Below are 72089 nucleotides of genomic sequence, written 5' to 3' on the forward strand. Positions count from 1 at the left end.
TGATTCAAGTAATTGTGAGTAGTAAGCCAGGCGCACAGCAGGACCACTGCAGAGGCAACCACCATCAGATAGAACCACCATCCACAGAATCCTGTGGGGAGGGAGAGCACAGAGATTTTAGGAGAGGGTAATGTCGGTTTATGAGTAAAGTAATATGATTAATATCTAAAATAATGATGATGATGATGATGATGATGATGATGATGGCAGCAGCAGGCGTCAGCATGGCCACAGTAGGTGTCAGGACCAGGGTCCCGAAGGAACCACGATCTATGGAGACCTGATAGGGGCGAAAGCACAAAAAAAAAACTCCCGGAAAGAAGCTGAATTAGTCATGTGCATTAATAAAACTTGAATTATGGTAGAAAGAGAGCGTGAGAGAGGAGCTCGGTGTGTCCTAAGAATTCCCCCGGCATTCTAAGCCTATAGCAGCTTAACTAAGGGCTGGTCCCGACTAACCTGAGCCAGCCCTAACTATAGGCAGAATCAAAGAGGAACGTTTTAAGTTTTACTTTAAAAGAGCTAACCGAATCTGCCCCCCGGACTGAAAGTGGAACCTGGTTCCACAAAAGAGGAGCTTGATAACTGAAGGCTCTGGCCCCCAGCCTACTTTTTAAAACCCTAGGAACAACAAGTAACCCAGCATCTATGGAGCGCAGTTGCCTTGTAGGGCAATACGGTGTTACAAGCTCTTGAAGATACAACGGTGCCTCACCAGCAAGTGCCTTGTAGGTGAGGAGAAGTACCTTAAAATCTATTCTTGATTTAACAGGGAGCCAGTGCAGAGAAGTTAATACAGGAGTGATATGATCCCTTTTCTTAGTTCTTGTTAATACACGTGCTGCAGCATTCTGAATCAGCTGGAGAGGCTTAAGAGATTTATAAGAGCAGCCTGATAACAAAGAATTACAGTAGTCCAGTCTGGAAGTGACAAACGCATGAACTAATTTTTCTGCATCACTTTGAGACAGGAAGTTCCTGATTTTTGATATGTTACGTAGATGAAAATAGGCAGTCCTTGAAGTCTTCTTTATATGCGAGTTGAAGGTCATATCCTGGTCGAAGAGAACTCCCAGATTCCTGACGGTGCTGCTGGGTACCAGAGCAATTCCATCCATAAAAACTGTATCACGCGACAGCTGGCTTCGAAGGCGCTCTGGGCCTATCAGGATAACTTCCGTTTTTTCTGAGTTTAGCATCAGGAAGTTGCCGGTCATCCAAGTTTTGATGTCTCCAAGACATTCTTGGAGTCTAACTAACTGGTCCGTCTCTTCTGGCTTGATCGACAGATACAGTTGAGTATCGTCTGCATAACAATGGAAGTTTATGTGGTGTTTCCTGATAAGATCGCCCAAAGGAAGCATATAGAGGGTAAATAAAATCGGTCCAAGTACAGAACCTTGTGGGACTCCGTGACCAACATTGGTGGTCTTTGAGGATTCACCGTTTACAAGCACAAACTGGGATCGGTCCGATAGGTAGGATTTAAACCAGCTGAGTGCAGTTCCTTTGATACCAATTAAATGTTCTAGTCTCTGCAACAGGATACAATGGTCTATGGTATCAAATGCGGCACTGAGGTCCAGCAAGACAAGAAAAGAAATGAGTCCTTGGTCCGATGCAAGTAGAAGATCATTCGTAATTTTCACCAGTGCTGTTTCTGTACTGTGATGCACTCGGAATCCTGACTGGAAATCCTCAAACAAAGCATTGTTTTGTAGAAAGTCACATAATTGATTTGCGACGGATTTCTCAAGGATCTTAGAGAGGAAGGGAAGATTAGAGATAGGTCTGTAGTTAGCCAACACCTCTGGAGCAAGAGTAGGTTTCTTAAGAAGAGGTTTAATTACAGCTACCTTGAAGGACTGTGGTACATGTCCTGTCAACAAAGACAGATTCATAATATCTAATAAGGATGTGCTAACTAAAGGAAAAACTTCCTTAAGCAGTTTGGTCGGAATCGGATCCAAGAGACAAGTAGAAGATTTAGACTTTGAAAATAAAGAAGTCAGCTGATCAAGGTTGATGGAAGAGAAGGCATCCAAACAGGCATCAGGGCCCACTGCTGCATCCAAGGTTCCTACATCGGAGGACAGGTCGGCACTGGTTGAAGGCAGGAGACCATCAATTTTCTCTTTGATAGTCAGAATCTTATCATTGAAGAAGTTCATGAAGTCGTTACTAGTGAGGTCCAAAGGAATACACGGCTCGACAGAGCTGTGACTCTCTGTCAGTCGGGCTACAGTGCTGAAGAGAAACCTGGAGTTGTTTTTATTTTTCTCTATTAATGATGAGTAATAAGATGCTCTTGCGTTACGGAGAGCCTTCTTATACGTTTTAAGGCTGTCTTGCCAAACTAGCCTAGATCCTTCTGATTTGGTGGAACGCCATAATCGTTCAAGCTTCCGCACAGTTTGCTTTAGGTTCCGTGTTTGAGGGTTATACCACGGTGCAGACTTCCTTCTTGTTGCTATTCTTCTTTCCAGAGGAGCAATAGCGTCCAGCGCCACTCTCAAAGAGCCTGTAGCAGTATCGACAAAATTATCGATCTGAGACGGACTGAGGTTTTCATAGGAGTCTTCTTGTATCTTGAGGCAGGGCACTGAACTCAGAGCCATAGAATTAATGTTCTGTCCCACCTGGTAAATGGGTTCTTTAGAGTGGCTGTATTGCCAGCATTGCCCATTAAAGGGGTAGACTTCATCCTGGGAAACGACCTAGCTGGTGGCAGAGTTGTACCAGTCCCTGAATTGGTAGACAGCCCCGTCCATTTGCGTTCGGGGTCTGACAACATGGCAGAGATACATCCTGGCACAGAAGCCAAGAGAAAGCAAATGGCCTACTTTCTCGATAATGGCCTGTTAATGCGTCGCTGGACTAGGGGAGGTTCAGAAGAGATGGATTGGAGTGAGACTTACCAGGGTGTGGTACCTACAGCCCATCGTTTTCAGGTACTGTCCTTGGCCCATGATCACCCATGGTCAGGACACCTGGGGATCACCAAAACCTACAATAGAGTCCTCAGACATTTCTTTTGGCCAGGACTCAAAACTGATGTTGTTAACTTTTGTCGTACTTGTCATGTGTGTCAAGTCGTTGGAAAACCGAACCAAGTGATTCCTCCCGCTCCCCTCTGCCCTATTCCAGTAATGGGTGAGCCGTTTGAGAGAATTATTGTCGATTGTGTCGGGCCAAAAACTAAGACTGGAAATCAGTTTTTACTAACCGTAATGTGTGCTTCCACTAGGTTCCCCGAGGCCATCCCACTACGAAGGATAACTACCCCAATTATCACAAAGGCTCTGGTAAAATTCTTTTCATTGTTTGGTCTGCCAAAAGTAGTTCAAACCGATCAAGGCACCAACTTCATGTCAAAAGCCTTTGCCCAAGCACTCAGAACGTTAAACATTAAACATGTGACGTCTAGACCATACCATCCAGAAAGCCAAGGGGCACTGGAAAGATTTCACCAGACGATGAAGTCAATGTTGCGAAAACACTGTCATGAATCAGAGAGGGATTGGGATGACAGTGTACCACTAGTTATGTTTGCTGCCCGTGAAGCTGTACAGGAGTCCCTAGGTTTCAGTCCTGCTGAATTAATTTTTAGACATGAGGTTAGGGGCCCTTTGACAGTTCTTAAAGAACAACTAGTCGTACCCGAGAAGAAGGTCCGAAGTATTCCGGACTACGTCCACAAGCTCAAAGAGCGCCTCCAGCTAACTTGTTCTTTAGCTAGGGAGGCCCTGACCTCTTCCCAGGCAAGGATGAAGAGAAGATATGACCAGCGCGCAATCACACATTTGTTTAAGCCAGGTGATAAAGTTTTGATTCTTTTACCTATATCTGGTTCTGCTCTCTCCACTAAGTTCTCCGGTCCTTATGTAGTAGAGAAGAAGCTCAGTGACACAAATTATGTGGTTCAAACCCCGGACCTCAGGCGAAGAAATAGAGTGTGCCATGTGAACATGATGAAACGCTACCACCTCCGAGAAGTTCACCCAGGGTCATCAGAGGCCCAGGAGTCAACGACGGTGTCACCTGTTGCAGCTGTTTCCATGGTGAGCTCTCCTGTCGATGGTAATGAAGACGGGTTGGTGATGCGCAATGCGGCATCAATAGGGGCCAGACTAACTAATACTGAGGTATTGTCGCAACTGCCCCACAACTTGTCTCATCTCCCTGTTCACCAGAGGAATGACATTATGACACTTATTGGTGATTTTCCGTGCCTGTTCCGTGACACTCCCACCCAAACATCTGTCATAACGCATGACATTGTCTTGACCAGCCCTACACCGATCAAACAACACGCTTATCGGGTAAATCCAGTTAAGAGAGCGGCCATGAGAGAGGAGGTTGACTATCTTGTGCAGAATGGATTTGCAGTGCCAAGTTCCAGTCCATGGAGTTCCCCCTGTCTCTTGGATACAAAGTCTGACGGGAGTTATCGGTTCTGCACTGACTTTCGCAAGGTAAATGCCGTAACTGTCCCGGATGCACATCCATTACCCCTGATCGACGACTGCATTGATGAAATTGGTCCTGCAACATATGTAACTAAACTTGACATGTTGAAGGGATACTGGCAAGTTCCTTTAACCCCACACGCTTCAGCAGTTTCAGCTTTTGTAACACCTGACTGCTTCCTCCAGTACACCGTCATGCCATTTGGTATGTGTACGCTCCTCCTACTTTTCAAAGGCTGATAAATTCAGTCCTTGGGGATGTTCCACACTGTAGAGCGTATCTCGACGATATTGTCATCTATTCCAGTGAGTGAGGTGATCACATGACTGAAGATTTCGGCTGTCTTTTAAACGCATCCCTTACGCTCAATCTTGCCAAATGTGAGTTTGGAAAAGGAACTGTCGTCTATCTTGGTCAGCAGGTTGGTCGAGGACAGATTTGTCCTGCGGATGCAAAGATCTCTGCGATTAGAGCGTTCCCCGAGCCAAAAACCCGGCGAGAGCTGCGTCGATTCCTTGGAATGTCGGGATTTTATCGACGGTTTTGCAAAAACTTCTCCTCTGTAGCAGCTCCGTTGACCTCGTTAACCAGTCCAGCAAAACCCTTTGTATGGTCTAATGAGTGCAAACAATCTTTTGAGAGCCTAAAAGGAATAATGTGTTGCACTCCTGTGCTGAAGGCCCCGGATTTCATGTTGCCTTTCAAGTTGGAGGTTGATGCCAGCGCAGTTGGAGCTGGTGCAGTTCTTCTGCAGGAGGATGCCCACGGCATCGACCACCCTGTGAGTTATTTCTCACGGAAATTCAACAGGCATCAGCTTGGTATTCAACAATAGAGAAGGAGGCTCTGGCCCTGTTGTTTGCTCTACAGCATTTTGAGGTTTATCTTGGGTCAAGTGAAAAGCCTATTGCCTATAGCCTATTAATTTAGATCGTAACTTTATGGGAGATTGTTTTTGTGGCATTTTTTTCTCCCTCCTGCTCATTTGTTTCTCTCCCCCAGTGATTACGCTCATTGGCCAACTCCAAGCACAGGTGGAAAGCAATCAGCAGTTCCGGTGGCAGTCCATAAAGGAAGACTCCTGAGAAGTGAAAAGGGGGGTGTGTTCTGCGCTGCGGGCTGGTGGCCAGTCTTCCTGTCCGTGAGCTTTGGCTGTCTGGTAGCAAAACTGGAGTTTTGTAAGGTGGAGGTTGAGGACCTTAGTAAGTTGGGGGTACCCTGTACATTTTTGCACATAGGTATACCTTTGTATAGATACACCAGGTGTAGTGGTTGTTGCCTCCTGTGTAACGTTTTCCTTTAGTCCTTTTTTAGAGAAGCAGGTAAGGTATTTTGTTTGACTTGTTTTGGATGAAGAGCCAGTGGTGAGCTAGGCCTCGTTTTGTTATATTCATTTCATTTGTTTGGCACAACCTGTAGGTCCCATCTTCCACCATCTCCCTCCCTCCTGTTGGGAGCCACCTTTTTGTGTAATAATAAAAACCAGAAAGAACCCCTTTTACCCTGACTCTGTCGCCTGTCGTTGATTGTTGTTTTATTGTCCTGGCATCTACAAAAGGGCCGTAACACCCCAAGTGAAGGAGTTTAAGTACCTCGGGGTCTTGTTCACAAGTGAGGGGAAGATGGAGTGTGAGTTTGGCCAGAGAATCGCTTTACCGCACCGTTGTGACGAAAAGAGAGCTGAGCCGGAAGGCAAAGCTCTCGATCTACCGGTCAATCTTCGTTCCTACCCTCACCTATGGTCATGAAGGATGGGTCATGACCGAAAGAACTAGGTCACGGGTACAAGCGGCCGAAATGGGTTTCCTCAGGAGAGTGGCTGGCGTCTCGCCAGTAGAGCCGCTGCTCCTTTGCGTCGAAAGGAGCCAGTTGAGGTGGTTTGGGGATCTGGTGAGGATGCCCCCTGGGCGCCTCCCTAGGGAGGTGTTCCAGGCACGGCCAGCTGGGAAGAGCCCCCGGGGAAGACCCAGGACTAGGTGGAGAGATTATATCTCTGCACGGGCCTGGGAACGCCTTGGGATCCCCCAGTCAGAGCTGGTAGATTTGGCCCGGGAAAGGGAAGTTTGGGGTCCCCTGTTGGAGCTGTTGCCCCCATAACCCGACCCCCGGATAAGCGTTTAAAAATGGATGGATGGATGGTCCCCGCGCACTTGCCTCAAAAGCGGCTGCACATTAACACCAAAATGATTCGTCCAGCTCGCTGAGCGGTCTGTTTTGGTGAAATTGTTGTTAATAACGGTTGTAGTTGGTTGTCAACATCACTACGGTTACAGAGAGATGTCGTTTGTGTTTTAACAACGTTTCGCTAACGAGCTATTGAACTGTGAAGTCTGAATCTGTGAATATCTTGCTAACTTTACCGAACTGGGCAGCAGCATCATATTGTGGCAGCACAGCACTCACACACCGACGGTCTTAATGGCACGCTGCTCTCCTCCACGATGTGACAGGAGTCACGCGTGGTCCTGTTGAAAAGAGAAGTGCTGCCAGTGGGCGGGAGGGCGCACACAACCCACAAATGACGCACGTAACTTCTGCGACATCACCGTCTACGCTCATCGGCATTTGGGCCATTTTTTATAACTGTATTGTCATAGTCGGACTACAAAGGAGTTCCAGGTGATGACAGCCTCCTGCTGAGAAAGCGTTTTAATGAAGACTCTTTACAGGAAAAACAGATTTAGAATAAGCCAGCAACACAGCGTTTTCATTGGATCAATTCTCAGATGTACATTGTCCCTAAAATGAGTCCATTAAAGAGATTTGCATCGCGTATTTGCTGCTGCTCGATACTTTTGAAGTCATTTAACGTTCTGCGTTCTCGCATCAAAGAGTCTATAGGCTGCTTAATACTAACAAACTAACAACATGGATGCATGATCAAACTAACGTAGAACAGATATGACATCTAGTGTGAGCGTTGGGAAGCGTTTTTTTTTGCTGTTACCGACCAAACAAGCCAATGCAATGATAGAAATGAGACTAAGGGACCAGACAGATCTCTTGAACATAATAATATATTTATGTATTTTATTCATATTGATTCTAAAAATATATAAAACTATAGAACTCTAAAAGTTTGCGCCCTGATGGATTTCAATGGTCCATTTTGAATTAGATGATTCTCTGTAAGCCTGATTATTCTAAGGAAAGGTACCGTTGGACAAACACAGGAGGGGAAGGAATGGGGGAAGTCCTGTTATCAAATCGTTGTGTCCTAGTGTTTGAGGGCTTTTCTTTATGAAACCTGTTAGGGGTGCACACCTAGTGGTAGAAATGATAATACATGTAGTAATGCTTAGTGTTAGAATTGTAGTTTGTGTGATGTTAGATATTAGTTATTACATTTATATAATTACTGTACACATTAACATTCTGTCATGATGTAATATTAAAACCTGGGGACGAATGCTAATTGCTGTCCTTCATGGATTTCTCCCAATTTTCTCCCCAAAGAGGAGTTTTTTGGGAGTTTTTTTTCCGTCACACCGTACCAAACTTGTTGGGTTTGTTTTATTTTGTCTGGTCTTTGTGTCTTGTCATTTCCTTTTTTATTTGTTTCAGGTAACTTACCCTGCCTCATGTGTCACCAGTCTGATTGTCTTCCCTGATTCCCGATTGTGTCCACCTGTTCCCCATTCCCTTCCATGTGTACTAATAGTCTGCATCTCCCTTTGTCCTGTGCCAGTGTGTTCGTTTCCGTCCTTGGGTTCATGCATCCGCTCCAGCCTCGCCATAGTTTTTCTTATTACTTCTGTTAGTTATTGAATTCTTTATAATTTTTAACTTTTTAACTCGAGCCAGCTGCCTTTTACGACCTCTCGTCTCAAAAGGGCAGAGGTTAACAGTAGTGATCCTTGATCAAAAGTTCAGAACTCCACAAACCTTTCTGTAACTTATTGAATTCATGAGTCATTGTGAGACATGTATTAATGTATTCATAAAATAATGAATTTGGTCATTGAAGCAAATTTGACCAAAAGAAACATTTTAAACGACCTCTCTTGTGAGTAAAGAGCCTGAAATACGTTTAGATCAGAGAGTAAACATGATTAAATAAATACCCTAAGTTGTAAATCGTATTTTGGACGCAGCCATGTGGCAGTACAGCGCTGTCCCATTCCCATTTACACCTTTTAAAGCCCTCACAGACTCTCACACTTACTAGGTGACGGTAAGAGCTCCGGGTTTTGTGTTTATGGGGGACATTGGGATTGGTACTTTAAATGTAGTTTGCAATGCATGTTTTAATGTCAGCTCAAGACTTAGAAACACTTGTACATGCCTTTATAACTAGTAGGCTAGACTATTGTAATGGTATCCTTGCAGGTCTTCCAAAAAAACCTGTCAGGCAGCTCCAGCTTGTTCAGAACGCTGCTGCTAGAGTTCTAACAAAGACCAAAAAATGTGAGCACATTACACCAATTCTTAAATCCTTACATTGACTCCCAGTATGTCAGAGAATTAATTTCAAAATCCTACTGCTCACATATAAATCACTACATGGTTTAGGGCCAAAGTATATCACTGATATGCTTCCACTACATAAGCCTTCAAGATCACTAAGATCTTGACACCAATCTGTTAGTGATTCCCAGAGTAAATACAAATCATGGGAAAGCATCATTTAGTTACTACGCAACAAACAGCTGGAATAAACTTCCTGAAGATTTAAGACTTGCCCCAACTCTGATCACGTTTAAAACAAGACTGAAAACTTTTATGTTCAGCTTCGCCTTCTGCTAAATTTGACCTACATTGCACTTTCAACCTCTGCCTTTAATTAAACAATTTAAATAAGATTTTAATTTATAATTTTATTTGCTGTTTTTAATTGTCTTTTAATTCCTGCATTTTATTTCACTTTATTGTATGAAATGTTATGATGTGAAGCACTTTGAGTCTGCCTTGTGTATGAAAAGCGCTATACAAATAAAATTGCCTTGCCTTGCCTAAATCATTGCAATTAAATTAATCGAGATGGTTAATCTGGTGTAATACCTCTTCCTGTCCTTAGAGGCCGCTCTTCTCCCTCGGTACGTGGATGCAGCGGCATGCAGCGGCAGTCCGGTCGGAGGCAGCAGAGCGACGGGAACTTCAGCAGCTCTGCTCCGTATATCTCCACCCAGCCTGCGTCTGAGGGACTCATTCATCTCCGTCTGAGCGGCTGCTCGGTCCGACTGCATCCGCCCCCCCCCCCCGCCTCCGTCTGTCCATCCAGCTGTTTTATATCCCCTCCATTCATCCAGCGGCGCGTCCGCATCTGCGCCCGGGAAGGACAGACGCATCAATTGGAAAACCGCAGACCTGGCAACTTTTCTCTCCGAATTGATCAGCGTTTGATCACCGGGAGAGTCTTCCTCATTCAGCGGTCGCCCGGTGAGTCTCTCTGTCGTTGTCTGCGCGTAAGACGCGTCCCCTCTGGACACGGTGCCGTATCCCTGTGGTGTGGGAACGATCCAACCTGCTGGCAGTATCCATTTCTCTCACTGCATAACAATATATTTATATCTGTTGATTTCTAAATATGTCACAAACGACAGTTGTTCAGTTACCTTTGTTTTTAAAATATCTCAGGTGAACAATTATGTAGAATAAGTATTTTCAGTCGTTCTCTTTTATCAGTTTTCTGTGATGCAATCACCAAAGTGAAACTCCACGTTGAGTTTTTCTGACCCTGGTGCTCGACCCCCCCTCCACCGTGCCCCTCCAGTTTCGAGGACATAATTGGTATTCACACTGACTGTTGCGTAATAGCCCGCATCTCAATAGGATTTATGGTCAGCCGAAACATCCTACACCAGTGCTTGCCAAACCGGGGTGCCGAGGACTCCCGGACTCCACAAGGATGTTGTAGCTGGGATACCAACTAAAATGAGGATGGAGGGAAGAAAGACTTCAATTTCCTTCGAAACAACAAGTTACATCCATATGAAAGATACAACTTTCATATTGGCTCCAATGAAGGGAAATGTTAATAACTTGATAAGGACATTTACTACATGGTTTTGCTATCATGGAACAATGTATCTGAACTTTGATTGAATGCAAATGCAAATTCATTTGCAGGAACTCATCCGGTTACCTAAAACTACACTTTCACTGTTCCACTTCTGTTATTTAACTTGAGTAAAACTTTCTTCTTCAACTTGCATCAAGGAATATTCTAAATTGTTGTATTTCTACAGCTACTTAATTAAACGATTGGAATACATCTCAAAATGCGGGTGACTCATAGAAAGGCGTGTTTTCTTCCTATCGATGGCAGAGAAGGAATACATCTTTTCAGGCAGGAGTGCTTGTGATGACCAAGTTGGACCAAATTGGTCCAAAGGGTTTCAGCGTGAGGGCGCTCTGACAGAGACCGCTCACCTCTGGATGAAGACACGGGCGGTGAGTCCGGTGGCAGTGCAGCAGTTTACTGCGTACCCGCTGATGACAGACCTGTGGCCTGCAGGCTTTCTATAGCTCGTGGTGGAGCATGTTCTCCTCCCATGCTTTGGAGCTCGGCCTGTAATCAGCCTGAACCACAGGGGCAGCACCACCCAGATTTATTTCTCAGGGTAAAAATGAGGGAAAACGCCAGCTGGGCACACAGCGGAATAAAACAAATGTGTCCAGTTTGACAGTTTGGATGGGGTCCCTGTAGAGCAGAGTGTGTCAAAAAAAGAAACATAATAGACAGGAGGCATAAGGTTAATTGATAATCCAGGGTGCGGAATTCGAACCATTGATTGAATGCATTTTCACTTTCAGTCTAAAAAGCAGCATCAGTTCCTTTTCAGTCATACAGCAAGTTATTTGGCACGACTTATCCTCAGTTTGTACCGCATCAGTGGTCGCACATTTCTGCCCTGGATTTTATATAGCTGGTCCATAGTTATTTTTAGATTTGAGTGTGTCACTGTGACGATATGTGTAGGTGTGCATGTATTGTTTTGTAGACCTTTTCAAATTCTTACTACAGTTTGTCTTTTGCAATATTGTGACTCATTTCAATAAATGTAGAGAGACTACTGAGGTGTGTGTGCAAGAGAGAGAGAGAGAGAGAGAGAGAGAGAGAGAGAGAGAGAGAGAGAGAGAGAGAGAGAGAGAGAGAGAGAGAGAGAGAGAGAGAGAGAGAGAGAGAGAGAGAGAGAGAGAGAGAGAGAGAGAGAGAGAGAGAGAGAGAGAGAGAGAGAGAGAGAGAGAGGTGGTGGGTGGAGTGGGCGGATGCCATAAATGGCAAAATGTGAAGAAGAAGGAGCGTGTCGGTGGGGCGACACTGCTTGTGCGTGTATTCCTCTTCCTCCCCTCTCTCGCTGGTGGTTTCCTGCTGCTCCGCGGTAGAAGGAGGGGAACAGATGCTTTTGTGCGTGTGTGTGTGTGTGTATCTGTTGTACAAGCTGTTTGTGTAGATTTCTTCTATTCCGTTCATATTCTTACATCTTACACAATCTATTCCAAACAATGACTGAAGACATTCCTTCTGCCTTTGTTCTTTGTCTCTTTAGGGCGAGTCAACCTCATACTTCATCCTTTTGTCGCATTGCTCGTGTGCTTCACCCTTGTGGATGTCCGGGCAAATGATGAGAAAACACCGTACAGCGACCCACTCATTTTGGAGCCAACATTAGAGTCAGGCAGAAATTGGCTAAGACGTGGGAGTGGTGGAGGAACCAACAGAAAAATAGACCACTCCTAAGCTGAAGAATTTTCTCTTTTTGTAACGAATGGGTCAACATTTAGGGAAATGTGTTCTTTTCCATTCCTTGGCGAGTATAAGATGAGATAAAACGACTCTCATGCTGGACTACGAGCCAACTAAGTTGGAACAAACTGCAGCTTCTTCGATGTTTCTAGCCACGACGAGATGGCTTTGTCTCTTGTCGGTTTGGGCCAAAAATTACCTCAAATGTAACAGGCACAGTTGTTGCTCTCCTGTCGATGGCCTTAAGCAAAGTAGTCCCGGAAAAAGCTAATTTTCAGGCTCGTCCCTGCATTCATTACACAGGCTTTAATGTTCTACTCTGATTGGCTTATGTGAGAAATGTAGTCCTCAAGCCGCGGACGGTATATTCTAGTGAACCTTCATGTGACATGAATGGATTTTATCTTTGTTATTTACTTGTCGTAGTTGTGGCCTACACTGCACCGTTGACAACTGATTTGCCTAAGGGGGAAAAAAGTGAATCACAATCTAAAAAAGGCTTAGAAACCTCGAACTACGCTAGCAAGCCAGAACAGAATGTTCCTGTTGTCATTCTTAGTACCATGAGAACATCCTTGGGGTTTGGCGCTCTGTTTTGACTATGTTGTCTGGTTGGCAGAATCCACATTAATCTTGATAAAAAAGAACGAAATTCAAAAAAAACGCTGACGGCTGCCACGATGGCCCCTGGTGAGAGAGAGAGAGACGCAGTGATGGATGATCAACCTGCGCTTGAGGTACACTGCCAAACCATACATGGGCATGTGTGTGGTGGTGTAAAAAAATGGAAATCGTTGGCTTAAATAAGTGCGAGCTGCAGAGGATGAGGAAACAAAGTGTTGGAAGTTTGCCACTTCAAGCAGTGTGAAGCTGGCTGACATGTCTCTGGCACACACAAACACAAACACACTTCTCAGCTTTGATGTAATCAGGGAGGGTGCGCTGAACGTCTGTTTTCAGTTGTTTTCTCTCATTCTTCTTACTGTATCTCATTTCAACCAACGGAGACTAACACGGATGAGGGAAGAGATTTTCACGACAGCCACCGATGATCATTCCTAAAACACGCTGCATTATACATCTTTTCTTCAAATATCTTGATATATGTCTTTTGATACTTTTGTAACACAGATACAATTGAAAAAATGAGCAATTACTGTTAGCTTTGCATTGCCAGACAAGACAAACTGAAAGACGTCAATATGTTTTATGATAAAAAATAAATATATAATTAAATTGGGTGATAAGTTAGCAAATAGAAACCTAGATTCTGAACTTTCTGGCAGAAGCAATCTGTATCGTGGCTGTATCGCCTGAACATTCAGTAAACAGCGCTAACCTTTAACTCCAAATACACAAAGACTTCTGTCCCAACTGGCAACCATAACAACTCTCGGCATGAAACCACTACACGACCAAGTGTGTTTTGTGTTTTCTTCTAAGTAATAGTAAAGCACAAGTTATTCATTACCATGGGGTTTTCCCTGCGTTTCGGCTGCATTATGTACGTGTCAGGTTGACAGGCGTGTTAACGTAATGTGCTGGTCAGGATTTTCTGTGAGTCTGCAGCACAGAACAGTTCCTGAGGAGGTTTACTTCTGCTGCGGTTCAAATCCATAACCCTTCATTTTGCAAACACGTTTCCCCATCAAGGGAGTGCTGCTCCCACCACTGAATACATCCACAACACTCACAAGCCCTCTGTTTGTGTTGTTGCGTTATCTCCGTCAGACCTGCTGCTAATTGGACACGCCCCATTCTGCAGCCACGCTATCCCAGCATTCTTTAGGAGTCATTCACAGTTAGATGTCATTCAGATTCTAGTTGTTGTCAAGATATTTTGGCCAAAACGGTGTAAGTTGGATGAAAAAGTGTGTTTGAGGCAGAGGTTTAGAATCAATTACCCGGGGAGATAACGTCTACTGGGGCGGCACGGTGGCGTGGTGGTTAGCACTGTTGCCTCACAGCAAGAAGGTCCTGGGTTCGATTCCACCCAGTGGCCTTTCTGTGTGGAGTCTGCATGTTCTCCCCGTGTCTGCGTGGGTTCTCTCTGGGTTCTCCGGCTTCCTCCCACAGTCCAAAGACATGCTCTGGGGATCAGGTTAATTGGGGACTTTAAATTGCCCGTAGTTGTGTGAATGTGAGTGTGAATGGTTGTATGTCTCTGTGTTGCCCTGCGATTGGCTGGCGACCAATCCAGGGTGTACCCTGTCTATCGCCCGAAGTTGGCTGGGATGGACTCCAGCCCCCCCGCGACCCTGTGTGCAGGATAAGCGGTCTGACAATGGATGGATGGATGGATGGATAACGTCTACTGTTTTCATACTAAACAGACCTGCGCTTGGTTGTTTTAATGGGCTGCAGTCGTGTCTCTCTTTGGAATGACTTCAGCGCATAGCGTGCGTTATTCTACACTCCCCTGCTCTCTCTGTGGAAAAATATCCAAACAAGGATTTATGAACCACTTAGTTCACATAAATACGAACAGAAAATGTAACAAACATGACTAACTCAACGTTTAGTGCAGTCAAATAAGGGCTGAATAAATATAAGGACAATGGTAACAATACAATTTTCAGATACCAACTACATTACCGTACAAAATAAACAGGCACAGAATTATATTAGTGGTCATTTTGTGTTCATTCTTGATTTATTTAATTAGTCTGCTTGAAAATGACTATTCAAACAGGTTGTTATCATTATTTCAATGTGAAATGATATGCAATCAGCCCTCACGTGTACAAGACACGATAGATTTATAAAAGGTACCATGAATGTCTCTTCTTCTCAGTTGAGAATTACGTTTTAAAAAGTAGACACGTTTCCCTTAGAAGCATACTTTAACTTACATATTTAAGGCCACAGTTAAGTTTGCTGCAAGCCGCATATGGACCAAACTAATTTGTATGACACGAAATGTAACTATGGACTCTTTTCAGTCCAGTCATTCAAAGCATGATGCCTCTGCTAATGAAAGTCCTCCATTTGGACGACATTGAGAAATCACTGTATGACTTTTATGAATGGTGGTGGGAGCTAAAAGTAGCAATACTGACAGAAAGGAAAATACATGTATAACATCTAATGCCATAGAACTGGGCCTAAGAATGAAAATAACAAATGCATTGTGACATTCAACCGATCCATCATGTTTCCTCAGACGCTGCAAGGATGGCTGGCTGACCTCGGAGCTCACCGATTGGTCCGTTGATCTTTGCTGGCCCCAGCTGCCGTCATGGCCAAAAGCCCAGAGGTGAAGCTGGCCGTCTTTGGCAGAGCAGGGGTGGGCAAGTCAGGTAAACATCTGGATTAAGTGTTCAAATAAATTGGAGTTTGTTAACGTCGTAATCTCAAAAGTCTCTAAATACGACAATTTGTCTTTGACTGAAAACTTTCACGGTTTCAAAGTGGTACTATTTCCAGATACAACATGTGATAGACATACACTTTACCTTTGGGGAACTGCAAGTTTCATGGTGTGCTTTACCCATTTCGGCCTCGATGCTTTCCTCAACCATCATGTCAGGTTTTTTTTTATACCTGCCATGATTTGTCCTCATGCTTTTGTTTGCGCAGTCAGTCTTACCGCGGGAGGTTGTTTGCGTTCTGGCTGAAAACACTCTCTACCCAACAGATTAGTCCGTTGAGTCATCATCATTTGGTTTCGGCATTCCTCTCCAAGCTACGTTACCTCGGCCGGGGCCCTTTATGTTTTCTCCGGTAGCTAACTCGATAACACGGGCCATATGTTTCCTGCTGGCGGCAAATCAAGAAGGATGGCCTCGGCAAAGCAATCAGCTGTTGGAAAACATACTTTTGATATCTCCGCCATATTGAATGAGGACATTAAAATGCCTGAGGAGGTCAACTCAAGTACTGTACTGCCAAGTATAACGACTGCAGAGTTCATAATCTGTGTGGCTGGAAACAGTAATGCCAAACATGTCTGATGTGAGACAGTGAAGATCCCTGGACTGAAAAGCGCACCGTTGGTCCTTAGCGTCTCCTCCTCACAATGAATCCCGTCTTTCAACTTGATCCGTTGTCAGCTGCCCTGATCTTTCACCACCGCTGCCATTTATTATTTTTCTTCCCGCTGTTTTATCTGTGATTTCCTGATGTGTGGCCGCTAACCTTGTGTTCTTCAGTTTACAATACTAAAAGTGATTGAAAAGGTTATTGTTCAGGCTTATAGCACTGCAAAGCAGAGCATGTTTGCCAAATAAATTTGCTATTTGCCTGCCGGAAAGTGGCCTTCAATACCAACTCTCTTTTCACGTGAATTCATGCTGGCCTGCAGTTACCCGATCCTTTCCAGTCAACCCATACTCTTTTTAATGCGCAAGAACAGCCACACAGCAGGATGGTAGTCAGTGTTGACACATCTGACGCCACATGTAGCCCTGGGGAACCCTTCAACAATGAACGGCCCTAATCTAAACATAGTCCCCCAGTGCAAGCCCAAGGATGCTAATGAATCACCCTTCCCTCCAATGGGTCGGTCCAAACACCCCGACTTCATGCACAATATAAAAAAAATGTTTTGAACTTTCTGGTATGTTGGAGCGAGTGCTGTTCTTTGGTTAATGCATCTTCATTTGTTGTACTTTCCCTTCCTGCTATATACGCAGTAACATGCCTATTATCTAAACAGAGGACCACAGTTCAACCTGCCACTAACGTGTCCAAGAGCGAGACACAACATTCCTGCCATTTTAACTGTGTATGTGTTAGATATTCCTCCCGTGATAACCAAATTACATGAGATATGATAGAGCTAGAAGGTGCTGAGAGGACTTGTTGAGTTAGTTGGACTTATTTGTGCTTTGGTGGTGATCATTCAGATCCAGAAGCAGTTTGCTCTCCTGCTGGGTGGAAAGAATGTGTTCCTAACAAGCAGGAGCAGACTTGCTGGGTGCCTTGGCGTTGTCGGGAGTTAGCTGAGCCCTTCGTGATGGTCTGACCTGGACTCCTGCAGAGCCATCCAGGCACAATAAAAGAGCAGAGTGCATTAACTCAAGGTGGTTGTTCGGGCACTCTGTAGCCTTTTTGTTTATTGACTCAGCAGAAGGAAACTAAATCTGTTTGAATTTGTCCAATTTCTGTACCAACTTGGTCTCTGCTAAACATACAGGAAGCAAATGCATGCCAATAGTTAAAACAGCTGCATTGACTACATCTGTAATACCTTTATTTTAATCTTATTGACGAGAGATCCAGACTCAATATCTGTGCTTGGAGCTTCTCTTTACCGCTAAGGTTTTCTGCACACAAAATATTAAGTTTTGAGATGAGGCGGCATTTTGTTCAATAACTAGCTATACAGTATTTCTTTCCCAGTAATGGTTCAAATAAGTGCAATAAGTGCAATGTGAAAGCTCATTTCATCGTTAATATAAATAAATGACATACTAATTATTGGCCAACCCAACAACTCCCCTCAGCTCTTTCATCTAATTTTTGGCTCATAACGTTACTTTGTTCACCCTCACCGGCTTTGTTTTGCACACTACCAATCCAGCATCAAGCAGCAAATAGACACCGTTGGTGACTAACCAATGAATGACATTAGAGGAGCATTTAGCAGCTTAAGAGTCAGATATTTCCCATAAGAGTTGGAGGTTGACCGAGACACAACTACTGAATGCAGATGTTGCATTCAACAAGATACCTCATTGCCTGCAACTGAACAAACAACCATAACTTGCAAAAACTCACATATCCTTGAAGGTTAACAAATGGCAATGCCTTCCTCGGAACATTTTTGCAATCTTTTAATAAAGTACAAAAAAATGAATCACAATAAAAACATCTTAGTCACTACCTGACTTCTATCAGATGGTGTAAAGAACTCCCCCAGCTCTTTATTGTTGTGAAAACTCTGGCACAGCACACACTCAAATATAGAGAGGGTTGGACGTCCTTTTGGGAAATTAACTTCATGGAGTGCAAAGCGCCAGCTCGTAAAACATCTCGTCTCGCCGCTCCGCAAATATTCCGCCTCCTCCCCTTGGCGTGTCTGACGGCCAGAAAGCAGAACAATAACAACGGGGTGGGCCAACATGTCTGGAAATACTACAGTCTACCACCTTCAACGCAGAGAAGGGACCATAACTCAGCCTAATGTTTGCGTCTTCCTGGAGCATGATGTAAACAGCCATTCAGAGGGCAGGCAGACAGGCAAAGGCACAAAAACAAACGGCCCTGGACGAACTGACAGCTACTGTGCTGGACTAAAGTGTGTTTCACGGTTTAGTCAACATTTTGGATGATTGGCGCGCTCACCACTTTTCACTGAACACATGTCAAACAGAGTCAGCTGATAGTGGAAAAGAAATAGAAGCGAACCGTTTCTGAAGCTAGACTAACACATTTATTATCATTGATATAATATTAGATTATTAGACGAAAGATTATCTGGATAATGGTGTGTGATGTAATATACCAAGGTTTCTTGTAAATGTTTTTTTTTTAAAATGCCTTTATCTCTGGAGGGATTGACATTGCACAAATCGTGCCCAAGACGTGCAGATAGTTTCCCTTGTTTCAATAATTTACATTCGCATAATTGTCTTAGGAACTCTAATTCGTGTTAATGTGATACAGACAATAAAGAAGCCATTATACAAGTTAACAGCAGGTTTTTCAATGTTTTTTTACGATGTCAAAGCTCATGTTGAGGACTTTCAAATAGGTTTCCTCTTGAAATATGGCACGGACCATCTTTTACACTCAAATTACTATTGCAGGGATCCCACTGCTTTTTTAATCAGCTTCCTGCAATGCCTGCTGGAGGAAATGAAAGTCCTGGAAAGTAAATCAAATAACATCAGGGCTGGCTGTGCGCGGATAGTCGCGCTGCACCACCGGCCAATTACCAGGATGCAGAGGCTCGGGGGCCGACACTCGTGCTGCTGCACATCTCGGGCCTTTGACAGCCGAGAGAGAGCAGCTGAGAAGTCGACTGGCTGTTTTGACTCCCGGTGATAACATTGTGCGTGTCGGACCGGGTGAACCGCCGAAAGCTATGACTCAGCGAATGCATTATGCTGCTGCATAAGTGCTTTTATCAGCAAGCCAGAGGCAAATTTGACTCTTTAAGATAAGAGATCCCAAAATGTTCATGAGTGGCTTTCAGAGCAAGTACAGTTATGTGAATGTAAAGTGACTTATGTGCCGATTAGGAGTGTGTTGCATAAGATTTTGGTTGAACTCTTTAATTGTGCTTATTTGTTCAGATTGTGTTGAGTTAGTATATTCAGGGCATTGCAAAACCAATTGACAAAACCATCTGAAGTTATTAATTCCTTAGTTCAGAGTTTAATTCAAAGCGTCCTGGAATACAGAAAAATGACAGAGAGAAAGAAATGTCATGGACATCAGCGTTAGGCACCACAAAGGGTGTTTTCATAGCTTTTACAATTTCGTACAATTTCAAATCGACAATTAGCAGCGTTTTGGGGATTGAAGCAATAACAAAAGCAGTCGCAATCCTACCAATGCTGCACAATAATACTAACTTGTTAACAACAATGGACTATAATGTAAAAGGAATCGCTTGTAAGAACAAACCCACTACGAATTCAACCCTGCAGTTATAAAAAACGTGTTTTGGTTATCTTTTGGTTTAACACTCAACGTTAATGTTTCTGTTGACCACTCTCATCTCTGCTTCCAGCCTCAGCTGTTTTCAGTAGAGAAGACCACCACTGCAGGAAAGACAAGCCTGAACTTTGAGTTTTTAGATCAGCATATAGTAAATGATAAAAGAAGAATGATGGATTGCAAGGATCTATATTAGCTAGTTGCACCAATGGAGACAAATTGATTAGTAGGCTGATACATAATCTGTAACAGAAAACAATTGAATGTAATGATGAGTAAATTATTTAAATCTTGATGGATTAAACTAGTTGTGTACTAAAAATTCTGAAAGCTTTAATGTCGTTCAGATGTAGGAATTGTTTAGCTGCATCTCACTTCCTTCTTTGTTAGGGCAACACGCTCATCTGAATGATAAAAGGTTAATTTAGCCTTGAAAATGAGCTCTGCAGAAGTTATCGTCAGGTAAATGTTGTGATCCCTATTCACCCACGCAGTTGAGCCAGCCAAGGCAGAGCTGCAGCTTCAAACACCTGTCAAATGATCAATTAACTAGGACAACATAGCCAAATCGTTTCTGTATTTACTCAAAGATAATTGGTGTGAATGCAAACACGGTTTTCTGCACACAGAAACTGCCTGATGAAATGACAGCAAATTGACTTCGCACTTAGCCTCGCTGAGTTAGTGGAAGTTAGCTTCCAACTGTAGCAAACAATGAACATGAACAGCATTTCAAGCAATATACATGAACGCTCCGTCTTCTAAATGGAGTGGGAATAAGAAAAAGCTTGACTAGTCCTACAACACTTTATCAACATGTTGGCATCAACTTCGCGAGCACGTTTGAACACCAACATTAGCATTTAGCCATGTACCGGTACATGGCTAAATGCTAAATGTTGGCCAACAGCTAGCTGTAAGCTTGCAAGCAACTAGCTGCTTCTGGATGAACTCAGAACCTACCAGGGTCTTCGTTTTGGACAGACAGATGAAAGATATAAATTGTATTTATTTATTTCACAGATCAACAGACTGACTAACTAGTGACACTTTTTGATTGGCAAGTAAACTAGTCTCTCTACTGCTGCAGCCTGAAAGACCCAAACTCACTTAAAGCAACGGCCCAAGCGCCCCGTGACAATTAATGCTCCGTCTTTCAAATGTAGATACAACACAGTCCACGGGGATCAATAATGCATACGTTCTTCTTTTTCTTAAAATGGATAAATTAAGTACTTAATTGTATTGGGTGGAAATGTCAGGACCTCAAAAACTGAACAGAATGAGGCTTCTCTAGAATCATTGCCAGTCTTTGGCTAAGTACAACCACGTTTGAATTTAGTCATTTTTCATTTTAAACAGTGAATTTTGTAGTAGTAGTAATATTATTTTATTCTTATTTGTTTCTATAACAAAGCACTCAGCTTTTCATTCCTTTAGCGCTTTACAAAGATACAAAAAGATACTGCACAGGAAAACTCTCCAAAATTGTAACATGGTTGTCATAGAGGTGTCAAAGCAACCTGATGCACCTCATTGGTATTTCAAAACCTGCGTCACTTCTGTCAACGTGCCCACATCGCTCGTCTTTCTCCTCTCCTCCTCCACTTCCTCCTCTCAGACCAATCATCTTATATTTTCCCATTCAGCACACACACCTACACACACATGTTCCACCAAAGAAAGGATGTATTTTTGGAGTGAATGTTCTGTTCCTGTAGTCAGTGTAAATATCAGCAAATTAATCAGCGGTCCCTAAACACGCACTCAGACGCATGGAGGCCCATGAGGGGAATTACTCTGTCACAGGAAGATTTCCATCCATTTCGTCGGTTAAATTATTTTTAGTGCGCACCTCCGCCTCTCCTGGGCCTCCACTCGTTGTCCACTCAGCACGCTGCTGTCCTCGGTCCAGTGGGTGAGTCACTCGCTATTTCCCCCTTTGATTTTATACCGCCATTATTGTCTGGCCATTAGCAGCACATTTTAAAATGTCATAATAGATCTATTAAGTTTTTTTCTATTGCTTCTGAAGGCACGTTATCAGCAAATGTTCAGGTTAATGTTTAATATTTAGGGCCACGTGTTTAATTTATTCAGCACTGTTCCATCCCATTTTAAAACCTTTTTTCTCCTCCTCAGGTCAGCTATGTAACGTTCCGCTTTCCTATTAATCTCCAGACGTTCATTCATATCACAGCGTTTGGAGTCCCGCAAACCACATCAGCCCAGACTGTCCTTGAATTGAATAAAAAGGACAGCATTATTGACGTCATAACAGTATAAAATCCTTCTTACCCAGCTTAACTTTAATGGAAGCACTGATCTTTGATCAGCTTTTGATTGTGGCCACAAGTCATCTTAGAAAAGGGCAAAAACAGTAAAGAGGGTTATTTTCCAGTGTTTAAAACAACTAAGTAGCGTTGTCTACGATTGTGGTGAGAGTTTCCTGTCAAACTCTGCCATGTTTTCTGCCTCTGCAGTTTGAACGGGGTTGCGTCGAGCCTTCATGGTGAAACGAGAGGATTCCTCCGTATTTCCCAGCTGCTCTCTGCACACAGAGCGTTGCCCTTACGTGCGTAATCACAGTGACAATCTCCCTGAGGTGTGGTTGCCACAGCACCTCGGCCCTTATCCGCCTCACAGATAGTTCTCCATTAATAGCGTCGCTGTGGTATTGTTAGTTGCTAAAAAAAAAAGGGATGAATGCAGTGTTAGATTCCACGCGCCCTTCCCGGTCTAACTGCAAGCTCCCGTCACAAGATGTGAAATCAAAGCCTTGCCCGAGGAGAATGAGCCTCCCTCCCCGTGTCTCTGCCATTGTGTGTTCATGGTCCGACCTTTGCCGTCATTCAGAGGGAACTTGATCCGTATATGACCGATGTCAGTTTATGTCCAGCTCCAATACTTTAAACGACACGGCTCTTGTGGTGGTTCAATTTTCTCTTGGCTGCTATGCTGTTTCTCGCTTTTTCCCCCCAAAAGCTGTTCTTCTATGTTTGACATATGTTGTGGTGATCTTGCACCACCTGTTCCTCTCCATGAACAATGTCAGATGCATTTTTATAAAAACGAATTGTCAATGGCCTTGCATTGATTCTAAAATTGAAAGTGCTGATGGCTAAATCTGACAAAGATAATTGCTATGCCTGTAATAACACTGTAATTATAAGTGACACGAGAGAGAAATCCTTTTTCATGATGCGATTCCATGATGTTGTCCATCCCCCGTGGTCATTTCCCAGAGGGTGAGCTACTCGGAAGAAGGAAATAATTTAATTAAGTCAAATCGTCAGTGCAGTTTTTATTTAATTATGGTGAGGACTCGATAAAAAAAACTATGGTTATACATTTTGTGAGAGGGGTAGTTATCAACAACATACAAATGGCCTCGTGATGGACAGTCATATTTCTGGTAACGTGAAAGATGAAAGTGCAATATTTTCGTATATTTAGATATTTTCAGCTCTGGTTTTGTCTCCACCAACTCCCCATCAGCAGCCCACCTTGTTTACCGGATGGCAACTTTGTCTGCCCTTTGGTGCTAAACATGTATACTGTACAATGTGTAGATAAGCTGCTTTTGCGAAAGAATGAAAGAATACAACAAAAGCAGAGAGAGGGAATTGAAAACAGCAAAGTTTAGAGTGCTCTCTAAAGCTGAGGGGAAGTGCAGAGTCGGGCGATCATCGGTTCATCTTTCACACCGCTGAAACCTGCAACAGTTGTTGAGATGTAAAAACTATTAGGTATTTAAGACAAAGTGTGTGTTTATGTTGACTGCAACCCAATGCAAATAATACCAGCTAATCTAATTTCACGGCTCATGATTGCAGAAAATCCCTGAGCATTAGACATTCATAGAGTAAATTGTACTCGCTGAGGAGGGTGAAACACTGCTGCTCACTGATTCGTTTCAGTTTTATTTATTATGCATTAGACTAGAGGCGGCAAAACCGTTTTAGCAGCTATCTTATCACGAAGAGCGTGTGTTTACTGCACAACATTCGACCGGTATGATGTCTGATATTAAGAGCAATGCTTTCATTTTTCACGGCTTATCGTAACCAGCTCAAGTGATAATTTGAGCAGTTGGGATATTAGATGGAAATTGCGTGGGATTAAAAAGGGTTCATGCAAAACCCCTCAGCTCTCGAGGGTGGTTCATTTATAACATGTAGTTTGTTGTTGACAAAGATAGGCCTAATTATGAATTATTCCATGGCTAATCAAGTGTGGCAGAAAATGGAAAATTGGCCCATTATTCTCAGAGGAGCATTTGCTCTGTTTATGTCTGACATCTCATTCGTTTAAATGATGTGTGACAACCAGGAATCTGCAACACTCAGCCACTAATGAGTTTACCGCGCAGGCATCTGGAAGAAAAATGTCTTGCTAATAATTGAAACATGATCTGGCGAATAAGAGCAATGGGGAGATTTTCTTGAAGTACAACTGCTTTCTGGAAAAATATATTGTTGATCAAGGATGCGTGTTACTCACATCTCTTATCTTCTGATCAACGTAAGTGGTAAAGAGCTGCATTAGGGTCACATGGGTAGTCAAATTCTTGAGGCGCGACTAAGTAGCTTGAAAAGCAATGACTCAACAAAAGAAGGGGGTGAAGCAGAAAGCTGATGACTCAATTGATTATCTGCTAGGACCTCTTAGCTGTACTGTTACTAAGGCTTATGTCCTCTTCATGACCAACATGTTAAAGAGGTAGACAAAAGCAGTTGTTTCATTTCTAACAGATGAGTTTTTGAGTTGATGAGAGGACCACTGTCATATCAGCTGCACTGTAGCCTATTAGCTAATTTGGTTGAAACGGCAATCCCCGGCTAATTATTTCATAGAACAGTCGACTTAAAAGAGAATTAACCTAAGAGGGTGCTTGCTGAAAGATATCAGTACCAACAGTGGCTGCTGGTGAGAAATGTTCTAGGAAGGGCAATCAAACCAATTTCAAATATAATATTATAAAAATGCTACTGGGTGCATTCCATATTTCAAAAACACAAATATTGACATTTTTTATAATTTAATGTTTCCATCATTTTTTCTTTCTTTTTTTGGTGCTCAAAGAGGGGGGCTCCGGGTGGGGCGACGCCCCATTGCCCCACTCCTTAATACTATAATAGATGAGAGCTCAATTATTTCTTCTTATTCTTCAATAGCATTTGGTCTGCATATGTTCAAACGTATTTTACCAATGGACTTTGTGGAGACTTTGGACTCTAATTAAAACGGCAGCATTAGTCTAATAGCAAACACACCTTAGCTCTGTGGCCTGGTGTGTACTGTTGGCACCTGTAACTCTGTAGCCACGGACTCAGTCGTTGCCATGGTGAGAGCCGTGTGGAGGCAAGAGATATACTTTCTGTATGTTTTGCACCCTTATGGTGCAATTAGTCACAAAATCACAATTTATTTTTTCAATTTAATTCAGTTTACAAGCGGTATGACGTTTAAAAGGAGGGCCAAGCGTTCTGTCTGGTAAACCTTGCAAAACCTCGAAAACCTCCAAAACGCATCTCGGGTCGTACAGTGCTGCTAGAGTGTACCAAACTGCTTATGTTAGCTTAATGTTGTGTTGACTAAACCTACACACAGGGGAAAGTACTACAGTAGATGTACTATGACCAGACATTTGGCCTTAAGTCCCACTTGACAACAGGAGGTTGTACGTTAGCAGGACATGCTAACAATATAAGCCACCTTGGAGCAGAGAAACACAGGCTTTAGACTATTCCTTACATAAAGCTACATTTCCATGAACCCTTGCACAAAAGTGAAATATTTATTCCTGATTGGCCCAGAGGGTTTCTCCATTATTCATGGCAGATGACATGTTTACTGTTGCCTTGTGTGTTATGGTTACTGTGCTCACTTTAGACTTCCCACATCCCTTCTTTAAAGGGTATTGGTTCAATCCCAGAATAAATGTGAATGGAGCCTGATTGGCGGGCTGTAATCTGATCTGGAAAGAGGCAGAGATGATGAGATGTCTGACATTTATATTTGGCAGGAGACAAAAATTGAATGTTTCCCCTGGCACAATATATATTTCCTTATCGTCCAAAAATCCAGTTTTTGCTATCAAGCCACTCCTGATAGGCTTGGTGTTGGTGCTTAGGGACACAGACGTTCCCCGAGGAAAGCTCTGAGACTGGGAACAGTGGCCTGACCTCCCGTTGCGGGAGTGGCTTGGGTGCTTTTGTAGCTAATCTGTTCTTATTGCTGTCACTTCTTGCTGTGTGTGAAAAAGCATGCCCATCCAACAATGTATTTACACAGGAGATAAATACAAGTGCAGCTTTCCTACAATATAGCCGAACAGAACTGTGTTTCCATCTGCTATTTAGTTTCCGCCAAAAAATAAACACTATGTTGCCAGGGCTGCAACACAGTACTTTAAAATGACCCTGGATCTGTCACAATAATAAAATATGTTAAATAAATCTATGAAAAACCTGGAAGCGACCTTCTGGTATTAATATGTTGATGCTTCACATAACATTTCTCTTATTATCCTTCAGTGGAATGATGTAATCCAGTTACACCGTGTATACATGCTGAAGCTCTGCAGATGTTCAGGATTAATGCTCGAGCTGGGACAAAATGGCTTTGATAAGCCCCACGAATTAAGTGTCCTAATTCTCTCAGTTGTCTTTCACATAGAGCGGCTTTGCAGGAAAGCATGAGATCGGGGACAAATCTATTTCGTAGAAATTCAGGCCAGCAATGACGTCTACCTCTCAAACAATACTATCAATTGTGCTTTGCAGCATCAAAGAAAAAGATATAGAGCATATTCGTATAAAAACAATGAGTGGCAGAAAAGTGTAGTTGACAGATTTCAAAAGTCCCTTTAAGAAAACTGTAGCTTCCTTTCTGTAAATACAACAGCAGGGCAACAATTGTCTTAGAACCCTAGAAAACAGCTTATGTGGTCAATAACCCCCCCACCCCCCTTTCCCATCCTTCTATTGATGTAAAACATGAGCTGAACCTGAGCTGGGGTCCTTCCATCAGATTTACAACAAGAGGATATGATCAGTCCAAATCAGAAGACTTGTTTGGTGAGACCTCATCTTCATTATGATAGAGATTCAATTCATGAAGTAACTCAAGCCGGTGAGAACATTCACTCCTCACTGGTTTCATTGATTAAACTGCTGCTACTTTTCTAGTTCTACTGTTATGTGCTTATTCAGCCCCAGTCTAATAACTTCCCCTTACAGTCTCATCTGCACAACTGGCCCGTACGATATGACCTGACGTGACATGAACACGAAAGGTATACAACTTGATCGCAGCTGCACAGCTCTGGGAGAGCACTTCATGTCAGCCAGGAAAGAGGTATTTTTGTGGCCGAAGAGAACCAAAGAGCAGCGGGAGTTGTTGTGGGTAATCAATAGAGACTGTTCACTGAGTAACACAGCGGCGGCTCAGATTGGCCAACCCTAATTGCTTTAGCTTTGTTTGCAATTAGTCCAACATTCTGCTGCCAATGTGATTAGGTCACTTTGGACAAAAGCGGCTTTAGACAAACACCTCCCGCAGATGATGTGTTAGACATAAATTTGAAAACTCAACAGTCCTCCATCCTTCCACTCAGAGCGGGCGGGTGAAGTCTGGGCTGAAGAATTTAACAAAATTAGAGCAATGTTCTTTGGAAAGAGTTATGGCGTCAGTTTGGGCGCTTCATTGCAGAATTGAGGTTGATTCCAAAAAAACACTTATTTGCATAATGTATTCTGACACATTGCGCGTAAGACTGACCCGGATCAACGCCTGCATTTCCCAAAAGCATCTCAGAGCACTTTTCCAAGATGGCAGCAAGAAAACACCATGTTCTGTTAACCACTTGTCTCCCACCAATGCATGATCTATGAGGCTCATCAGGATAGTCAGTGGAAATGTTTCTTATTTGCCTCCATGTTGAAAGTAATTACTGCACCACTAACGTTATGGTCGTGCAGCGTTGCACAATGCGTCATCTCCCGTGGTTATTCATCAGTTTTAGAGTTTCGATTTGTGTTACTAACCATGTATTAAACTAACGTTACTGCGTGTTTTCAATAGTTTTGGCACCTTTGCAAACAAACGTGCACTGTGATGGGAAAACTTCTTGTTCGCCTGTCATTAGATACCTGTAGTTGAAAATGGGTTTTGTGTTAAAAATGACATCCAGCCTTAATAGCAGCTGATTTGAAAGACAAAATCTTTGATACAATGCCTTAACGCAAACCTTTATAGGGCATGTGCTCCAGTATATAAGACATAAATCAAAAGGTGTTTCTCCATTTTAATCAGTGTAATTCGGTGATTTAAAAATAAAATTAAAAAAAAGAATGAAAGTGGTGCTGCAGGATTCCAGGGCAGCAGTAGGTACGCCTTTGACAGGTCCAATGAGGCTTCGTTTCTTTTACCAGCGCTGTTATCAGCTGTTCTCCGTCTGCACACAACGAGTGACTCTCCTTTCTTTGTGATCTGGTCAGCTAAGCGATACAGAACACATTATTCCCTCCGCAAACCTGGAGGGAATTTGGGCCACAATGTCCATATTGACGCAGGTTAACAAAGGCCCCTCTCTTCTGTGTGTACATTTCCCCGAATGGCAGAGAAAAGCAGGAGATACAGTTACCTCTAATGAGAAAAAGACTTCACACCCCATTGGTTGTTCTGTCCACCTGACATCCAAGTCACTGTGGAAGAAACAAAGCCAAATAACCTCAGTGAGAAATTCGGCAACAAGAAAAGGAAACGTTTGTGTCGGTCCGCCTGCTCAACAGCACGACAAAAGGTTATTGCTGCTGCTGGTCTGCGCTGAGTGCCTTCATGGAATATTGAAAGTTGCGTGACACACTCTCCCTTTGCATGAAAACCCACTCGTTGTGGGAGGAAAGAAAAGGGGAAATGTGGTTCAGTCCAAAATTTGAAGGGTGGCGGAAGCCCCGCGTGTCTCTCCCTACATGTTTCATTAAATCTATTCACCGCACCAGTGAGAATGAACCGACCAACTGATGCAACAGTGTCAAGTAACTGAAATGTTTTGACTGTCACTTCAGATGTGTGAAGGACAAATTGAAACATTTTACCCCCCAGTCTCTCAGAAACCCTCAAAACCCTGAGGTCATCGACCTCACATTAAAAAGGACATTAAAAAGGCCGGAGCAAGATTGATGTGTTTTTTGCCCCTAATTTCAAGAGGCAATGCTCTTTCACTATAGTCACTTCGATTCAAGAAGCAGCTCAGCAACTTGACACGAGAGCACCGATACATGCTTGGTGTCAAAGAGGGCCACTCAGGCCTATAGGGAGGCATTCGGGCTTATAAAATCTCCCACAGAGAAACAATGGAAGCGTGAACACTCGCTTGTCACCGTGCATTAGCAAAGAATTAGCAAAAAGCTAAAAAGGTTCCTACATAGCAAACGTCTGGAAAAACACAGCGGGGCAGCCTTTTCAAGGGTAGCTGTTCAGAACGACTATGAAACACTTTGGAGTTCGTCGGACAACGAGTCTCACTAGTTCTGAACTGGGCTCTCCGAGGCTAATGTTAGCAAACTTTAGATAGACCTGTAGTCTCTTTAAAGCATAGAGGACAGGGGAAGACAGTTTGGCTAAATGCCGTACTTGCTTTCCAAGAGTGAGTTTAGTTTAAAGGTGGAGCTGGAGGTCCTAGCTTAGCATGTAATGACAGATAACAGATATTGACAGATTAGACGTTTTCCCCTCAAAGTATTCCAGCTAATATGCTAAACTCGTCTCATAAACAGCTCCACATTTCATGCACATACCTCATGTGTGTATCATGCTAGAAAGCAAAGTGTATTTTCTCAAATGTGAACTGGGTGCATGTTTGCTAATGCTCACATTAGAGCCTAAACCTTTGAACTAACACAAACCAAAAAGTAGAGAGAAAACTGAGCTGAGGCAAACGCCTCCAGCTGTGACTTCCTGTGGTTGAAGGGGAACTTGATGCTTGGACACGTATCGAATAAAAGACCGAGTATGTTTTGGGATTTTAGATGGAAAAATACAGCTGATTGGTAGGTGAATGCTTTTATGTAGTTACCTGGCTTTCCTAAAACCAGTCCACGCTTCAAATAACCCCAGAGCACACACATGGTTTGGTTCCCTTGTAACGGCCCTTCTAAATCCGTCTGAACGAACGACAAAGTAATTTCTGTGCGGCATGTTACCTGTTGATGGTAGAACATTGAGCGTGAGTCATGCTGGGGATGTTGTTCTGTTTACTTCTTCTGAAAGCTGGCACTGAAAAGAGCAGGATAATTGTCGCATAAAGGAAGAAGCTCATGCTGAACTGTGGAGAACTGATATGTTTTACCCCGAGGGCTGCTCAGATTCCGCGTAAATGATCTAGAACTGTTATAGCATTTAGATGAAATGTGTGTGTTTCGGATCTTGTGATGTCCTGGTGATTTTCCACAGCTGATTATGGAAGTAGTCATCCTGTCAGTGGATATAAGGACCACAGTCTGATATAATCAGCACCATGATAATGTCGTGAAATCTGAAAACAATATGATGTATAACAAAAACTCTTATTTGTACTCTGCAGCTTTGGTGGTGAGATTTCTGACCAGACGCTTCATCTGGGAGTACGACCCGACACTCGGTAAGACAATAAGATATCTGCTGGTAATACTTTGACCGGTGGTACTGGCATTACTGCTGCTGCTGTACCTTTGCCTACTGCAATGGATCAGTACACCTGTTGTTGCCATCAGCAATACTTTCTGCAACACTAGGCTTCACTGAGATTGTGCAAAACTACAATGGGTGACCCTCAGCCCCTACAGGGGGGAAGAAAATGATTTCAAAGCTATATGCATTTATTTGGTGCAGAAAAAGTGCTGATTCAGACTCCCAATACAAAAACATGTACATAATCCCGGTGGAGGAAATGCCAGGCAGCTTCCCTTGATATTTCCATCTCATTTGATAAGCATGAGTCTGTCGAACCAGAAATAAATCTGTGATTAAATCTCCATTAAGCTTAAACATTTTTGCACAGATTGATAAACAAGATATAACCTGTTCATTTGCACGCTTTAGATGTGCTGGCGCTCCAGCAAGGCCTTTGTGCTAATTCAATTTTTTTTAAATAATAGCGTAATATCAAATAATCCAACTCTTGCCGAAGGGGTGGACAAACACATCTACCAAGGCGCAGCACTATATCTTCCTGCATTTACAAAGATGAATTTGGCATCAGGTTTAGGAAAAGGTTTCCTAGGCTATCAGAGCAACATAGAATCGGCCTTTTTTATTCACCAATGCAGATGGAGCCACTGTAATTACAGGGAACAAAGGCATGGCATCTCCTCTGTGAGGTGCTCTTCATTTCCTGCCTTTACTTGGCAGGTCAGAGCCTCAGGATGGCTCACATAGTGCTCTCCTCAAAACCGGATCCATTTTCTGTGACACACGGTTCAGCAACTAATTTCTCACGTTTCTCCTTCTTTTCTGGAATCAATGAACTCTCTCTGTGTAAAAGCATGATTGCGATGTCGTGGCCGTTATGCACTCTGTTTCATTACACAGCACACCACTGGACGGGTAGTTGAGGCACTTTTAGCTGTTCAGGTGAAAAAGGAACGCTGATCTGGTATCAAATGTGCCGTTTTTTGTTTGGCAAAGATGGAACTCCAGGGGAGAAAACGGTTATCAACCCGTTTCCTCTGCAAAATTATCCCTCGAGGGCTTTGTTGAAGTGCAGTGTATCAGAACGGTGTGTACCAGCTTCCCACAACACGTGTACTGTATTAACGTCAAGCAGTGCACGTGATTTGGCCAGAAAAAAAGCAGAAAAGGATATGTGCGTCCTTGATTACTAGCCCTGGCGTCACAACCAGAGAAAGCACAGATGAAGTAGCATAAAGGGAGAAAAGTACAGCCGGAGGGTGTCTGCCACCAATCAGAGTGCCGGGCTTAAATTACCCATGAAGTGGTCAACTCATTATCAAAACCCTATTATGGGCACATCACGCGTGTGCATATGGAGCGCTAAACCTGCCAGAACACAAGCCTGCACTTTGTCCATTACAATGTGCCTCACAGGGTCTGCAGCTATTTATCTTCATTTATTATCTACCCATCTAGTCCTTTCATTGCAAGGTTAGGAAATCTCATGCGTTGGAGGTTTTGTTTTTGTAGAGTTTCCTCCCAACCCAAAACCCATGGCCCGGATTTAGCCGTTTTGCACATGTTCGTATAGGGCATGCACACGCTTCCCCGTCCCTGCTCTAGCACGTCTTGGGTCCGCCTGGGCAGAGGCGTCTCCTACACCTCTGATGCCGAGAACCCAAACCACATGAGCTTGCTCACACAAATGTGAAGCAGTGACCGAGCTAGAGAAATATGCACAGGGTGGCAGAAATAGCTACATAGATGTTGATTTTGTCACAAACGATCAAATATGTAAAATCTTGGGGTGGATCGTTAAAGTATTGAAGAGGAATCCTTAACTGAACCATTGAAAATGAACACAATGTGTTTTAGATCTATTCAAACATTTTGTTTTCAACTTTTTCATTAAAATGATAAGCATTAACTTTCATGTTATTTTCTTTTTTTTATTAATCTAAATGTGTGTTCACTTTGAGACTCTCCTGTAACGCCTGCAGCCTCCTGCCTGCAACGTAAAACCATCACCAGGGGAAAAAAAGAACAAAAGAAACAAAAGAAGAATTTGTCAGCTCATCGTGGTCCATAAACCGACAACTGGCCCGTTTTGACCAGTAAATGAAGATGAATTGGTTCATCTTTAGTTGGAGAAGCTTGATCAGCCGAGTGCAAGTCACACATTCAGCAGCTCTCTCTGATGTCTGACTGCCATGAAATCCATTCAGAAAGTGAAATACAAATATATCATCATATATCGAAATCCAAACACCTCAAAAGGTTCTTTCAGACACCCGCGGGTGACTTCACTAACAGTGCGTCAGCAAAGGAGCAAGATTAACTGTGTGCCCGCAGCATCCTGTGTTCCTATCACGAATGACTCAAAAACACATGAATATGTGCATAAGTAATGCTAGGACTTGAGTAAAGTCATCTGCCGTTACGACGATCTCATCAGAATCGAGAATCCTTTTGCACTGCATGAATTAACCACTTCTTCTGTGGGGTGGCATTTCTCTCAGAGGACAAATCTCAACATTTGGGTTTGAGCGTTTTGGAAGTAAAGTACTGTAAGAGTGAATGAGTTAAATTATGTTTCCAGTTTTGACGCCTATTGTCTGGTGCGACACTTTATCTTTTGACCTTCTGCCAAAACTGAGGAAAGTTATCCGCTGCTGGGAAAGCGACAGCTTTTCTTTCTCTCCAAACCCTTCTGACGGGATGGTGGGGTTGAGGCAGACAGATAAGGTGGTGTTTGCGGCTGATGGAGCGATGGCTCCTGAATTAGTCTGTCCCAAGGGTCACTGTGTGAGACTGTGAGGTTCTCCTCCTCACAGATGCTCCTTGGGCCTCCAGCGAAACGGCTGTAAGTCAGCACTCTACTTCTGCCTCCGGCTCTCGGTGACATTTCACCGATGTCACAGTACGCCGTTTATCCCCTGAAGAGGGGGAGCACACCTGGGACGCTGCAAACTGGAGGGACAACCAGATCATAATCTGCTATTTTAGGTCCATTCCTCCTTTTCCAAATGTTTTTCAGTGTCATGGTTTGTGGCTTTGAGATTTCTTCCATGAATCCCTGAGCTATGAATACAGCTGGTATAAAAAGATCAATTTAGTAATATAGGGAAAAAGGGAATTCATTGTTTAGATTTAGATTTGAACAAACATTCACTTTATTAGCTCGCTATATAGAGCTTTACCCTTTAACCTTCAGCTCAACAGCTTAATAATAGAATTATTTTACTGACACAAAATAGTGCATGTTAGATTTGTAGGCACAGATCAGAATATACCAAAGCAGCAAAACAGTTAAACCTACCAGCACTGTTTTGTGTCCCATTGTGGAAGTAGTAGTGGTAAAAGTCATTTTTCAGCTTTCACTCTCCTTTTTTATTCATCAGTGCAAGTGATGAACGGTGCCAGATGGAGTCTTGTTATTCCTTTTAAAAGAAAGGCAATGAAAGTAACAACATGTCAAAATTCCCCAAAAGAAAAAAAAACAGTCTAGTCATTTTTTTCAACATTGATTCCTTGACTTACTAATCTTTTGAATAGCCTCCCTTCACAAAACCAACATACATACATGCCATTGTAAGTCGTAAAGTCAAAAAGCCTTGAGGAAGCGCCGGCTTTGGCCCCCTGGTTCAGATGACAGCAAAATCCATCACAAGCTTTCTTTTTTAAAAGGAGGGTTTTCCGGGGCTTTGGTGCGATGGTGTTTACACAGATGGGGCTTTCACAAAGGGGCAATTTAGGTGGATAACGCCAGTGCTGTTCAAGGCAAAATAAAAGGTCAAGGCCATAGTTCACACCTGTGTTCCTGCGCCAGGAATAAGAAGCTTTTATCCCGCTTTTTACAACCAGATACGTGATGCTCAGGTCATCCGAGGTCATTGCAAGAATCTGCAGCAACCTGCTGAATTTAAACTGAAGCCTTTGGCACTAAAGTGAAACATACTTTTTGAATGGAAGAAAAACCACAAACAAACATGAACACAGTGTTATTTTTAAAACAAAGTCTCTCCTTTTTCCCTCCTCTATTGGTACTGAAAAAAAAATTGACTTTTGTGTTGCCCGCTTCACACATCTCTGAAGAGAGATCGATATCAAGCTAACGAGCAGCACTTGCCAGAAGAGACTATATAATATACAAAATGTCATGTCAGATAGCATTTCAAGACATTCATGAATTCCTTTTATTGATGCGTCCAAAAAAAAAAGACAGAAGCCACAGGTAATTATCGACACTAGCCCCAATCAGCCGACTTTTCCTCCAATGATAAGAGTTGGGTGTCACTCCTATTTACTTGGGATGGATTCCTAAAAACTTTTTTTGCCAACAGAATCAACATATCGACATCAAGCCAACATCGACGATGAGGTCGTTACCATGGAGATTCTGGACACTGCTGGGCAGGTGAGACCAATTATTCCCCTTTCCCCAATCCAAATGTGTGTTGAAAAAGAGACTGTCTACCTCCATCTTCAATTCATCCCAACTGTACCGTAGGAAAGGGAAGGATTACCACACAGTACTTGATATGAGGTACTGATTATTTTGATAATGTACTGCAAGTATACAAACAAAGTCCAGTATCTGTCAATCCAAGTGTATTCTCCATTGCTTTGCTTCCGGAGAGATGTGATGGATGTCAACTTAAATGATCTGAAGACGGGTTAAAAGAAAAGTATGAATTATCCTGACTTCTGTTCCCAGTCTAGGTGAAACTTAAAAAGCCCTGGATTCAGCACTCTGTTGTTTTATTAAACAATCCTTCCTTGTAAATACATTTGTCTTCCTATTCTACTCCCCCAGATGGACCTTCTGTTAAATTAAAAAAGGCCAAACTTGATTTAATTCTCAACCATGTGGGAAGAAATTAAATAAATAAAAAAATACCAGCAACCACTAAAAAAGAACTTGGGATGTCACGAGATACTTTGGTACCAAGCTGTTGACAAAATTCAGAAGATGTGCCTCTACTCATCTTTCTACAGTAGCACGTCTAAAACCTGAAGGAGATAACAAACTCAATGTGATATCAAATTGCTATTAAGAGTCAAATTGAATTGAACTTGTTTATGACTACTCACTTTCTGATTTTGGGACATCCTCAATATGTACCGCTATATAATTTCAAATAACAAGAGGCAAAACTGCACAGGTCACTTTTCTAATAAATTTAATAGCAAAAAGAAAGAAAATAAATTCTTAAATGCCAAAGTCTTCCCTGAGAGTTTTTTTTCTCCCCAACTTCCTCCGACTGCTTATTATGTCAGCAATGTGCTGTATGGCGCCCACTAAGAAAAAAAGAAACCACTGCAATAGGCACTTGGTAAATAAATAATTGACCAGTATGTTTTGGACGGCAGAGTGGACATAAAGAGCTGTAGGAAAACAATGCATACAAAAATCAGGGAAGCTGGCTTTGTTTATAATACAAACCAGCTCCAATGCTCCGGTCCACTGTTTTTTATTCCTGACAGATTGCAACGCTTATTTTACAAAGACATGAGTGCATGTGAGACCGAATGGCTCTCCAAGATGACGGTTTGTCTGCAGTCTGCCACAAGGATTGTCGGGTCCTGGCCCTGAGAGAGCTTGCGATGGTCCTCAGGCGGAAGATAAATATGCTGCAGTGCCGTGTAGGTGTTCTGCCTGTGGTTGATTTCCCCTGTGACAGTTCAGCCAAGTCATCTCTCTCTCTCTCATTATGTTGTAGTCTATTTTCAGCCTGCATTAGGATTGGGTTTGAATATTTCCAGACACGGCTGTGTTGAATGTCTCTCCTGAGTCCTGATTCTGCTCATAACAAAGTACAGTGCTAACGTGAGTCGTATTGGTAGCTCATAAATTCCGGGTAGGGTACACAAACGTCACTCTCTACTTTTCTCCGGAGTGATGTGGTATTTTTTGAGCTTCGTCTAACAATAATTATGAGATCAGGGTGATGTGTGTGGCTTTCTGCAGTGCGATTAAAGTCGGCCACGCGACCAGTTAAGTAATTATAACCATAAGGATCAAACAAGGAGGATGTGGCTAAATGGCAACATTCCTTAGACAGATTAGGCTGGTGAGGGAGAGGCTGAAGGAACAGGGGTCAGGACTTGGAGACAAAAGCGTCGCTGTGTAACGAGTCTTTTTAGGTTCAAATCCAACTGGGCATTGAAAGATGAAGTGTGCAAGGACAAGTCTTTGCATCTAGCTTATTCATGTATTTAAATGATCGGAGAAGCTGACTTGTTTATTAAACGGTCTTCAGTGAAAAAATGGAATGGAGTTTTTGATTTTTTCGATGCAGAGACTGACTAACGGGAGCCAATTAACGTGGCAAAAACAACAGGAGGGAAATAGCTTGTCTCTACCTAAAAGTATCACAACATAGCGTTTCAAATCTCACTGATTAACGACATGTCTTTTGTATCTTGATTGTTTTTAGCCACAGCAAAAACTTGTTCTTAAAAGGAAATGGCCTTTTTTAACAGAGGAAGTAAAGGTTCCGCAGCAACGCAACACCGCTAGTAAAATTCTGAACAGATTAGACAAACACAAACACGATGCAACATTTTTTTGTATGTTTTCGATGTGCGCACAGGCAGATTTTATTCACCAGTCCAGCCAGCTGATTCCCTCTGTTTGCAGTCTTCATGCTAAGCTAACTGTCTACTGGATATTGGCGCACTGATATGATCGCACCATAGATGCTAATTGAGTTACAGTAAGCGTCCTGTTTGTCTTGCTCTCAGGAAGACATCCAGCAAAAGGAGGGCCACGTGCGTTGGGGAGACGGATTTGTCATCGTGTACGACATCACGGACCGCGGAAGCTTCGAGGATGTGGCGCCGCTACGAAGTCTCCTAGAGGAGGTGAAGAGGCCGAAAAACGTGCCTCTGGTCCTCGTGGGCAACAAGTGCGACCTGGACCACGTCCGGCAGGTTGGCACGGAGGAAGGCGAGCGGCTGGCGGCTGAAATGGCGTGCGCCTTCTACGAATGTTCGGCGTGCGCCAACGAGGGCGGCGCCGTGGCCGAGGCCTTCCACGAGCTGTGCCGCGAAGTGAGGCGCCGCAAGGCCGTGCAGGGCAAGGCCAGACGCCGCAGCTCCACCACGCACGTCAAACAGGCCATAAACAAGATGCTGACCAAGATCAGCAGCTAGAGAAGAAGAGTCTGACGGAGCAGGAAATGTACAACTTTCTCATGTAAATGTTGCAAGCAGCTATCAGCTCCAAAAATGTGACTGCAGCCTGTGGAACGCGTTCTTTACTTATTCTCGTACTTGTTCCCATCCAAAAGGCAATATCTCCTTCGTGTGGAAGCTCATGTCGGCATTTTAGCATGGTCCAAACTTTTTCAGCTTATTTGGATCACAGCAATTCTGGATACAGGTGAGCTATTTGTATGTTCTGTATCTGTATTGCGTATTGTTCTTCAGCAGTGGTCAAAGAAAAAATAAGAACTGTCCTTAACTCGTGTCGCTCCTTCAAGATCTCCCCGTCAGTCAAAGCATATAAAGTCGACGACATGTTCTTGACATTAATCGTTTCTGTTGTGTCCTCCCTACTTTTGTGCATAACATGTGGAACCAGTGAGGTTCAGAACATTTTTTGCAGTTTTCTTCTAACCTTCTGAAGAAAGCAGTCACAACATGTCACATTCAAGGGGATGTTCTTATCAACTGTAATTTTAAATTCTGCAAACTAAGTGAGTATAGAGCCCAAAGGCATGTACAGTAGAAGATACTGTATTGTTGAAATGGAATATGTTTATATGTACGTGACCTGTATAATCAAAAACAACCAGATGTGCACTCAGAATTAAAAATGTAAGTATATGCCATTGGTTTTCCTTTTTGTGAGTCCATATGTTTGGTCGACATGCATGTTTATGTCATCGCTTGGTATGTGATGTTTTGCAGAGGCCTTAAGTGGAGTACTAAGTTCAGAGTGATAAATAATGTGTACAATACTGACGCCTTCGGCCAGACCCTTAAATGTCACATTTACACAGTGACAGTCTTGAGACGTGCAGAGCAGAGACTGTTTAACATTTAGAGTGCTTAGTTGCACCTTCGGGCTCATCTGGCTTTCTTAAAAGGGCATATGCCAATCGTTTTTTTGGACGCATACGGGAATGTGCCACACCAACACCAGACTTAAATTCACCTAACTTATTCTACAAAGTGCCAGATTTGAAGTTCAGGGCATTAATATAGCTGAGCACAACTATCTTCTCTCTTACGACAGTTACTGCAACAGTTAAAAACTTTATTATTTACATACATTATTGCAGAATGATGCCAGGCAGCAACCTTCAGGTTTTTTTTGGATTGAAGCACATCAAATCAGTAGATCAATGATCCTGAGGCCTTCAAGATAATTCCTTCAGTATCAGTTGAGATAGTCATCCTTGCACAACCAGCATTGTAATTGGCAAAACTACATAAAGCAAACAGTTATTGAAGTTGATTCTTACTCTGGCACACTGTCCTATCATATTACAATCACTGGCAGGACTGGGTGGATTCCTGCTATGGTACAGATCACCATTTCAGCAGTTTTCTGGATTTTAAAGAGACACTCCCTTTTCTTTCTATTGCCTCAAGGGCTGAAATTAAAACGAATGCTCTTTTACTTCACATGAAAATGTAAAACCATAAGCCACTTCTGTCTAAATACTGTCTCAAAAAAAAGAAACCTCCCACTAAATACACCCTGTTTCTTGAAGGAGTTTGCTGACTCAGGGACGGGACAAAAACGTCTTTCTTTAGTTTGTGTGAAGCAGAAAGGAGTGGCCCAGCTATCTGGCGGATAATTACTGGAGGCCAAAATCCCATAACGACCTGGGAAAGGAGCCACAATGCTCCTCCACATCCTGACCAGTCGATGACCATCAAAAGGACAATATCATGCCGTCTCGGCCCCACCCCATCCCTGCAAGATGAAATGAGTTGAGACTGTTTTTTAAACCAGTCGTGTTCCCTCTTCAGTTTACACACGCACACACACACACACACACACACACACACACACACAAATAAGAAGAAGAGAAAACCCATTCCAGATTTGATGTAAAAAAAAATGATACAATTACTAATTAATAAAATCCATTATTTTTCAGCAGCCAAACAAGCTAAAACAAAACCCTAACACAGTGTTATCTCTAAATTGACATGAATAACGTATTAGTACAATTACTTATTTGCGCATCCAGACAGAGAGAAGCACTAGATTTCACTTAGATTCCCCTCTGGTCACCTGATTAATTCAAGTTAAATATTCACTGTCCCTCAAACAAGGTTTCTCCAAAACTGAGGCAAATATCCGGCCCTTTAAATGACAAATGCTGGACTTTGTTCACTACAAGCAACCCTTTCCACAGAAAGCCTCGTCCTTTCAGCAACTGTTAACATAAAAATACTAGTCAATGCATCTTACCAAAGATTTTTGGATGAAATGCCCTTAGAATAAAGAATCTGAAGTTACTGGGGCACAACTCTGGCCTCAAATGGTGATGCTATAGTGGTGGAGGGGGATGGGGGGGGGTGTACATGTCACGCAACGTTGGCAAAAAACGCGGCCGTGAATTCAAGGCACTGTGCACCCACTTCTCCATCTCATTTAGGGGACTGATCCAGAAACACAGTTCTTATGTCAGAAGGGGCTTTGCTAGAGGGATGGGGTGGATGTGACGCAGGGTTCGAGTTCACACAGTTCTCATCTGTTTCGTCGCTGCATAGGAGAGATGGACGGAGGGGACAGTGAGATACCAAATGGTGGTGGGGAGGGTGAAGAGAAGAGGCCACTTCTTGCTATGAGGCGATGACAATGTCCAAGAGCATGCTATGAGAAATTTGACAGCATCAATATTTCCGTGCTACCTGAGATCCGGCTCTCTATGCAGCACTTGGGTTTGGGCACATGGGCTCCACTTCAAAGGAAGACATTTTCAAATTCAAGTTCTGTGTCACTTTCATCTCTAATAAACCCATCTAGGCACTGTGTGCGTTATGCTCGTCACTGATTGGCTAACAGACCGACACCAATATCCAACAAACAGATACTACCTGATGTGACAGGACTGTCATGTGGGGGGCGAGGGACCCAAACGCAGACGGACCGACTGCCAATAAACCTAGATGTCACAAACCCACAACACCATCTTCAAAGCAGTGGAGTCCAAAAAGGAGTAACCAAAAATTTCTGAGCCTGAGAAAAATATTCCGCCGTCCAATTTGACTTGAGCATGTGGCTCTCTCGCTCTGGCAATGTTAGTAAAGACGAAGCTGACGACAATGTCATGTTGATAAAAGGAGAAAAATCGAATCCAAGAAAGAGATGTCCACATGCGCTGTATCGTAACTTATTTTTTGTATGATCTTATTTGGTAGCTCAAAACCCTCTTGATGAAATTTTCCAAGAGTTGCAGAACAGTGGTGGAAAGGAAAGCATCAGAGGTTCGTAGCAGAGGAAATGAAAGACCTACAGAGAGGGGCTACGGTCCCTCTGTAAACAGGCTCTCCTCTCACAAACAGGACATACTTCTCTCCTGAGGGGGCTGGAGACACACTGACAGCCTGTTTGAGTTCAACTTGGACAGTTTATTTCCAAAGTGCTGCACAGAACATCCGCTTTCCAGAAGAAAAACACCATAAGTCTGTCACAGTGTTAGCGTTCCATCAGCTACAGGCTGTCATGGTTGCCATGACGAATACTTTTTGTGGAACAGGCATGGAGACTCAAGTTCATACCCAATCAGTCAAACATGCAATACTTTTATACGTGCATAAGTAAGTATATAGGTGACAAAAATAAAATATTTCTATCCTGTTTTCCCACTTTTCTCTTCCTGTTTACTGAGAGATCTCAAACTAGTGCCATGACATTTACTGTGGTTATTTATTATCCCTTACGGGAGGGTTTTTCTTCCCCAAGTCTGAGCTCTTTATAAACTACATTTTAATTAGAACCTGAAAAAAAGTATTACAGATTATTCCTCCAGATACTTCATACAAATAATCGTACAAGCTTTAAGTATTTACGCTTATCGAACCATCTTCTGGCTCCAGGTTCAGACTAAATGAACAAACTTGAGGGATATTGACCATCTCTTCTTATTTATTTTTTAAAGTGGAGCCAGTCGAGCACATGACGCAGTGTTTCCCCTATCATTATAACAGCCCCCCCCCCTCCCTCCTGCTGAAAAAGTGTGCACATTTTTTCGTTGATGTTAGTTGTGGAATAAAATCTTTAATTGACATGCATACATGGGGATGGACTCTAAAGCGTTGTGTGGTACACTACACAAACCATTTATGATTTTAAATCATAGTCAAATACTTCAGTGTACAGTACATTAATATTAATAGTCTTAATATCTTTTTTATTCCCCCTTTTGCCCATGGTTTTGGGATTCATCGGCTGTCACTATGGAAATTAATTAAATTCATTCTTAGAAACAGTAAAATCTGGAACCAGCAATGTCTGTGTGTTATCCTCACTGAGGGAGACACCGTTTGCATTAATATTCACAAACATTGAAACCACAGAAGCGAAGGTAGAGGATTTCGAACTCTTGGTTTCCCTCTCCATCCTGTCTTCTGTAAAGCATCGCAGTTGCCATGGTAATCAAGGCCTTTCATTATTTTAAAGGTACTCGCCATGGCGACGAGGACGCCGTTGTGCAGTAGGTTTCTCTCACATACTCGCTAAGTGTCCTTAACATGCTACACTCATGGGTAAAAACAAACCCACCCACACATTTGTGCACAATCACAATGGTTAAAAGGTGGATTAAACCTCTGTTGCATGCTGGCACCTTCAGGGTCTGACATAAAAATCGAGCTGATGGAAATAGACAGTTCAATATAATTAGACGTGTCACTCCGCCTTGTAAAATCGATGCTCCCTTTCCCCAGGCCTCTGCTGCACACTTCTCCCTGCAGCATAAAAATGAAGCACTGAAATGAGGATTCATAGACAACACCGTACAATGCTGTGAGGATTTGTGCAAAACCAAGAGCAGCCTTGTGATAGAATCTGGCTCTCTTCACCTTGAACAGCGAGCGTTAGGAAGTGGAGGTTTTGCCAGTGCTCGACTATTGTTCAACTTGGCCTTGCAAATCACGACTCCCATTACGTTCCTTTATACACATAAATCCATATTGTATGTGTTCGTCCGACCACTTTCTTTTTTTGCTTGACATAGTTAGTATGAAAGAATTGAAAGATTAAAAGAAAATTGCAAATGACGGACAATCATAACAGCTACAAGGTGACTACTGAGCGCCAAGCAATGTGGCGTGATCAGATGCAGCCAATGGTGGCCAAGCAGAGAATGAATGAATGAAGAATATGAGTGGGCTGAATTTTTTTTTACTAAGTAACTAAATATTTGTAAACAAATGTTATTCAAAATTCAATATATATATAAAACTATATATATATATATATATATATATATATGGGTTTTTTTCCATAATGGAGAATTTGGAAACTCTAAAATTCAGGGTTCACCCACCAGACCACCAGGTCTTCTAAAAGTCTTGCCCGTGGTTTGGAAGAATGTTCGGTTATTAGCTACTATGAAATGTAGTGTGTCCGGACGGATAGAAGACATCTTGCATTGAAGAGTTAAAATCAAAAGGATCTAAAAAAAGAAAAGGTGTTGTGCTATAACAAACATCTCAGCTGAGGAGCCGCTGCACAGAGCAGCTCATTGACCACACACAGTGACTGTCTCCTAGAACGATCCTAGAACAATGGGTGCCTACAGGTATTTATACAGGTCATCGAGGTGTGAAAGGCAGAGACCACGTCCCTGGGCATGTGACTTCTCCTGGTGAGTTCAATGTAATTCAGATTTTGAATGTCTCTCGGTCAATATCAGTTGTGCTATCAAGTATTACATGCATGTATTTTGGTTGATTACATTACATAACATACAATCATAGATGTGCATTGGTATTATACTATTGATTACAGTTTTAAAATTACAGTGGTGTATTCCTATTTCTTTATTGATTACAGTTTCAGAATCATGGACGTATCCTGGTGTTCACTAAATGCATTGAATTGATTATTAATTCATGAACCGAGTCATCAGTTTATTTCTAATAATCTCTAGAACTAAATGTTTGACATCAATAAAATCAACTAGAAAATGCATTTCCTGCTGAAAATACGTTGGAATGCTGAAAGCTGAAAGCTGAAATGAACTATAGACAATTGCTGAAAATACAGAAATACAAAAAGCTCAAATGAATAAAAAAAATTGCTGAAGATACAGATATCCGAAAACATACCAGCAAGCCGAAAACTGAAATGATTTGCTCACAATACAGCAATGAGAAAGTACCAGCAAGCTCAAAGATGAAATCAATTTAAAATAATATAGTTGAAAACATAATAGTTGAATTTCAAAAAGGGCAGTGTGGAAGATGAACTGCAGCATTTGACAAAGCTAAGAGCTGAAATACTAAAGCTAAGCTAAAAAGTTGCACTGTTAAACTATAAAAGTACTTGCAGCAGTAAACATGTTATACTATATTATACAATGTTAGTTTTTGTTAGATGAAATGATAGCTGGGATAGTAATAGCATTAGCATATACAGTAGTATCAGTGGCGTGGTAGAATAAAACTGTTCTATTAGCAATATTAGCAATAAGAGATATTAGCAGCGTCTGCAGAATTAGTATCAGCAGTAGTATTATCAGTTGTGGTAGTAGTTGCATAGTAGTTCTCTCTTTACAAATTGCATAATTGAAGCTGAACTGAAATCTAGCATCAGAATTTGAAGAAATAGCAGTCATAGAAAAAGTATTGGAAGTAGTAGTAACAGCTGCAGGAGTAATATTAGCAGTATTAGTATCAAGAGCTGCACTGGTAGCAGTCGTAGTAGTAGCAGTATTTGTATAACAACAGTAACTGTAGCAGCAGGCATAGTTTTAAAAATCAGTAGTAGTCTCAAGTATGAAGCAAACAGTGACCTCATTACAACCATTTTATTTGTTTACATTTAAAATACATATACATATTTAGTGAATCAAAAACGTATATATATATTACATGCTAATTAGTATTAGCATGTAATATATTGCTCATGCAAAAATGTAAATCACTACATTTTATTTAGGAAAAACAATAGCACATATAAAAATGTCAATAAACATTCTCTGTTCATGTGTCTGTACATTAAAACTGGCAAACTGGATTTCATGGGGCTTTTGGCAGAGGTTGTGTGACTGTTGGTCTCCTGAAGCCAAAACTAAAGAACTGTGGGATTCCATAGCCACATGACTACAAGCAGCACAACCATGCCATCACTTTCACCTAAAATGAAGCCTCAAAAGATAGAAGAAGAAGATGGCGGAATAAAGAATAGAAGAACAATACTTGGAATGCTTAATGCGTTCCAACAATAAGTTGGAATAAAGATTCGAAAAACAATACTTGGAATGCTTAATGCATTCAAACAATAAATTGGAATAAAGATTGGAAAAACAATACTTGGAATGCTTAATGCATTCAAACAATAAGTCTGAATAAAGATTTGAAAAACAATACTTAAAATTAAAAACACTGTGGTTTTTTGTGTCTCTCTCAAGGGAGGAAGAAAACGAAGACGATGGACAAGATGATGGAGATGCAGAAGGTTGAAGAGGAAAGAAAGGCTTTGGAGGCCAAGCTGGACATGGCGGAGGAGGAGAGGAACAAGGCCAGAGCAGAGCTGGAGAAGAGGGAGAAGGACCTACTTAAAGTCCAGTGAGTCTTGGAAGAAATTGTATTTTTGCTCAGTTTTGATGTCCAAGATACAAATCTAATAATCGATGTCTTCGCTATATTACTTTAAAATACTGGATGTGGTAATATGGTATCGACCCAGTCAATACCTGATCCTCCTGTAACTCCTAAGGCAGGAGCATCACCTTCTGCTGGATAAACTGGAAGAACGTCGCAGGAGAGCGGAGAAGCTGCGGAGGGAGCTGGAGGAGAAAGAGGTAAAAAAAAAAACAAGGATCCAACTACCAAATAAGATCAGCTGATCAGGAGTGCTCCCTTACTTTGTCATTCGGAAACCATTACATGGATGTGTGTCCTTTTGTTACATCATATTGAACACTTTTTTCAGCTGACGTCAGCAGCATACAACCAAAATATGACATCAGATACCAGATAATCTACCGTATAAGAGGTGTGATTTGCGCTGAATGGCTGCGTCTTTGTGGTTGGAAAATGTGGTTAGAAGCTCACCTTATAACTCACTTTATTTGGGTTAAGGGAAATGCAAAAGGGCAAATAACTGGATTTGAAAAGAATTTCTTGTTTTCATTAAAAAAACGCTTTAAAGACATCTTGACTTCTACCTTTTAATGCATGAAGGCTATTCACAGTCACAGGCCACAGCTGACTTGTGCATAATTTGTGATTCCTCTCCCCCTTAAAATAGCAAGAGCGTCTGGACATTGTAGAGAAGTCCACTAGTCTGCAGGAGGAGGCTCAAGGAAAGACCAAGGAGCTGGAGAAAGTGTGGACAATGCTGAAGGCTGCCAAATCAGAAGTAAGCATAATCTATAAGTATCATACAGTGTCAGATCAGCAGGGTGGTACGATGCCTGGACTGGTACGAGTGACCTAATTCCCACTGACGATGTTATGAAACACTTTTTTCAATCATTCAATCATCAATCATCATTAGCGTCTGTCTTTAAAACTGTACCTTGTGTCTTCCAGAAAAGCATGGAATACACTGGCAACAATATCAGAAAACAGACCCCTGCCCCAGACAAAAAAGAAAAAGATGTGAGTTCTTTACACATTTATTTTTCCTACCCAACATTAGTTTTTTGTATAATGTCTGATGTTACTGATATTTCCCTCTTTTCCCTCCGTGACAATGTATTGTCGACCTCCCGTCTCCTTCTGTCCCTGCCTCTCACAACCATTTAAGGTGGATCTGTCCCACGTCTATCTGACCTGCACAGACAGAGAGCCTGTGCTAGTCATCGATGAAGCTCGAGAGTCCCAGAACTTCTAAAAGTGGCAAAAGTGGCCGACCCAAGATCTCTTATAAGGAGGACATTTGCTGAAAGCAAGTCTTCAAATATTGCCACCGCGCCCTCAACCATACAGTTCATTTAGTGATTGTGATGATCGGGGATCAAATAAATGCTACGATGGCACTTTGATGTGTGCGTGTGTGCATGTGTGTGTGTGTGTATGTGCGCGCACCAGAAACTTGTGGTTGGTTGCCTGCATCTTACGTGGATAGTCAAATTTGGAGCACTTACAATTACAACCTTCTGTGAACTTGACTTACACAACGTCATATACTGCTTTGATTAAACTGAAGAGCTATTGTTTCTCTGGCCTTCATTATAGATAGTGTATATGAAACTTAATACTAGAGAATGCATTTCCTGCTGACAATGCGGAATGCTGAAAGCTGATTTGAACGGTTTTCATAGCTGAAGGAGTTGAAAGGTGCGGCGGAAGAAATAGAATAAGAATAAGTTGGAAATAAAGATTCGAAGACTTGGAATGCTTAATTCATTCCAACAATTATCAATAAAATAATTCACAAAGAACAATAAAGGGGCACAACCCTGACAACCAGGGACCAATAACCAAACTATAGAGTCACACACCACCTCAAAACAAAGCGCTTCTGTGTTTTAACAGATCAAAGACCCAGTTACCGGTCTCAGTGACACAATACAACAGCAGCAGAATGGAAATACAGAACAGTAAGTACAGCAATTGCAGCCTGGAAGTCCACTAATAGCACACACAAGACAGTGAAGACAAACAAACAAACCAAGGCTGTACAAAACACAAGCTAAGCCAATTCAGACCCCAGGCTTTGCTGGGAGTGTTTCCCTGACTTACTTTTAACTTGTTTCCGTGAGTGGGCCTGTCCTCCTCAGCGGGAATCTAATCAACAAACAGGGGTCGTCCGCCGAGTCGATTTCGTGCGGGTTGAAGATCAAGGCCCCAAAGTCAGGGCATGTGATTACCGTGTTAGTGAGTTTAGCGCCATCTGCTGGTCAAATATGGATACTAACAAAGGTAAATAAGAATTTCCTCTGAAATTTTAATTACAGATTTTACTTGGGCTGCTGTTTATGAATGATCTCTCCTTTTCTAAAAGTCTTTCTTTTAGAGAGACGACAGAGCTCTTCAGGGATAATAACACATGTAGTGTCATGTAACAACTACATATCCATTTGATTAAAGGGTTATTAATGCCTCCTTTGAATAATATATAACAAGTTACTTTGCGTGTACAGCAGTACTAGTCAGAGGTGTTCAAACTTATATACGTATACATGATATATACACATACAGTATAGGTGCAAAAATGGACCCCTTCACCCCGCCCTCCTGTGGCACCTCCCACAGTATCTCTCATACGCCTTCTTCAGGTCCACAAACACTCGTAGACGGAGTTGAAGAGCTGAAATCCTCACTGTTCCTCTTCAATCTGTGGTTTGTCTATCGGCCGAACCCTCCTCTCCAGCACCTTGGAGTAAACTTTACTAGAGGCTGACCTTGTAATTGGCACGCACTTTCTGCTCCCACTTTTTGAAGAAAGGTACCACCATCCCCGATGTGCCACTCCCTAGGCACTGTGCCTGAGTCGTTGCTAAAAGTTTTACTATAGTACAATACAATAGTACTATAGTACAACTTTTAGAGGTTTAATATTTGATGTGCTAAATTGTAAATAGTTGATTCAGTCAATTCAGGGCCAAACACTGACGACTTCTCATTAACATCACAAAGACTGGACACACTGTAAGTTGGCTCAAATGGTTGGACATGTTGGTGCAAATATGGCATGTTTTGTCTGCTACATTCTGCACGTTTAATATGAGTTAGAGGTCATAAAGAGTTCTAATGATTCAAACATTTGATTGAATGTTCCATGTATCTCTGTGGAAGATATCTGAAGGTTGGCTGTCTCTTTAACGAGGCTGGTGAACCCACAGTAAAATGACTGTGGCGTCACGCAGTGTCTCTGCGCTGCCGTGTGGAGAATAGACATAAATGTCTGAATCCTTTTTCTCAATCTCACCGGTCTCAAGTGCTCGGTGACCAGAGGACGCCAAAGAGGGAGAACCCAAAAGGGGGCAAGAGGGTGTGTGTTATTGTAACAGTTTTCAAGAGCAACAAAACATTAAAGGAGACATATCATGTTAATTTCCTGGTTCATACTTTATTTTGTTTACATTCTTTCATGTTCTCATACTGTCTGAACATAATTGTATTTAGGCTCCGTAAGGGTCCCTTTTAGCAACAGAGCTGCGTAGCTAGGCAACAGCCTGTGTCCGTGTTTACTTCCTGTCAGCTGATGTTTGTGAGTGGCAACATAAAGTCACATAAAATCTGTAAAGTCCAACAGAGGGACGATGCTGATAAAATATGTCTATTTAATCCATGGACCGGTTGTTCAGCAGGTAAATGACTTGGCTGGTAAAATACCTCACACCTGGATCCTAGATAGATAGATTTGTGTTATAGGTAACTTACCAATGGACCTCATTATACCTCAGAGAAAGTTTCTTATATTATATATAAAATATTGAGTGAATACAGGAGACTGAAGATCAGCTACGTAAAAAAAGGTTGGACCCCTTCTGGTTGAATTAATTCACCGTCAACCCTCTGTGCCTGTGATTTCTATCCATAAAACAGAACTTTGAAGTGGGACCTGAAGAGGGAGAAACACATCGGTGTTTACTTCCCTACAAACAGTACCAAACAGGGTGGTGGAAATGGACTGGCGAGGCGGACTGTTTGCAGGCAGGCAGAGACCTGTGCCAGATGACAGATTTGACATTCCACCGTAAGAATGCAAGAAATCGCACTGGCAGCAGATTCTCATCAGGCTGCCAGTGGCCTGGTATGCAACGCGCGTCCCGGACAGAGAAACACATGTGAAAGCACAGGACAAACTGAGGATGTTTCAGGGGTAAACGGGACAATATCGAATCCAAGTGATAATTTAAAAACTGTGTGGGGTGAATTCTTACCAGCGTGGTAGTAAACGGCAATGAAGTGACATAAGTTGGAGGTGGGATCAGTTCCAGGAGACACGCAACGCAATGTAACGTGATCTGTATTGTATCTCTAAATCTGTGGTAAATACACTGCTGTTGAAAGCAGTCATGGTGGTCTGCAGTCTTCTACCTCCACATACTGTTCCCTACAGGCATGTGGTGGTTTCCATTCAAACAGAACATGCTTTTTACCATGTTATATCAGAGCAGCTGCAAGGCAACAAATGGTACCAAAATGGAGCAAACATAACAGTGAAGATTTAATTTGCTTTTTTATTATATTATATTAAATTTTATTACATATTGTATGAGTTTAGGGGAAGTTTTCCAGGAATGTATCTGGGATAAAAGAGCGTGTATATGCAGATGATTGCTAAATTGGCATTGTGTGCCTTGTGTGTCATTAGTGGGATGCTGCATGGAATCATTCTGGTATTCTGAATAGCACCAGACACATTTAGAAAGAAGGACACAAGAAAAATGAAGATTAACTACATCACAATCTGCCCAGTAAGCTCCTCCAGACGGTTGTACTGTATACAGGTTGGTCATTGTGAAACATCTCTTAATTTAAGAAGGTGTACTGATTTCCTTATAAGGATATTCCAATAACACGTATTGTAGTCGCAGATAGAGCATTTAAATGCTAATCAATATCTGCAGGAGGAGAAATGTACAAACTATTTGCAAATATGTCAGCTTAATAATACTCTACGTCAATGTTGTGGAAAAACATAATTACAAAACAATGATGGCAGCTTTACACAATCCGGAAAAATTGGTATTGTGTCACTTGTCTTGTTGCTCCCAAGTGGTTAAAATAGCAATGAGGTTATCCACCAATGGTTAAAACACTCGCCATACTTGTTTTATTGTTAAAGTGGTGTAAACTATTGTTTTACGCCACTTTCAGGCACATTCAGACATGTGGTATCACAAATATCCGCGCGATTATGCCATTTGTTAGAACGGCAATAACATGTGGACGTGCGGTGACATTATTCATGACTGAATGTGTTTCATATTGTCTCTGTAACATTAGTGCCTCGTTCATCTGAGGGCTCGACGTTAAGCGGGCAGCAGATGAAAGGCCGCGCTGAAGCCCAGCAGGTTTCCCTCTCCATGGCCTCGTGTTGCCAGTCAGCTCGTAACACTCCGCGCTTCATGCCAAGACAAATGAATTACGGAGGTAATCCTAGAACAAGGGGATTTGGAGATTATCCCCACATATTATGTTGCGTGTTTGAAACAGTGCTTTTTAAAAAAGCAGAGCGAGAGCCAGGACCTCTGCTGCTGTGACCATAAATGGAGACGAGGAGCGCTGCGGATGACTGATAGAGACTGGAATGCGCCACAGGTATAATAAAAGTTGGTACCTTTTAATAACAGAAATCTTGGTTTTCAGACAAAATAACAAAAAATACAGAGAACAAAATTGTCTCAACACTCAGAAATTACAAGAATACATGAGATGCAACGCACGTCTCACAATTAAGCAGCCAGACATTAAGATCACTTGACAACCTGAGGCACACAAGAGGGGGTTGGTTTTCATGCCACATTTACAGAACGTTTATACACTTAAAATACCGTACAACACCATCCACCATTCAGCAGAGAGGAGGGGGAACAGTGGACTGAAGGATCAGCAACTAAACCAGTGCAATGATATTTTGCCTCTCATTTAGAAACACCACATTTGAAGCGGAGCTCCTCACTCAACCACCTCGTGGCTGAAAGAAGAAGAAAACGTAATGAAAGAAGAAGTAAACATAGAAGAAAATGGCCCTGATCCAGAAATGTCACATCATTCATCATCATTTTGAACTGATTTTTAAACATAAGAAAGCGAAGTGAAAGTGAAGTGAAAACTTTTTTGAAATTTTGTGAAATGAGAGCCCACTGTAATAGAACAGGGATGCGGCATGTGTGACAACATAAATTGTTTTTTAGAGAGATAGAGAAGGTTTTCCGGTGTTAAAAGCATCAGGAGGCCGGCTGGAAATTAGCTTCATTGTCTTATTGGTGGGAGAATTCCTTTCAGACTTGTTGCTCTGATGTCCACCGCAGAACAAAACAAAAACAGGTAACAAAGGCCAGATAAACCTGTTGTGAATGTACACAACTGTTGTTTGCCTACTATCAAATGAAAGTACTTAAAAAGACCTACAAATTTGGGGAGAGTGATAATGTGCTAGTGCGGTGATCCCCAACCACCCGGCAGCGGACCGGTACCGGTCCGTGGGCCATTTGGTACCGGCCCGCACCACAGAAAGACTATTTTTTTTTGTTTTGAAATTTTTTGAAAATTAACCGGATTCTCTCCTAATTATGTGCACTCGTCCCTCTTGACATATTTCCCAAGTGTCACCGAGCGTTTTTCTTCACGTTTACAATTGTCCTCTTAACGTGCGGTTGGGGACCACTGTGCTAGTTGTTACATGTAAGGCATTCATAGTCTCCATCCTGCAGAATATGGCTGGATGTTGCAGGACAGCTTCGCTGCCATCTTCCTCAGCGTGACGTCACTTTTCACAAACTAATCCCTCTCCTCTGATGGGGCACTAACATGGGTGTCTCATTTCACAAAATGTTTTCCGGTACTACCACACTAGAGTCAGTTATTGCAGAGCACTGCTGAACTTGAGGTAGTTACTCATCGCCTTTGCAGCTCTGTTCCAATAGAGTCAAATCAAAAGTATTAGGGTTTGTTGGCAAATTGGCAACAGCTGAAATAAAAAGCAAATCTACACTGGGGACATCTGTCGTCCTGAGAGAAGTACTGGCAAAACACACCTAAGCTGCGTGGTTAATGATTTATGAGTTACTGACTCAAAAAGCGCAGGACAGGCCTCCTAACGTCTTTAAAGTGAATGGGCACAGTGATTTAAATCAATATATTGGTGACATCATAGCCATTATTGCGTCGCATTGAAGGGATAGTAAATCCTTAAGGTTTATATATGGCTTATTACACTGCAGTATTATATACTAAGTGGTAGGTGTCTTTACAACAAAGACAAAACAACGTGATTTACACCTTCAAGCAGGTCTCGCAATGTTAAACTAATTTGGACCATTTTGACGGGATGCCAAAGGTGATGGAAGGCTTGCAAAAGTGCTCAATAACAAGACACTAGAAATGACTGCGGATCAAAATTTTGCCTCTTTCAAACCATCCCCACGACAATAAAGGAAAATATCACTAGCACAGACTTCCTGATTGTGCAAGATGACCAATCTCTAAACCCAAACCCCTGAACAGCGTTTGTCTAATGTTGGCAACCGTAACCAGGCGGGGCGGCACTGCCAAAGACGCACAAAATGCACAATGTTCCCTTGCCCCCCGGGTGAAGCTAATTCTGCATGCTACATGAAGTGAAGGCTAACATTAGCGTCTGTCCTACTTTATATTAGATAGGGGGAATAAACCCTGCCAACACAGGCATATAGCATTGTATATGCGAAAGCCATCTTAAAGGCTTTAACATTTAGAATTTTTGGCACAATATCAAGTATGGAGCCATCAGGTGCATATTGAACATCATTGAATGGTGAACGGTTTTGGACAAGAGAGTAAACTTCGAATTGGCGAACGCTACGAGCCAGTGGACAACAACAGAGCGAACAGCGTTGAGACACGCTCACGTGTATGAAGTGTAGTTATTGCACCTTTGAGATAAGGCATTGACCTTGATTGGTTAAGATTAAGATTTGTCGCCGGGCAGCGAGTCTTGCGCGATTTTCCAGACCTAGCAGCAACAGTAACTAAAAAGGCGGGACTTAGCAAACCAATCATTAGCGTAACAACTGTAATTTGTGGCTCCACCCACTAATGAAAAAATAACATTATTTCCCCTCCTTTTGATATGATTGCTTGATACGTTTTTTAGTTAAGCACACCGTCGTGTGTATTTTGCGCACATAGTCAGTCACACATAATAGCACATATTTATTTAACAAATAATATTTAATATATTTATCTTTGCACCAGTGAGACTAGCAAAGTATCAAATGAAAGCATGGTAAAAAAAAGGGCCTCGCTCAAAGACAGAAGCTTCATAGTTTAAAATTAAATTATCTTGTCTTATGATCAACGTAATTATTGCAAATAATGTGCAGTTCTTTTTTGTGGTAGAATCATTATTAATCATACATTTACAACTTCAACGTCACACACATGTGCACCCTTTCACAACACTTTTATATTTATACAGCTTCATGCACTTGAATGAGATTTACCTAAAAATGGGGGGAATTATTATTAAAACCATCAACCTTATTATCAGTAATCATACACTTCTCACACATGTCCAAATAAACAATTTGGACAAAAATAGGAGGAAATTTGTATTATAACAATTATAATGTTTTTACTCCTTTTTACTACTTCTTTCTGAATGAAAAACGTGATAGACGTATTCAGTTTGCAGCACAGATAACTATAGAGCCTTTCTGCCAATCTGATGAGATTACACATGTTATCTGAATGAAACGACAATTATACCGTCCATCTCTTTTTTTTTAAGAGAGAAAATCTTGTTGACAATTTTACCGTCTTTTTAATTATTTCCTTTAAATTCCAATTTTCCTTTAAAAGACCTTAATTCAGTGCTAATTTTAGGGAAAATGTTGACAGTGTTCATACTTTGTACATGGTCAAATAAAGCCACAGGTAGCTTAAAATTCTCTCCCATCAAATACATAAAGTCAACATAGTTTATATTTTATATTTATATTCTTGGGAAATTATTAAGAAACCGCAGCACCCATAAAATAGTGTAACCATTGCTTACAGATGTCTTTGTATAACAGATGAGTTCACAGCCTTAGAAAATAACAACTGTACGTGTGACATTCACTTAACATTTACATGCAATTCAAAAGCGTGATGAAAGAGGAAGTTTTGGCACCAACCAATGCAGATGGCCAAGAACAAAAAAACAAAACAATGATGATAATCTCTATAAAGGAGAATAAAGATGTGATGTGACACGAGCAAATCTCCTTTCCATCTCAGTAGAAATTCAAGCATGTTAAAAGTCCCACGATACATCCTCACTGTTCACCTTTACACACACAGCAGTAGTCTTTTGGATACAAGTTCCCCACAGAAAGCCAACCGTGAACACTAAGAAGAACTACAGGGGAAGATCTGAGCCGTGATGGAAGACAATGGCTGTAAGCCAGTACAGCGCCTGCACCTTGTGCACTTTGTGAAATCACAAGCTCAAAGGTTGCTTCGTTGTGTGATTCTTTTCTTCACCCACTGCAGCGGCAAGAGGGGGGGGGCTGTTGTGTTTTTATCAAAAAGCACTTTGGTAGTGTTGGTTAGAGGATTCGCTGTGTGAGCCAATATGGGTGATATTCACATGGACATCTGAGAAATGCGGCTGTTTAAAATCGCTGGTGAACCTTGAGGATTCAGTACATTATTCATGAGCAGACTGGAACAGCTTTAAATAAGAATATTGCCTTAGACATCTTCAAACAGTAAGGATGCTGTGGGTCAATTGATTTCATCAATACATAATTGTATTAATATATATGTACATATATTTTAAATTAATAAGAACCAAATAAATAAAATAAAAAACAGTTTCACAAGTTGACAAACAGAATGCAGAACGACAACCATATACAAAGATGATTACTTATTAAAATAATCTATCACTAGAAAGGCCAAATTCTAGAGGCAATTCAAATGTTTCTATCGATGCTGTAAATTTTTGTTTTAACATTAAACTCACAAAAATAAAACAACGAGATTCTTGAAAACAATCAATGCCTACAACCGGTCCTGACTGGAAGGAACAGCAAAGATAAAACACACACATTCATCAATCTGAGTAAAAGTTGTATTTTGGGGATGGACCTCCCGGCTGTCAGGAGGACAAACAAGTCCATTTAAAGTTTGACATCCACGGCGTAGCTCTCATCTATTGGCCTTTCTAGTGATAGATCAATCATTGATCTGACGGGAGAGCGTTGCACCAGGTGTTAAAATTCACAAACGGTGAGACGGAAAAGGAAGGAGCAGGAAGGGCTCTGAGGAGGGAGGGAGACTCCACAACAGATCAACCGGTCAGGTTTTTTTTCTTCTTTCAAACCTGACAACGGCGGGAAGGAGGAAGCCCCCCGGGAGGCCTTTAGTCGGAGAAGAGGCTGGCGAAGGACTGTCGGAGGCTGCGGATGGTCTCGGCTTTGGCCTCATCGTCGGTCACGCTTCCTCGCAACGTCTCTGTGAAGGTGTTGGTCAGCGACTGGGACTTGCTGCGCAGTAAAGAGAACACAATAAACATTCAGCACTCATTAATGTTGGTTTCACAGTGCCGTGCTTTTCAGCGCGGACGCACTTCAGCTGAGGCGACGGTTTAGGAGCGCCGGGCCCGGCGGCGGGGGGGAGCGGACCGGGCTGGAAGGCCTGGCTGGGTGAGGTGGAGGCGGATCGGGCTCGCTGAGGGGAACCCTGGGCCGACTGAGATGGAGAGGCGGAGGCGGAGTGGTGTCCCCCTGCTGTCGGTACACACAAATTACATGTGTGTGTGTCAGGCACTGCTGCCGCGAGCACTTCGTCGCAGTAATACACAAGCGACGACAACAACGACAAAGAAGTGTCTCCTACCTCGCCTGGGTTGTGCGGTCTGTGGATGGAGAATGATACAGCGATATCAGAGCAGGGGATGAGATTTTGAATGTTTATGCATGAACCAGCTAATGGTACACCACCTGAACATAACTGTGCACACAGACATATTAAAGTTCTGCTTCACAGATGTTGTTGAGATTCAAGTGGAACATAAGAAGGCTGAGTAACAGCAGCAGATACCTCAGCAGAAGTAGCTGTAATAGTGGTTACCGTATAGAAGCTGCTTACATATAGATAAACACATATTAGACATAATCAGACGTGTTTATTTTGTATTGTAATATATTGCATTCATTTTCATCGTAGTGTAAACTGACCCCAGGTGACCAAGGACCTCAGTGGCCTCAATGGTAGCAATGCAGAATGTAAATAGGTGGCAGGTGGCAGTTAAGCTGGAAGTAGGGCTTGTATGCAGAGGGTTAGGAAAAAGGGGGATTCTTTCCTTTAGCTGAAAGCAGGTTATTCTATATGCATATAAAAGATCACCTGTCAGATATAATGTACCTTGACAGAGGAGGGCTGAGGTGTGGACACTCCCAGAAGCACCTGGGTCATCTTATTGATGACCAGCTCTGTGATCAGCTGCTTATCCTCCTGCACGTGCTCACCGATCAGTGGCATGGAGCTGTCCATCACCTACAGAGACAGAAAAAGAGCCAACCACGGTGTTCGGGTGGTTTCAGCATGGCACTGAAGTGTTATTGCACTAGATGGCAGTGTTACCCTCTTATTTTGAACATCGTTTGTCATTATTGAGTCCAGACAATATAAGCCATGCAACACTCTGCTGGTCGTTAATATAATTTGTTGCTGCATGCACTGAGCCTGACTTTGACTTTTCATTTTTTTTGTCTCCGTGCTCTACCCTATTCCTCAGAAAGACACTTGTCCTGGATCAGTCCTGCTAAATCATCTGATAATAAATATCATGACCCAAAGTATAAAGAGGGTAGCAGGGTAGTTTGTATAGATGGATGTAAACTAAAAAATAACATTTGAACTGAAAAAAATCTATCTATCTTTCCATATGCCACTGTCCAATGGGACGAAGGAGGAACGACCAGCGAGCAGCAGATAAGAAAGTGACTCCATTCGTAAATATTACGTCGCCTGGCGTATGACTTGGATGCGCACAGACCACATCCAACGGCGTTCCCAAATAATTAGCCTCAAAGAAAAAAAAAGTCCCACATGTTGAGCTCACATGCAAACACACGTGCCACAGAGCACAGGAGCTTTCAGAGACCAAAACAAATGAGCAGCAGAGGGCTGTGGCTTCTGGCACTGATGGCTCAGATGTGGACGCCTGGTGTGGTGGATGACGCCGCTTCACTGCCCCCTCCCCTCTCGCCCCATGCACGATGCACGATGCTGCTGATCCTCCCGCGCGTTGCGGGCCAAACAAACACTGCAACACTGCGCCCGGTCGCCCCCCCTTAAAGGCCTCAACCTTTTCTCCGGTTGACAATGAGGGACACGCACTTAATTCGAAAGGCTCAATTTGTACCTCAGGAGCAATTCCAGCCTCATTTGTAAACATAAAACCCCACATTTCACGCGACGTGGTGTTTTGTTTGATTGGAATTGCTTGACCGTTGATGGTTTAGGACTCGAGCGATGTAAGCGAAGACTGGACCTGCAGAACCAGAGACCGGGTCCGACAGGACAGAATTTGTCTCGCCAAGTCGTGGTTTTGAAAAAGGCCCATGGCTCTTTCCAAATGGTCACTTTCTAATATCCTGTGCCAAAAAATACTTGACATGACTGTGCTCTAATAAAACATCACGTTCTACCAGATCTTATTACAGTATTATGAAGTAAAGAGATGCTTTAACTTCCATCAAAGCAGTAAAACAGCAGTATAAAACTATTAGAAGTTAAATTCCTGCATTCATAATTTTGAACGGAATCGCGAGAAGCAAAATGTCCTTATAAGGTGGGAAAATGGTCCAAATTTAAATAATCTTTTAGTAGTTTGTCCTGTGTTTTGTATTTTAATCTTCTTTAAACTAACAAGCAACTATATCCCTGTAGAAGACTAAAAAGCACAATAATGCGGGTGTTGCTAGTTGTGGACAAATTTGAATTGTTGACCTGATCTAAGACGGAATGCTGAAAGTGATAACAATACATCTCATTATTATGTTGCATCATGTCACGTCCGTTCTCTTTTGTCATTTTGTCATGTTGTGTAATTACCATCATGTCCTTTTGACACAATGCTGTGTCACGTTGTCATGGGATACCCTGTCCTGTCACAGCCTCCTCAGTCGTCTGCACGCGTTTACAGTGAATGGAAACAAAGCCGGAGTTTGCTCAGTGTTCATACCGGCTGTCGTAAACTGTTAATGAAGTGCCTCTGAGCAGCTCATTACTTTTCATTAGGGAGAGGTGTCAAGGCTGATGTCTTTGTCTGGGACAAAAAACAGATTCCCACTGTGATGATCCGGCAGCTCTTCCCTGTCGCGGTTAATTAAATTCTATCATGCTGAAGGGTTGGAGGCAGACAGCAAGATAGAACAGAGGAGGAGGATGAGGAGGATGAGGAGGAGGAAGGGTTGCGCGTTGGAGAGAACATTGTTACTCGACTATGTCATCAGTTCCTCTGTCTAGCTATAAGGGTACACATCTCTGGGGGGCTGTGAGATGTTCTGGTATCGAATAAGAAATTTAGGCCTACTTTCTCAATGCTGGTGCCCAAGTGTGATGTCACGGTCCCGAGCCAAATATGGGTACATCCGACATCCGTGATCGGAGGACATATAAGAGGCCACGGTGGAAAAAACAAAGCTGACTACAGGACTATTTCTCTTCCATCCTGGCTATAATCCCTCTTGAGGGATCAATAAAGTATCAATCTATCTATCTATCTATCTACAGGAAAATGCCCCTCCTTGGATCCTCCTACTCAGTCATTACCGTGCAATCTAACGATTCATTAACAGTTGTTGTGCCGATAATGTGGTAGTAATATACTAGTGATAGCAGAATGAGAGGTCAGTCCGTTGGAGAGAAAGTCTGATTAGAGCAGCTTTAACAATGTGTGAGGAGGAGGCCTCAGTTGGAAGGGATCTCCGTCCCAGGCAGCGTTACCGCCATGCTCATCCCATCGGGGGGACAAAACAACTAAAGAGAAGGAAAATCTCCATCAAATTGTCTGTGGCAGGTCAACCAACAGTCACTTTATCTGTGTACAAGCCCGAAAGTGCTTGAGGGAGACCAAACTTTGCCAGCGGAAACCAAAATAAACAGGCAGCTTTGGTAGACGCTGTGAGTCACCAGCTGACTCCCGATGTTTTTTGTTCTCCTGCCTGTGTTTGGTCTACCTAATCATTTTCTCAAGGGTTGGAAGATCATGTGCCCTCAAGTCTGGCTACACCCCTCCCTGCTGGCTATTACCGTAGGAATATTATCAGCCGGGAAGAAGCCTGAACCCGCTGATGCTACTAACAACTGGTCCGCTGAAAAGAAATTAGAATCACACCATAGACCTTAGTGTTCCCTGAATACACTTACGGTGCAAATATGATGTGTTTCTGATAGAAATTTCCATCGAGCACGCTCAAATTCAAGTAGAGGACTGTCGCGAAAACAAACTGACCTCGATGATATAGTCGTTGCCGTCTTTTCCGTGGACGGCCTTCACCGCACAGATGTCTAGGCCACCAAACATCTCTGCGCAGGAGTCCACCCACAGCCGATATCTGGAACACAGTGACACCCTTGACTGTTAAACCCAGTATTGAAGAGCCGATAGTTCTGGACATGTCATGGGGTTGGACAATTACAAATAACCTTCAACTAGAAACCTCTCAAACTAGACTTATAAGCAATCAAGTTATCTGTGTGAAACCAAAATATCATTTTATTATTTCATTATTTTGAAATCGTCCTAATTAGTGGAAGAACTCTTCACTTTTTGGGGAGTCGAAGTGACCTTTAACCACCCGATAACTTCGGTACAAACCTTCAAAAAGGAGGTTGTGCGAAGGAATGTGAAAGTAATAAATGGGAGATTTAGCAACCTCCAGTGTGTAAAAGAGATAAAAGATAGTTGTGGCCAGAGTGTCTCAGATCTCACCTGTCTGTCATTGCGATCTGTTCCAACATGGCAGAGCCTGTGTTTGCCTTCCAGTTCCCGGAGATGGACGTTCTCCTGCAAATCAAGGAGGAACACGGAGTAATTAATCAGCCTGCCTGCGGCTAGAAAGCTCCACCATGACTTGGTCACTTACAACCCTTGGAAGTGGGGCTGAATAGAAAAGCCCACGTCGGTCCAGATGTGACGGTGATCTCCATCCACACCGACAGTATGTTTGTGTCTTTGTGAACATTTAAAGACCTGCTTTCATGGCGAGGCCAAGGGGAAAGCCAGATGAGATAAGGCTTGGCCACGCCGCTGCTCGGCATTTGGTCAAGTGATTGTTTAGATACGGAGACTTGTTGACTCATACTTGGTTGCAACACGCTTGGCTAAATTTAAAGGAGGTCTCTTACGTCCAAATGGGTGTGGGAGTTTTAAAGGGTGGAATGGGTGAGTGCAGAGAGAGCTGAATCACAAGAAGAACGGCTCATTTGCTCTCCTTAATGTAAAAAGGTTTCAGAGGTATACAATGCAGTCAGAAGAAATTGAAATCCTTAAACAGATGAACCTAAAACCTTATTTTTTGTATGATAGGTCAAAGGTGATTATTTGATTATATTTGATCCCAATATAATTTGACAAAATAAATAAGCTTGGTCAGCCATTGCGGATCTAATTTTAGTTCAAAATAAAATTAAATAAATTATTTAGTTGAAGCTACTTGTACAAGTGACTGAGGAGATAAATTGATTTGTTTGTCTGGAGCTATTGTAGAACTTTTGGCCAGTTATTCTCTCCTGCATTGCACATTTCATTACTTTTAAAAGGTCTATAAATTACACCTCACAAATATATTGTCATTGTCTTATTCGACTCAACTATTTGAAATAGATGTGATGTGCCAGTGATCGTAAATGTATTCATATCACCGAATTATATCACCATCACTTCAAGTGCTGTTTCCACTGGCACGAGAAGAAGACGGACTTTGTGATGTGACGTTGGCTAAATCTGAAGACATTAGCTTAAATGCCTTCGGTGGGACACACACAGGGTCAAAGTTGGTGGCCCCCACTGTTAGAGTGAAACCTCTTACATGTACGCCTTGTAGTTGTTGCCGATCTTCTGGATGCGGATATCGTACTTGGACCGGACGTAGGGCTCGGTGGTGGCGTAGGTCCCAGCCAGAGCCACCACGCTAGTGATATCCTGGAAGTCTTGTTGGTTTTCTACTTTGATCTGTGGGAGAGACGCATCTCGTTAGTGAAAGGCTAATTAAAACGCGTGCGGCATGAACCTGCCCGGTGGCTGCTTGGAATCCCACAGGAATGTCACACTTGTACACTGGCGGGATAATGAAGGGTCCCTGGATGGAAACATTGACAGTGCTGGCTTTGATCTACGTCACCTCACCCCCATTAAGTACTTGGACTGCACCCCGAACAGCTACACTGAGGGGAAGCAACGTAATGGCAATCCAGCAACACAAAACACGGCTCACGACTCAGAGGTTTTCCTCAGTGTAACTATTGAGTTATATATGAGGCTACCCAGCACGAGGGAAACAGACAAGAGGAGCTCTCCTCGGCCTTCTGTGGAGATTACGTTGGATTTGGATCTGTGGATGATGTGCCCGTAAATGGTGTATTTTTCAACAATGCTGGCACACGGTTTGTGAGGTGTATTCCGTCACGTCATGGGAAACGGGGCATCGTGGAGGACAAACTCATTAAACGCCTTTGATGTATGGCAACCTGTCACAACCTGGTGGCTAAGATGCCAAATGATTCAGTCCAGAGCTTCCACTCACTCGTCACCATTCCATACTGGTGGCATCCCAGTTCCATAGCGGGAAAGTGCTGGGAATGGATCGTGAATAAAGGCAGGAAGGACTTGTTTCTCCCCCAATTCGTGGGTGTAAAGGTCATCAACTTACTCTGAATGGTAGAGAAATATGATTGTTAGTTGACTGTGGATCTAAACTTGGCTTCAAAACCTTTGAAGAGGTGTACAGGCTGCAATGGTTTTGCCTCATCTGATAATATACACAAAGTTTGATCAATGACATCTCGTAAAAAATAGCTTGCACGTCAAAGGTGCGAAGTTTCCCTGTTACATTATCATAGCAGAAAGTTGTGCCATAGATGATAGAAAACCTGTTCAGGGTCAAACTGTTGCTGTGTCAGGATTCCACCCTCATCCCGTTCAACATCGCCTCCCACTCAATTCCATTCTCCTCCCTCTCATTCAATCACCCGGTCACCTGACTACTAATCACCTTCACCTGAGCCTAATCACCAGCACTCCTTTATAACCCAACATGCATCACTCACCCGTTGTCTGATCTCGTCATTCCATGACTACAGACTCTTCGAGCTCACTTCCGTGTCTTCCCAGATACCCTCCTGAGCTTCCTGAAACTCCATGCGTCATCATCAGCTGTTCACCACCTCCATCGGCGTCTTCATCCGTCGCAGAGCAAGCAGGACTCCTCGCCTTTCAGCTAAGATTCTCCATTCACCCCGTGTCTTACAACCTACTTTCCTCTCGACGTCTGCAACAATAAAGCTGCATTTGAAACTCACCCCTCTGTTCCGTGTTTCAATACCTGACAGAAGATCAGACCACAATATGCAACGCTCTACGGATGCACGAGAGGATCCACCGCTACCAATTCCCCCGGCTTCAGCTCCTCTGGCAGCGGAGTCCCTCCCGCGTACACCCGCAGCTTTGTTCTCTGCCTCTTCGAGTCCCATGGCCCGGCCCGCGCCCTACTCCGGTGAGGCGGAGGATTGCAGTGGGTTTCTCTTACAAACATCTCTATACTTCACCATGAATGAACATCAATTCAGTGGCGATCCTGCTCGGGTGGCCTTCCTCATATCACTGTTGTCCGGCCCCGCTCTTCAATGGGCTCAAGCCTTGTGGCAATCCGATTCTCCGGTAATTAAATCTCTCCCTGATTTTCTCCGTCACTTTAAAGAGGTGTTTGGCCAAACAGTGGCTTCATTATCTGTTCACGATCAATTGTTCCAACTTCAACAAGGGAATTCTTCCGTGAACGCCTACGCTCTTCGCTTCCGCACCCTCGCCGCAGCTAGTGGATGGAACGAGCCCGCGTTAATCACCGCATTCCGCCAGGGGTTAAACCCGACGGTTCGTCAGCTGATTGTGGTGTATGATGATGTCATGGGCATCGAAAATCTCATCCAGAAAACCATTCGAGTTGCACAACTACTCACTGCTTGCGATCGGCCCACACACATGAGACCTTCCCCGCTGCCGGCCACAGACTCCTCCCCGGCCTCTCCTCCGGCTCCAATTCCTATGGAAGTCGACGCCTCTCATCTCTCCCCTTCTGAGCGCCTTCGACGAATGCAACAACATCTATGTCTATACTGTGCTTCTGACCAGCATATGCTCAGCAACTGCCCCGTTCGACCTCCGCGCCTAGCAGTGAGTTCAATTACTGTAGCCCCTCCAGTAGAACATCTAGTGAAAACACGAGTACATCTCCTAACCCATAAACTGTGTTTTCCAGCGCAAGCCCTCATCGATTCAGGCTCCGCGGGGAACTTCATCTCCTTCACCTGCCTTCAGAAGATGAATCTCAGCAGAAAACGACTAGATCACGATCTCTCTATTAACACCATCCAAGGCAAACCGCTAGGCCGAGGTCGTATCCGTTACTGCTCCCCCGTAATCACTCTTCAACTAGGATGTCTGCATTCCGAGAAAATTTCCTTTATGGTGCTGGAGGAGTCTACCGCTGAACTCATCCTGGGACGACCCTGGTTGATCCAACATCAACCCGTACTCTGCTGGAAAACCGGCGAAATCCTCCGATGGGGTAATGACTGTCACCACTCCTGTTTGAAGTCTGTTAAGAAAATCTCTTCTTCCTCTTCCTCGCCAGACGACTCCGAGGCCGCGGTTCCTGTGTTATCTGCAGTTGAAACCGGCTCCCAGTCCCACGTCCAATGTGAAATTCCAGTGGAGTACCGGACGTTCCAGGACGTCTTCAGTAAAGCACTGGCAACCAAGTTACCACCTCATCGGCCAGGGGACTGTGCAATTGACCTGCTACCCGGAGCTACACTTCCTAAGGGCCGAATATATCCTTTGTCCATCCCGGAACAAAGGGCCATGGAGGAGTATGTGGCAGAGGCATTACAGCAAGAGTTCATACGTCCATCCATCTCCCCGGCCGCCTCAAGCTTTTTCTTCGTGGCTAAGAAGGACGGGGGCTTGCGGCCCTGCATTGACTATCGTCACCTGAATTCACAAACCATCAAATTCCGCTATCCCCTTCCTCTGGTCCCTGCCGCTCTGGAACAGCTACGTGGCGCCCGCCTCTTTTCCAAGCTAGACTTGAGAAGTGCCTACAATCTGATACGAATCCGTCATGGCGATGAATGGAAGACTGCCTTCGTGACCCCCTCAGGCCACTACGAGTATCAGGTAATGCCGTTCGGCTTATCCAACGCTCCTGCTGTCTTCCAGAGCTACATGAACGAAGTTCTCCGGCCCTTCCTCAACCGGTTTGTCATTGTGTACATCGACGACATACTAATCTATTCTTCTTCCAGATCTGAGCATCATAATCATGTCCTTCAAGTACTACAAAAGCTACGAGAACACCAACTATACCTCAAATTGGAGAAGTGCGAGTTCCACACTTCAACCGTCCAGTTCCTGGGATACATCATCAGCCAAGAGGGAATCCAAATGGACCCGAGGAAGGTAGACGCCATTCAGGACTGGCCCATGCCAGCCACCATTAAAGAACTCCAGCGCTTCCTAGGATTTGCAAATTTCTACAGACGTTTCATCCAAAACTACAGTCACCTCAGCTCTCCCCTCACATCTGCTCTGAAGGGCCGGCCCAAGTCCCTGTCCTTGACACCCGCAGCCATGGAAGCATTCCAACAACTAAAGGACTCTTTCTCCTCTGCACCTGTTTTAGCTCATCCCAACCCAGAACTTCCGTTCATCGTGGAAGTTGATGCTTCATCTACTGGTGTAGGAGCAGTACTGTCTCAGCGGCAGGGCGAACCCCCCATACTCCATCCATGCGCCTTCTTCTCCAGGAAACTTGCCCCGGCGGAGCAGAATTATGATATTGGAAACCGTGAGCTACTCGCCATCAAGCTAGCCCTTGAGGAATGGAGACACTGGCTGGAGGGAGCTAATCACCAGTTTGAGGTAATTACTGACCACAGAAACCTTGAATACCTTCGTGAAACTAAAAGACTGAATCCAAGACAAGCCCGCTGGGCTCTCTTCTTCACCCGCTTCGACTTCATGGTATCATATCGCCCTGGAAGTAAGAATTGCAGGGCAGATGCCCTCTCCCGAATCCATCATGCTTCCTCGGACGAGGCCGAACCGGTTCCTATCCTCCCTCCAGCTCTCTTCATTAGTCCGATCATCTGGGACCTTGACGACCAGATCAATCAGGAAAACCTTCTCCATCCTGCTCCGCTGGGAGGGCCAGACGGGAGCAAATTCGTCCCTGAACACCTGAGAACCCCCCTTCTGGACTCGGCCCACTCTGTTCCGGGCACTGGACATCCGGGTAGCAAGCGGACCCTCTCACTCCTCCGTCAACGGTACTGGTGGCCCACCATCTCGGAGGACGTCGCAAGGTTCGTCAAAGGATGTTCAGTCTGTGCCATCGTCAATACCCCGAGGAGACTGCCTGAGGGAAAATTATTGCCTCTACCGATTCCGCGTCGTCCATGGTCCCACATCGGAATCGACTTCATGACCGACCTTCCTCCTTCTGATGGTTTCACGTGTGTACTAGTAGTGGTGGATCGTTTCTCAAAGGGCTGCAAGTTAATCCCGCTAGCTGGCCTCCCTACTGCACTCGTGACCGCAGAAGCCCTCTTCCATAATGTCTTCCGGAACTTCGGAATTCCAGAAGACATAGTCTCGGACAGGGGACCCCAGTTCATCTCCAGAGTCTGGCGTGCCTTCTTCCGGCTCCTCGGGGTAACTGTCAGCCTTTCATCAGGATACCATCCACAGACTAATGGCCAAACTGAACGCAAGATCCAAGAGATTGGTCGATATCTGCGGACCTACTGCCACCAGTACCAGGACAGCTGGAACCAATACCTCCCCTGGGCGGAATATGCCCAAAATTCCCTGCGACAGTCCACCACCGGGCTCACCCCATTTCAATGCATACTAGGATACCAGCCGCCTCTCTTCCCCTGGTCGGGTGAGCCCTCGGAGGTTCCAGCTGTCGACTTCTGGTTCCATCAGAGCGAGGGGGTATGGGACTCTGCTCACGTTCAACTCCAACAGGCAGTCAGAAGGCACAAAACACAAGCTGACCGTCGAAGACTAAAAACTCCTATTTATCAACCAGGACAGAAGGTTTGGCTCTCTACTAGAAATATTCGACTCAGACTGCCCTGTCGTAAGCTGAATCCTCGGTTCATTGGACCATTCCCCATCGAGAGGCAGTTGAACGAAGTCACCTACAGACTCAAGCTACCCCGACAGTATCGTATATCTCCCTCATTTCATGTTTCGCTGTTAAAACCCTTCATTGAACCGGTCTCCCCTTGTCCCTCAGATGACCCCTCGGTGGATGTACCTCCTCCTCCGGTGCCTGTGGAGGATGAACCCATCTATGGGATCCGGACCATCTTGGACTCTCGGCGGCGAGGTCCCCGACTGGAGTACCTCATCGACTGGGAGGATTACGGACCTGAGGAACGATGCTGGGTACTTCGTGATGACGTCCTAGATCCGACGCTCCTCTCTCTGTTTCACGAGGAACATCCGGATCGTCCTGCACCCAGAGGTCGGGGTAGACCTCGTCGCCGACAACATCCTTCGCAGGCGTCAAGAGCCGCCTCGGGAGGAGGGGGTACTGTCAGGATTCCACCCTCATCCCGTTCAACATCGCCTCCCACTCAATTCCATTCTCCTCCCTCTCATTCAATCACCCGGTCACCTGACTACTAATCACCTTCACCTGAGCCTAATCACCAGCACTCCTTTATAACCCAACATGCATCACTCACCCGTTGTCTGATCTCGTCATTCCATGACTACAGACTCTTCGAGCTCACTTCCGTGTCTTCCCAGATACCCTCCTGAGCTTCCTGAAACTCCATGCGTCATCATCAGCTGTTCACCACCTCCATCGGCGTCTTCATCCGTCGCAGAGCAAGCAGGACTCCTCGCCTTTCAGCTAAGATTCTCCATTCACCCCGTGTCTTACAACCTACTTTCCTCTCGACGTCTGCAACAATAAAGCTGCATTTGAAACTCACCCCTCTGTTCCGTGTTTCAATACCTGACATGCTGTCATAAAAATCAATGTGCAGTATCGAATAGAAAGCACAGGTTAGAATTTGTGAGGCCCCATGAAACTTTGTAATGCTGAGTTTTAATTGTTTAAACTTTATGACCTTTCACACTTTCAAAAGATATAAAATAAATGTCCGGTTGGAACAAAGAAATCCCAAAGAGCCTTTAAAGGGGGTGCTACCCCCACCAAATGCTGAACAAGAGAAGACGGTGGGAGAACCATTAAAAACAAAAAAACAGAGAGAGCAGCGATGTTACTGAAACAATAAAAGTAGCTTTAAAGGTTAAAAAGGAGAGGGGGCAACTTATGATAGTTTATGAGCTCCAATAAAAATACTGTCACTTTGATGGGTGATAAAAAGAAAAACGGTTGGAAGCCACATTAAAATCTGTTATACCGCAACTAAACCCATTAGTCTCTCAAATGAGCTCAGAAGGAAGACCAACTGAAAAGTTGGAAAGGACTTGTACCGTGTACATAGTTCTCATCTACTGTAGGAACCATTTGAAGCCGAAAGTACCGCAGAAACATAGCTCCCACTCCGGTGTGTTCAGCTCAGTAGTAAGTCCTAAATATAACTCGTGGTTTGCCGTCACAAGCATCAAAGCAGAGGGAACCACTGTCTGTATGCGCGAGCAGATGTCACAGCGAGATGGAATTATCAGGTTGTGACTGGTTGCAAAACAAGACAAGGAAGGTGACGTTACTTGTAGACTGGTTTTATTGGCCTGAGTGTTCATATTAGCCTACCTCAAAAGTAAATATATCAAGTAAATATGAACTGAGCTTGAATTTAGATATTTAACTGCAAAAGAGTCTTACTGGTAGGAGGTAATGATGTCACAATGATACTCACATGTGTGATGCACAGTATTTCAGTATGCTGAGGTGTTTTTTCTGCTTTGATGTTTTTAGGACAGCATACTGTTGTAACCCTGGCGCGAACCGCTTCAGTATATATTTATATTATATCACAAAAATAGCACAAAAACTGATGAAGGCAATAGAATAACAAAGCTAATATGCCACAGTAGAACGGGTTACACAGAACTATCCACCTAAAGTTTTCTCAAACTCGCTAACATTAGCCAACGTTAGCTAGTGGTCATACCAGACCGAGGCAAAGGCAAAGCTGAGTATATTCATTGAACTTCATTTCCGGACACATGAGTCCATATAAAAAGCAATACAAGAAGGTACTTTTGTTCCAATATGTCACGGTGTGGGTTTATTTCCTGTCTTATTTTATAGTTTTCTGCTTCTTGTCTCCCTGGGTAACTTCACTTCCTGCCTTGTCCTGTCATCCCCTGTGATTGTCTGATTGTTTCCACCTGAGTCCAATCACCTGCACCTCCCTAGTGTATTTAAGCCGTGTGTCTCTTGTCACTGGTCGCGTCATTGTCGATTGTTCTGGATGTTCTTGGCTCCTGTCTGTATTTTTGCCCCTTGGTCCTTTTGGAGTTTGTGACTATTAAAGTCTTTTTTTGGTTTGAAGTCTGCGCTTGAGTCCTGCCTTCCCCGCACCCTGACACAATATTTCACAAAACAAGACAAATACAGTATCACTTCATATTATCTTATAACAAAGCCAAACAAATTAATGAGAGTGACGCACAGTTCACAACGTGGCTCCACAGCTAGAAGCTGTTAGCTAGCGGCACGGCCAGCTCTGAGCCATAAGCGTGCAAGAATTACTCAATTCCTTCGAGGAAACAAACGGGAACGATGCGAGCAGAAAAAGGTAAAGCCAGAGAACGTGAAACGGAGAAGGACGGCGCCTGCTGGAAAAAGTCATGTCACACTGGTCAGTGTGCAGACTAAATGACACAGCGGCTCAATTACAGAGCCTGACTAGTTTAAAACTACGTAATGGGAGAAATGGGGTATAAAGCTTCCCTCTGCTACTGGTATGTCAATATGTTTGTCATATAAAGACTGAGTAGCCACATTTAATATGTGCAGCCTATTCAAATATTAAAGTACACACTGCTCTGATTCGGTTACGCCGCGTTGCTGACGGCAGCCTGAGGATGACAAACACATTGGTTTAGTTATGGACAGAGACGGACTGTTTCTAGAGTAAACTGCCTTAAAACCACAAGAACTTAAGAACATGAAAGAGAATAGTGCTTAAGTCATTGAATCTACTCAGTGATGCTCCTATAAAGCGATCTCTATTTAAAGCTCGCTAACATTAGACTCAGCAGACCATGTGAGGCTCGAGCAGTAAAAAAGCCTCGAATGTAGGGAATTGAGTGAGGGTGTGTTTTATTGCTTCAGAGCTTAACTTTCTGAGATACTTTTGCTTTAATCATGTTAATTGAGCAAAATAAAAAAAAGATATAAAATGATGCTGTAAAGACTTAAGCTACATATACCACCTTTGAATTAAAATGGATTATGATGTTATAAAGGCAGCATTTTGGGAAGTAGCTCTGTCTAATACAGCTCTTGTCTGTCAAAAGCAAACAAGGACCTAAATCCCAGTTCTCAGAGCTGTGTGAGGATGAGGGGGTTGAACGAGGGTTGAACGAGGTCCTGCCAAGATCCATTCGAGCCTTATGGGAAATTCTATAGCAAGTCGGGCCCCCGAACAGGAAACCAAGCCCTACCAGACAGACGAGGGGAAAAGACATTTAAGAATTGTCCCTCCCTGTGAATCCAAATGACTGGCGGGAAAGGGAGGGACAGAGAGGTTTGTGCTGGGGAGAATACGCATGTGAACTTTGTTATTGCTGCATCAAAAGCTTTACTCATTTTTGAAAACAATCGCTCCTCACTGTTAACTATTTAATAAACAGATGACGGACGTCATTTTAAAGGTTGTTCCCAGCAATCCTGTTCAAGCTTCTAAAATAGTTATTCGGGCAGAGCAAAAGCACCAGCGGCTTGTAGTCAGACCTTATCAGCTGTGTGCTCCTCTGCCTTTGTAACAATCAGATATCCAGTCGGAGAGCGTAAACCAGCTCTGCAGCCTGATTACAACTGGGATCGGGCCATCGTGATTTGAGGTTTTCCCCTCTCTTTGAAACGCAGACCAGTCAAAGCTGTTGTGATAATATCACATGTTTGTTCTGCTCGTCTGGAGCCTAGACGAGTTTGAGTGTGAGCCTGTAATCGGAGCGGATAAAGGCGGAGAACTGTGCTCGTCTGCAAAAGTCCTCTGTCTTTTAGGCTGTAAAGGAATAGTTAGACTTTTGGTAAAGACAACAGATTTATTCCACTTATACAGTTGTGGTCAAAAGTTGACATACACTTGTAACGAACATAATGTCATGGCTCTCTTGAGTTCCCCCGTTATTTCTACATGTCTGATATTTCTCTGATAGATGGAACAGATATTTCTTTGTCACAAAAACATTCATGAAGTTTGGTTCTTTATTTATGGGTTAACAGAAAAAGTGATCAAATCTGCTGGGTCACAAGTATACATACAGCAGTGCTAATATTTGGTTACATGTCCCTTGGCCATTTTCACTCCAATTAGGCGCTTTTGGTAGCCATCCACAAGCTTCTGGCAAGCTCCTCGTTGAATCTTTGACCACTCATCTTGACAGAAGTCGTGCAGTTCAGTTCAATTTGATGGCTTTCTGACATGGACTTGTTTCTTCAGCATTGTCCACATGTCTTCAATGGGATTTAAGTCAGGACTTTGGGAAGGCCATTCTAAAACCCTACTTGCTGGGCATTGTGGCCAAACAGCTTGATTTTTTTTTCGTCTGACCACAGAACTTTCCTCCAGTCGAGCCTTACGGTGCCGCTTTTGGAGCAAGGGCTTCCTTCTTGCACGGCAGCCTCTCAGTCCATGGAGATGCAAAACACGCTTGACTGTGGACACTGACACCTGTGTTCCAGCAGCTTCTACTTCTTGGCTGATCTTTTTGGAGCTTCTCGGTTGACTTTTCACCCTCCTGACCAATTTTCTATCAGCAGCAGGTGATAGCTTGCATTTTCTTCCTGATGGTGGCAGTGATAAACAGTGCCATGCACTTTATACTTACAGTTGTTTGCACTGTTGCTCTTGGGCAGCTGCTTTGAAATGGCACCAAGTGACTTTCCGGACTTGTTCAAGTCAATGATTCGCTTTTTCAGATCCATGCTTTGACTTTCCCATTGTAGCGTTTGTGGGCGTTTGTATCCAATGAGCCCTATTTTAATGGCCTCTGTCACGGTGTGGTTCACTTCATGTTATATTTTGTAGTTTTCTGCCACTCGTGTCCCCGGGTAACTTCACTTCCTGCCTTGTCATGTCATCCCCTGTGATCGTCTAATAGTTTCCACCTGTGTCCAATCACCTGCACCTCCCTAGTGTATTTAAGCTATGTGTGTCTGTTGTCACTTGTCGCGTCATTGTCTTTTGCCACGCATGTCCTTGTCTTTCGTCGCGGAGTTTCATAGTTTCCTGCCTGCTGTTTTTCCCCCTGGTTCCTGTGTGCTTTTTGCCCCTTGGCCTTTTGCTTTAACCTTTTTGATAATCGTCGTCTGAGTCCTACATCCCCGCAATCCCTGACAGCCTCAGAGACGTCACCAGCTGT

The 72089-nt window shown here is 43.2% G+C and overlaps 3 protein-coding genes across 7 annotated transcripts in view; 2 read left to right on the forward strand and 1 right to left on the reverse strand.

The window, feature by feature from the left end:
- Positions 1-9485: 9485 nt before the first annotated feature.
- On the forward strand, positions 9486-38261 carry rerg (RAS-like, estrogen-regulated, growth inhibitor). The gene is made up of 5 exons (XM_040174821.2): positions 9486-9849; positions 15324-15459; positions 30360-30416; positions 34771-34844; positions 37175-38261. Exons 2-5 carry the CDS (start codon positions 15399-15401, stop codon positions 37583-37585), a joined length of 603 nt encoding a protein of 200 aa, XP_040030755.1. The 5' UTR covers positions 9486-9849; positions 15324-15398; the 3' UTR covers positions 37586-38261.
- Positions 38262-44910: 6649 nt separating this feature from the next.
- Positions 44911-46608, forward strand: LOC120817767 (kinesin-like protein KIF3A). Its single transcript, XM_040174283.2, has 5 exons — positions 44911-45190; positions 45342-45426; positions 45876-45986; positions 46160-46228; positions 46377-46608. Exons 1-5 carry the CDS (start codon positions 45054-45056, stop codon positions 46461-46463), a joined length of 489 nt encoding a protein of 162 aa, XP_040030217.1. The 5' UTR covers positions 44911-45053; the 3' UTR covers positions 46464-46608.
- A 6819-nt stretch (positions 46609-53427) lies between these two features.
- syn3 (synapsin III) overlaps positions 53428-72089 on the reverse strand; it is a 73703-nt gene continuing 55041 nt past the window's right edge. For 4 of the 5 annotated variants that reach the window (XM_040174277.2, XM_040174278.2, XM_078101567.1 and 1 more), the window contains 7 exons: positions 61318-61460; positions 60219-60293; positions 59739-59841; positions 56642-56773; positions 56114-56132; positions 55845-56004; positions 53428-55761 (listed from right to left, as the gene is read on the reverse strand). In XM_040174277.2, coding sequence (XP_040030211.2) covers positions 55638-55761; positions 55845-56004; positions 56114-56132; positions 56642-56773; positions 59739-59841; positions 60219-60293; positions 61318-61460 — 756 coding nt within the window. In that variant the 3' untranslated portion in view covers positions 53428-55637. The remainder of the gene's footprint in view (positions 55762-55844; positions 56005-56113; positions 56133-56641; positions 56774-59738; positions 59842-60218; positions 60294-61317; positions 61461-72089) is intronic. The other variant, XM_040174279.2, reaches the window with a different exon arrangement.

This window comes from Gasterosteus aculeatus, chromosome 4 (assembly GCF_964276395.1).
Source record: "Gasterosteus aculeatus chromosome 4, fGasAcu3.hap1.1, whole genome shotgun sequence".
Taxonomy (NCBI): domain Eukaryota; kingdom Metazoa; phylum Chordata; class Actinopteri; order Perciformes; family Gasterosteidae; genus Gasterosteus; species Gasterosteus aculeatus.

What these genes read in the sequence shown, in the direction of transcription:
- rerg (XM_040174821.2), top strand. Translation starts at nt 15,399, where the DNA reads ATGGCCAAAAGCCCAGAGGTGAAGCTGGCCGTCTTTGGCAGAGCAGGG. An exon ending in AGCAGGGGTGGGCAAGTCAG is followed by an intron (nt 15,460 to 30,359) that starts GTAAACATCTGG and finishes TGTACTCTGCAG; the next exon opens with CTTTGGTGGTGAGATTTCTG. An exon ending in TTCTGGACACTGCTGGGCAG is followed by an intron (nt 34,845 to 37,174) that starts GTGAGACCAATT and finishes TCTTGCTCTCAG; the next exon opens with GAAGACATCCAGCAAAAGGA.
- LOC120817767 (XM_040174283.2), top strand. Translation starts at nt 45,054, where the DNA reads ATGGACAAGATGATGGAGATGCAGAAGGTTGAAGAGGAAAGAAAGGCT. An exon ending in GGGAGCTGGAGGAGAAAGAG is followed by an intron (nt 45,427 to 45,875) that starts GTAAAAAAAAAA and finishes CCCTTAAAATAG; the next exon opens with CAAGAGCGTCTGGACATTGT. An exon ending in CAGACAAAAAAGAAAAAGAT is followed by an intron (nt 46,229 to 46,376) that starts GTGAGTTCTTTA and finishes CAACCATTTAAG; the next exon opens with GTGGATCTGTCCCACGTCTA.